Here is a 70,242-nt window from a genome sequence, read left to right on the forward strand (position 1 = left end):
TGCTAAGAGTGCTCGCACTTGGTAGTAATTATTTTGGGCAATAAATCCATCAGATCTGACTGCGAATGCACAAAGGGAGGACCTGTGCTTGAAAAGAAGTGTTACTCTTCAGAGCGTAACCTACCTAAGAACTAGCTTCAAGCTATGGATTTGCTTGTATTTTACTTTCCTGCTGGAGCTGTAAGTTCTGTACATAAACCCACTGGCCAGGGGCCTGCACCGCTTCTGGAACAGGAATGTGTGCTGACTAAAGATGGTGCATGATGGTTGTTCATACCTATAGGTCTTCCCCCATCATCTGTCTGCATGTCACCAAATACAGCCATGGTAGCACAGCCCTGGGGTAGACCATGTACCACTCAGGCCATTCCTTCTGGCTAAACGCTACTGGCAGCTTCTAGCTCCTGGATAGAACAAACCCACAGATGATACTGTGGCTGAATGGCTTTGAATCCATGACAAAATGTGTAGAATTTATTATTTTGACACTTGTGCCCTTGTTGCAGAAGGAGAAGAAGAGATGAGCTGGATGAGGGGAGATGTATATCATGGCTGAGATTTCCAAACGAGATTATGAGCATTCAATAAGACACATAGGCCCAGACCTTTAAAGGTAGTTAGGTGCCTAAATACCCTTGAGTATCCCAACCGAGATCCATAGCATTTTAACTAAGTGTATGGCTCTAACAAAACGGTACCATCCATGCTGAAGTGAATTGTTCTCTGTCGGACTGAAAATGTACTGGACTCCTGTTGCTTCTGCCCATGAGCCTGCTCTCTAGCGGGAACTTGCAGTCTGCTGCTCTCCTTCAGAGTAGCTCTGAATGTCACGTGTAAGACGGTTCTGCCAATGAGTCAGAAACCCAGTTAGCTACACTAGGTCTGTGCTTACAAAGGTTCAGGTGAAACGCACACACCTATGGCATGCACGCGTGCTGGGAATGATTGGCTGAATTCAGTAACCGCTGGGCAATTAAAGGAAACACTCCCCTTCCTTCCAACTCCGACTCCTCCGTGCATAAAAAGAAGTACAAGCGAGCTGGATTGGAGCCATGAAAGGCTCCCATGCAAATTATTGCTGCAAAAGGCAAGAGTAATATGAGTGAGCCATGGGCTGGAGGTGAGTGTGTGTATACTAAACTGGGCAGACCATACCCTATGACCCCAAGCCCTGTCCCAGAAGGCCCTTCCTGTAGGGTTGCCAACTTTCTATTGGCACAAAACCAAACAGCCTAGCCCTGCGCTGGTGCCCAGCCCCCCACACACACTACATTCCCCCTCCCTTGGTGGGTCGCTCTCCCCCCACCCTCGCTCACTTTCACTGGGCTGGGGTTTGGGGTGCGGGAGAGGGTGAGGGCTCCAGGGTGGGGTCAGAAATGAGGGGCTCGGGGTGTGGGAGTGGGCCCTGGGCTGGGACAGGGAGTTGGGGTGTGGGAGGGGGTGAGGGCTCCGGCGATGAGGGGTTTGGGGTACAAGAGGGGGCTTGAGGCTGGGGAGTGGGGCCGACGGATTTGGGGTGCGGGAGGGGGCTGCGCGTTGAGGCAGGGGGTTGGCATGCAGGAAGGGGTGAGGAATTGGGGTGGGGCCGGGGATGAGGGGTTTGGGGTGCAGGAGCGGGCTCTGGGTTTGGGTGGGGCTCAGGGTTGGGGCACGGGCTTACCTTGGACGGCTCCTGGTCAGAAGTGTCGTGGGGCTAAGGCAGGCTAGTTTCAACCTGTCATGGGGCACTGTGCTGTGCCCCAGAAGCAGCCAGCAGGTCCAGCGAGGCTGGGGGGCAGGAGGTACAGCGTGATGCCCCAGGACAGGTAGGGACTAGCCTGCTTGAGCTCCGCAGCACCGCCGACCGGACTTTCAACAGCCCAGTCAGCGGTGCTGACCGGAGCCACCAGGGTCCCTAACTTCCTGCCCCACTGAACACAAGCCAAATGAGAACTTACCTGTGTATTTTCTGTAGCGTATGTTGTATCGGTAACAAAGTCCTAGCAGTGTGAGAACTCAATACCACAATCAGCTACTGAGGGTCAAATGCTGCTCCTAGTTACACTGCTACAAATGTGGGCTAATTCCACTGGCTTCAGCAGAATAATTCCAGCTTTACACTAATGTAAATGCCAGCAGAGATTGCTTCTGTACCTTCTCTGAGCAACAGGGAGAGACCACGTGTGATGGAGTGAATTTAATTTGGACAAATTAGAGGGGCTCTATGGTCTATATTTGTGTCTTGAAGGAACGGGGCTGAGTTTGCCTGAAGAACTGTTACTTTGCATTTCTTTCATTGTGATTGGGGCTGATACATTCACACTACTTAAGTAATTTTGTTAAGCAAAAGAAACTAGATTAAACAAGACAAGACACTTCCCCTTTGCCAGTGGCCTGGGGCCCATCTGCTCTGTGCTGCAGCTGATGGGGGTGCAGATGCTCCCTATCTAGCTGGGCTATCATTGGGGATTAGCAGGCTCAGCGGGAGCAGATGTAACAAGGAGACCTGGGGGAAGCGGGGCAAACCTGCAAAGCCAGAGAGACCTAGGTAGGAGAGAGGATGGAAAAGGCATCCAGTCTACAAGAGATGATGAGCAATTTTTCTGGTTCAGGAAGACTAACCTGACCAGATTCAGAGGCTTTGATTGGGAGCCCTGAACTAGGATCTTCAAGAACAGTTTGTAGTAATTGCTCCTTCCCTGAAATCTTATTAAAGGAAGAAATCTTATTACTTTGGGTTTTTTTGGCTTCTACTGGCTTGGATCCTTTATAGAGAATATTTTAATGCCCCAATTGGGGCAAAGTAAGGCAGGGCTCACCTGCAGAGCCAGAGCTGGCGTGCAGGGATGGCTCATACCCTTTTAAAAAGTGCTAGAAGAGAGATATTTAGGCCACCCCACAACTTGCATGTTTAAAGCCAGGCACCCTAAAGTGTATTTGGACTGCAAAAGAGAAATGGAGAGGATTTTGCAAGTGCTCAATTCACACAATGCCCTTTCATTGCAGCAGGAGTTGTAGGTGCTCAGGACCTCTGAGAATCAGGTTGCTTGGCCTTAACATTAAATTAAAAAAAAGTCAAGTAAAGATCAGTTACAGATAGAAAAATAATCAAGTCAGGAAAAAACTTCCCCTAGGATTGCATAGACAATCCAGGAAGTTTTTGGAAAGCGTAGGGGACAATTTCCTGGTGCAAGTGCTAGAGGAGCCAACTACGGGGGGAGCTTTTCTTGACCTGCTGCTCACAAACCGGGAAGAATTAGTAGGGGAAGCAAAAGTGGATGGGAATCTGGGAGGCAGTGACCATGAGTTGGTTGAGTTCAGGATCCTGACACAGGGAAGAAAGGTAAGCAGCAGGATACGGACCCTGGACTTCAGGAAAGCAGACTTCGACTCCCTCAGGGAACGGATGGGTAGGATCCCCTAGGGGACTAACGTGAAGGGGAAAGGAGTCCAGGAGAGCTGGCTGTATTTCAAGGAATCCCTGTTAAGGTTACAGGGACAAACCATCCCGATGTGTCAAAAGAATAGTAAATATGGCAGGCAACCAGCTTGGCTTAATGGTGAAATCCTAGCGGATCTTAAATATAAAAAAGCAGCTTACAAGAAGTGGAAGGTTGGACATATGACCAGGGAAGAGTATAAAAATATCGCTCAGGCATGTAGGAATGAAATCAGGATTGCCAAATCGCACCTGGAGCTGCAGCTAGCGAGAGATGTCAAGAGTAACAAGAAGGGTTTCTTCAGGTATGTTGGCAACAAGAAGAAAGCCAAGGAAAGTGTGGGCCCCTTACTGAATGAGGGAGGCAACCTAGTGACAGAGGATGTGGAAAAAGCTAATGTACTCAATGCTTTTTTTGCCTCTGTCTTCACGAACAAGGTCAGCTCCCAGACTGCTGCGCTGGGCATCACAACATGGGGAATAGTTGGCCAGCCCTCTGTGGAGAAAAAGGTGGTTAGGGACTATTTAGAAAAGCTGGACGTGCACAAGTCCATGGGGCCGGACAAGTTGCATCCGAGAGTGCTAAAGGAATTGGTGGCTGTGATTGCAGAGCCATTGGCCATTATCTTTGAAAACTCGTGGCGAACGGGGGAAGTCCCGGATGACTGGAAAAAGGCTAATGTAGTGCCAATCTTTAAAAAAGGGAAGAAGGAGGATCCTGGGAACTACAGGCCAGTCAGCCTCACCTCAGTCCCTGGAAAAATCATGGAGCAGGTCCTCAAAGAATCTGTCCTGAAGCACTTACATGAGAGGAAAGTGATCAGGAACAGTCAGCATGGATTCACCAAGGGAAGGTCATGCCTGACTAATCTAATCGCCTTCTATGATGAGATTACTGGTTCTGTGGATGAAGGGAAAGCAGTGGATGTATTGGTTCTTGACTTTAGCAAAGCTTTTGACACGGTCTCCCACAGTATTCTTGTCAGCAAGTTAAAGAAGTATGGGCTGGATGAATGCACTATAAGGTGGGTAGAAAGTTGGCTAGATTGTCGGGCTCAACGGGTAGTGATCAATGGCTCCATGTCTAGTTGGCAGCCGGTGTCAAGTGGATAGCCCCAGGGGTTGGTCCTGGGGCCGGTTTTGTTCAATATCTTCATAAATGATCTGGAGGATGGTGTGGATTGCACTCTCAGCAAATTTGCGGATGATACTAAACTGGGAGGAGTGGTAGATACGCTGGAGGGCAGGGATAGGATACAGAGGGACCTAGACAAATTGGAGGATTGGGCCAAAAGAAATCTGATGAGGTTCAATAAGGATAAGTTAGGACGGAAGAACCCAATGCACAGCTACAGACTAGGGACCGAATGGCTAGGCAGCAGTTCTGCGGAAAAGGACCTAGGGGTGACAGTGGACGAGAAGCTGGATATGAGTCAGCAGTGTGCCCTTGTTGCCAAGAAGGCCAATGGCATTTTGGGATGTATAAGTAGGGGCATAGCGAGCAGATCGAGGGACGTGATCGTCCCCCTCTATTCGACATTGGTGAGGCCTCATCTGGAGTACTGTGTCCAGTTTTGGGCCCCACACTACAAGAAGGATGTGGAAAAATTGGAGAGAGTCCAGCGAAGGGCAACAAAAATGATTAGGGGTCTGGAACACATGAGTTATGAGGAGAGGCTGAGGGAACTGGGATTGTTTAGTCTGCAGAAGAGAAGAATGAGGGGGGATTTGATAGCTGCTTTCAACTACCTCAGAGGTGGTTCCAGAGAGGATGGTTCTAGACTATTCTCAGTGGTAGAAGAGGACAGGACAAGGAGTAATGGTCTCAAGTTGCAGTGGGGGAGGTTTAGGTTGGATATTAGGAAAAACTTTTTCACTAGGAGGGTGGTGAAACACTGGAATGCGTTACCTAGGGAGGTGGTAGAATCTCCTTCCTTAGAAGTTTTCAAGGTCAGGCTTGACAAAGCCCTGGCTAGAATGATTTAATTGGGGATTGGTCCTGCTTTGAGCAGGGGGTTGGACTAGATGACCTCCTGAGGTCCCTTCCAACCCTGATATTCTATGATTCCTAGCCCCCCACATGGGAACTGTAGACTAGAGGGTTAAATTGATTTTAAATGGGTTAGAAATAGAGTTCTCTGTTTACTTTTTACACTATAATTAGGCTTGGCAGAATTCAATTTTTATTTTCTTATAATTTTGACATGTATTTATTTGGTGTTTGTTTTAAGCATTTTATTTTCAATTGTGGGAGATTTTGGGGAGGGTTAGACAATTAATTATTTAATGACAATGGATGTTGAGAGTCAAAAAGTTAAAGCTTTATAAAGGCTAAAACACAAACTGTCATAATATATACAGTAAATATCCTTAAAGCAAACTGGTAAGTTCTTAAGCAACACTTTTCATACTTTGCCTATCTGTACATTTTGATGATTAGTGATCAGAATATTTGTCAGTTTGTGTGTACAGTGAAATTGATATTTGTTGACATTTACTGATAAAAATCTAACCCTGTTCAAACCCTAATTATAACTATTAGGCCAGATTAATTCCTAAACAAGGAAATGTCTGTTGTCAAAATGTTATGTCTGCTATTATTCCAGATGCTGCAACATTTGTTACTCCATACCAGTCCCGTACTGAATTCATAGTGGCATAGGTACACGTCACAGTCATCTGCTGGAGGCACCAGACACAAAACACAAGACGGATGTCTGCACAAGTACTTGAGATAAGGGAAAATAGGCTTACTGGTTAGCAGTGGAAAAGCTTTTATCTTCTGTCGGCCTTGAGCCACGAGAGGGCAGAGGTACACATGCACATTAGCCAGATTCTTGCAGCACAGTTAGATAATTTCAGTTTTAAGAGACAGAATTAATTACAGACATAGAGCATTCAATATTGCAGGCAAATTTGGCGCAGGTTTATTGTGTATACTACGTAGTAATGATTCAAAAAGGAAACAAATTCCAGCTTATGCGAAATGGGCTGGTGGGTCTCAGTGCGGTTCCTAGGGGACAGGTACATTGCAAAACAACCATCATAACTTGCACTCTTACGGCCAGTCTCAGCAGCCAGGGAAAGGACTGAATAGGTTATGGAGACTGGTGCATGTAGCTTTGTAACTGATGCATCCGATGAAGTGAGCTGTAGCTCACAAAAGCTGATGCTCTAATAAATTTGTTAGTCTCTAAGGTGCCACAAGTCCTCCTGTTCTTCTTTTTATGGATAGCCTCATAGCAAGAGTCCAAGGGTCAATTTACCTTGCAGTTATAGTTCAGGGGAGTGTCAGCCACTGGTGAGAGGATGTTAGGAAACTAGCCCCCAGCTTCAGAGGCCGCCTAACATCTCCAGCCTGTGAGCCACTCAAGCACTCTCCTCTGGGCTTTGCCAGCCCTTAATTTGCCTTCCAGATTAACAGTAGGTGAACCCTAGTCCCTGAGTCCCTTTGAAGAGTTCCCCTGTAGTGTCCAGCCCTTTGTGATCTAAACACTGAAAGAAATACCAGCTCTCTGCTGTCTCCAAAGGAACAGTGTACACACCAACTTGTAAGCTTCAGCTCTGGACCAGCACTTTTCTTGATATCACAGCACTGAGATATAGTTATAGTGAAAACAAAAATATGTTTATTATCAAAGATTCAAGTGATAGTAAGAACATTGGAAATAAAAGATTACACAAAACCAAAATCATAACACACTTTCTAGAGACTAAATGTAACTACTAGGATAGTTTACTGTCTACAGAAGTTTTATTTCACCCAAAGTATTTGCAGCATTTTCAGCGAATGTTGGCTGAGATCCTATTTTCATGAATGTAAATGAACTGTCCTCTACTTCCCAGATGCAAGATGAGGGGGTGTCTTCTCTTCCTCCTTTGTACACCCACAAAGTTCATTGACTTGGCCTCAGAGACAGGGTAACCACCCATGGCTTGTTTTTCCTGTGTGGTGCATTCCTGTTGACTTCACATCTCTTCATTAACATCTGACTTTGTATGTAAATAGGCATCCATTGTCTTAGTATACAATACTCAATTTATATCCCAACAGAGAGATACATTACTTACCTTCTGTCTGGAAGAAAATCTGTTCTCCACCTCTGCTAGTGACTAATGCCTTGATACGGACTTTAAAAACATATTTTCAGTATATATACCTAACTCCTTACATAGTATCTGCACATATCTTTCACAATGATATTAATGACCAGTGTGATCCTGGCTTTCCTTGAAGACCTCACATGCCATTCTCTGGCATACCAGAATGAACATACTAGAATCAAGATATTTTTGTAATGCCCTTGCCAGTTGGCATTAGGGAGTTCTTGGGTCATACTACCTGTTGGATTTTCCATACAAAATGGATCATTAAAGGCTCTCTTAGGCTTGTTACCCAAGCATGCTAACTGCCTGATGAACAGCAGTGTGAAGGTAATGCCAAATAATTTGGAAGGGATGGACTGTCAAAGGAAATTAGTGAAAGGGCAAATGGGGATAGTCTAGTCAAAAGTCACGATGGCCAAAGAGAAGATGCACTTAAAGAGGCTGAGGGGCTTTCTGGTTGAATCATTGTCTCCTCATTTATTGGACTGAGGCTGTGAGGGGCTAGAATCTGAGAATCTCAGGGTGCCAAGTATCAGCCATGTTAGTCTGTATCCACAAAAAGAGCAAAGAGTCTGGTGGCACCTTAAAGACTAACAGATTTATTTGCACATAAGCTTTCGTGGATAAAAAAACCCCTCATTTCTTCAGATGCATGGAGTGAAAATTACAGATACAGGCATAAATATATAAAAGTATATTTATGTATCTGTAATTTTCACTCCATGCATCTGAAGGAGTGAGAATCTCAGGGATTGCAATTGGCTCTGACTGAGGGAGGGATTAACCATTTGTGTTACTCACTGTTGGAATTCATAATGTTGTCCCCTGGCCTGCTCATCCTAAAAGCAGGAAGTAAAAAACTTGTCCCCGTGGGGCTGCCAGGACGGCTGTGTCTGGCTGCAATGTTCAAAGGAGCAACAGGGCTCCCTGTATGGGATCTTTTTTATTGTCGCCACCCAGTCCCTAGGCAAATTACCGCACTGAACTCAGCTGGGGGGCTGTTGAACTTCTGCACAATGACACGGAGAACAATTCTCCACTGCTGGAGGATTGGAAAGGTGGATAGTTAAGGAACTTTAACCATAGCGATGGGATATGTAACGGATTGGTGCAGAGAGATGGGAGGTGGGAAATAAATACATATCTCATGAACGTAACTTGGAGAATGAGGCTTCCACTGCAAGTGTGAAGGCTGCAATCCAGGCCAACACACCAGGGACTGAAACAGGGACTTCCAGCGCTAACAGCACGAGCTGCTATAGCTTGAACTAATGAGCCAAGGCTCCCCAGACTCCTGTCCTCTGTGGGTTGGGCACTGAGACGGACCTGTTTCACACACGCACCAGTAGGTTACACAAGTACACATTGTGAAGTGGTTTTCAGTGAATATTCACTCACAGTCCCGTTCTGAATATTCCTGAGAGTAAACTCATTCAGTATGATATTCAGGGAAAGCTAAAGCAAGAGAAATGAATTCCCTTCTAAATGCAATAAATGTCTGTGAACATTTTTTTTTCTCATTTTCTTAATTTCCTTATTTTTGAAGAATTTCCGCTTTTTAGCAGAAAGTGGTGCTGAGCTCACTTTGCTTACCCAGGCACTGCAGGGAATGTGTCAATGATTCTCAAATGTGTCAGAGTTTAACAAAACAAAGAACAAAGCCCATAATACAGAGTGGACAAAAGATAGAATCGCGGTTACTTTTCCATATCACCGCTTCCTCCAGTATGTTGACGTCTACTCACAACCTTACATAATCTTCCATAAACAATGCCTGTCAGCATAATATTTGTAGTTCTTTTTCATTATTAAAGTAGGGCTGTCAAGCGATTAAAAAATTAATCGCGATTAATCGCAAGATTAAAAAAATTAAGTGCGATTAATGGTGTGATTAATTGCACTGTTAATAATAGAATACCATTTATTTAAATATTTTTGGGTGTTTTCTACATTTTCAAATATATTGATTTAAATTACAAAACAAAACACAAAGAGTACAGTGCTCGCTTTATTTTTGATTACAAATATTGGTGCTATTAAAAAACAAAAAAAAGTATTTTTCAGTTCACCTCATACAAGTATGGTAGTGCAATCTCTTAATCATGAAAGTTGAACTTACAAATGTAGAATTATGTACAAAAAATAACTGCATTCAAAAATGAAACAATGTAAAACTTTAGAGCAGAGGTTCTCAAACTGTGGTCTGTGGACCACCAGTGGTCCGCAAGCTCCATTCAGGTGGTCTGCGGATAGTTCCCTCTAAGGTGTGCGCTTGAGTGGCTGCACACGAGAGAATGAAGGGCCACCCACCTAATTAGTGGAGCTGCGCAGGTGTGGCTCCTCTAATTAGGTGCTTGGACCCTGGAGAAGACGCACATGTAAAGTGAGGTGGTGGCCTTGGGAATAGGGGGTAGGTGGGAAGGGGCAGTGGGGTGAGAAGAGGGGGTGGGGAGAATTTAGGATGTGCAGGGTTGCAGCTGCCAGAGAAAGAGGCGACTTTCCCCAGCTCCAGGGCTGTGGCTGCCAGGGAGAGATGGCCCTCCTTCCCAGCCTCTGCTCTGTGGCTGCTGTGGCGGGGGAGAGACCTCCTCCTTCCCAGCCCCAGCTCGGGGGCTGCCGCGGCAGGGGAGAGAGGGCACATCCATCATATTAGAAAGGTGAGACTACTGATATTAAAATATGAGTTGTGTGCTTTTATTTGTAGAACAAAAAATGTTTATTATTATTAAGGGTTTTTTTTATATAGCGCTTTCATCCCAAGTACTTTACAATACTTAGTTAACAGTAGAAACAACATTTGGAAAGATCATTAAGTGGTCCGCCGAGACCCTCACCAATTTTCAAGTGTTCCACGAAAAAATAAGTTTGAGAATCACTGCTTTAGAGCCTACAAGTCCACTCAGTTCTATTTCTTGTTCAGCCAATCATTCAGGCAAACAAGTTTGTTTACATTCACAGGAGATAATGCTGCCCGCCCACTCGTAGTTTACTATGTCACCTGAAAGTGAGAACAGGAGTTTGCATGGCATTGATGTAGCTGGTGTCACAAGATATTTACGTGCTAGATGCGCTAAAGATTCATATGTCCCTTCATGCTTCAACCGTCATTCCAGATGACATGCATCCATGCTGATGAGGGGTTCTGCTCGATAACGATCCAAAGCAGAGTGGACCGATGCATGTTCATTTTCATTATCTGAGTCAGATGCCACCAGCAGAAGGTTGATTTTCTTTTTTGATGGTTCAGGTTCTGTAGTTTCTGCATCAGAATGTTGCTGTTTTAAGACTTCTGAAAGCATGTTCCACACCTGGTCACTCTCATATTTTGGAAGGCACTTCAGATTCTTAAATCTTGGGTCGAGTGCTGTAGATTTCTTTCGAAACTTCACATTGGTACCTTCTTTGTGTTTTGTCAAATCTGCAGTGAAAATGTTCTTAAAATGAACAACAAGTGCTGGGTCATCATCCGAGACTGCTGTAACATGAAATATATGGCAGAATGCGGGTAAAACATAGCAGGGTACATACTATTCTTCCCCCAAGGAGCTCAGTCAAAATTTAATTAATACATTATTTTTTTAATGAGCGTCATCAGCATGGAAGCATGTCCTCTGGAATGGTGGCTGAAGCATGAAGGGGCATATGAATGTTTAGCATATCTGGTATGTAAATACCTTGCAATGCCAGTTACAAAAGTGCCATGTGAACGCCTGTTCTCACTTTCTGGTGACATTGTAAATAAGAAGCGGGCAGCATTATCTCCCGTACAAGTAAACAAACTTGTTTGTCTGAGCGATTGGCTGAACAAGAAGTAGGACTGAGTGGACTTGTAGGCTCTGACGTTTTACATTGTTTTGTTTTTGAGTGCAGTTATGTAACAAAAAAAATCTACATTTATAGGTTGCACTTTCATGATCAAGAGATTGCACTACAGTACTTGTTTGAGGTGAATTGAAAAATACTATTTCTTTTGTTTATCCTTTTTACAGTGCAAATATTTGTAATAAAAATGATAATATAAAGTGAGCGGTGTACACTTCGTATTCTGTGTTGTAATTGAAATCAATATATTTGAAAATGTAGAAAAACATCCAAAATATTTAATAAATTTCAATTGGTATTCTATTGTTTAACAGTGTGATTAAAACTGTGATGAATCGCGATTAATTTTTAAAATCATGATGAATGTTTTTGAGTTAATTGCGTGAGTTAACTGCGACTAATTGACAGCCCTATAGTATAGTCAATAAAGTGCAGCTACTTTCCTGAGAATTTCTTCTGCTCTTTGGATCTTGAGCACAGACGGCAACCTTTGTGAGGCAGACAGTTGTGGCTAGGGGCTGGATCACAGAGCTACAAACCAGTGTCTACCCATGACTCTTTTTGATTCAATGCATATACATTTGGACAAATCATCTAAACTACATCACTATATCAATTTCTCTGTCTGTAAAACAGGGATAATGATACTCACCTGCCTTTGTCAAGCCCTTTGAGATCTTCTGATGAAAAGAACCCAGTATTTATTTTCATTTGTTTTATGTTACTAATATAATAATCCCCGCAAATGACCGTGAGGGCCATGGTGCATAAACCAGTAAGAAAACTAGAGCAAGGCAAAAGATGTAATCATACCACACAAAATGTACTTTACATGCCTCGTTAAACATACTTTATTAATTTATTGTGACATATGCAGTTTTCTTTTAACCAGTGAGGATTATGCTTCATAGTATAGCATAGCACTACTGTAGAGATAAAGGGGTCTTAGTAATTTAAGACTTAACTCTAAAGCTCTGGGTGCCATCCTGGCCCCACTGAAATCAATGGCAAAACCTCCATTGACTTCATTGGTGCCTGGATTTCACTCCTGGTGTTCAGTCTTTGTTGGGAAGTGGGGTGAGCTTAATATCCTTCGTGTAAATGGTAAATGGTGTAATTATCCTTGGTGTAAATGCAAATTAGCATGGGACAAATATCTTGCTTTCTCCAGGCTCATGATCTTAAAAAAAAAAAAAACTGGTTAAAAATTTTTGATCTTCTGCAATTAACTGCAGATGCATCATCATGCTATGAGCTCTGATGCAATGATGAATTTCATCACCAAGTGCCAAATCTTAAAACCTTCACTCAGCTCTTACTATGGCAAAACTGTCACTGAAATCAGAGGGATTTTCCTTTAATTTAGCAGGAATGAAAAAAGGGATGTCAGGATGTGGCTCAATAATTGTGACAAATGCGCAGCAGCAGCTCACAGCTTGGCCGCTGCCCTGCCGGCAGCACTGGCTCTGCCTTGGTTCTAACAGAAGTAGAATGGAACGGGCTGGGCATTCACACTTGAACAGAGAGCTCCTGACAACATGGTTTTACAAAAGGTAGATCGTGCCAAACCAACCTGATCTCCTTCTTTGAGAAAGTAAAAGATTTTTTAGACAAAGGAAACACAGTGGATCTAATTTACCTAGATTTCAGTAAGGCGTTTGATACCGTGCCACATAGGGAATTATTAGTTAAATTGGAAAAGATGGGGATCAATATGAAAATTGAAAGGTGGATAAGAAATTGGTTAACAGGGAGACTACAGCGGGTCCTACTGAAAGGTGAACTGTCAGGCTGGAGGGAGGTTACCAGTGGAGTTCCTCAGGGATCAGTTTTGGGACCAATCTTATTTAATCTTTTTATTACTGACCTCGGCACAAAAAGTGGGAGTGTGCTAATAAAGTTTGCAGATGATACAAAGCTGGGAGGTATTGCCAATTTAGAGAAGGACCGGGAAATCATAAAGGAAGATTTGTATGACCTTGTAAAATGGAGTAATAGTAATAGGATGAAATTTAATAGTGAGAAGTGTAAAGTTATTCATTTAGGGATTAATAACAAGAATTTTAGTTATAAGCTGGGGACGCATCAATTAGAAGTAACGGAGGAGGAGAAGGACCTTGGAGTATTGGTTGATCACAGGATGACTATGAGCTGCCAATGTGATATGGCCGTGAAAAAAGCTAATGCGGTCTTGGGGTGCATCAGGCGAGGTATTTCCAGTAGAGATAAGGAGGTGTTAGTACCGTTATACAAGGCACTGGTGAGACCTCACCTGGAATACTATGTGCAGTTCTGGTCTCCCATGTTTAAGAAGGACGAATTCAAACTGGAACAGGTACAGAGAAGGGCTACTAGGATGATCTGAGGAATGGAAAACCTGTCTTATGAAAGGAGACTCAAGGAGCTTGGCTTGTTTAGCCTAACTAAAAGGAGGTTGAGGGGAGATATGATTGCTCTCTATAAATATATCAGAGGGATAAATACCAGAGAGGGAGAGGAATTATTTAATTCCTCAGTACCAATGTGGACACAAGAACAAATGGATATAAACTGGTCATTGGGAAATTTAGACTTGAAATTAGATGAAGGTTTCTAACCATCAGAGGAGTGAACTTTTGGAATAGCCTTCCAAGGGAAGCAGTGGGGGCAAAAGACCTATCTGACTTTAAGATTAAACTCGATAAGTTTATGGAGGAGATGGTATGATAGGATAACATGATTTTGGTAATTAATTGATCTTTAAATATTCATGGTAAATAGGCCCAATGGCCTGTGATGGGATGTTAGATGGGGTGGGATCTGAGTTACTATAGAGAATTCTTTCCTGGGTGTCTGGCTGGTGAATCTTGCCCATATGCTCAGGGTTTAGCTAATCGCCATATATGGGGTCGGGAAGGAATTTTCCTCCGGGGCAGATTGGCAGAGGTCCTGGAGGTTTTTCGCCTTCCTCTGTAGCATGGGGCATGGGTCACTTGCTGGAGGATTCTCTGCTCCTTGAAGTTTTTAAACCACGATTTGAGGACTTCAATAGCTCAGACATAGGTGAGAGGTTTATTGCAAGAGTGGGTGGGTGAGATTCTGTGGCCTGTGTTGTGCAGGAGGTCGGACTAGATGATCATAATGGGCTCTTCTGACCTTAGGATCTATGAAACTCAACGTGACCAGGAAAAGGAAAAGGTTGGTATTAAACATCAGTGTGTTTGCTTGGGTGCTTCCAGCTATGGGCCTCATCCGCACACACTGATGTCAATGGAAAGACTCCCATTGACTTCACTGGGCTTCAGATCAGGCTCTAAGGCCCAGATCCGGCAGGCACCTAACTTCCGTGGAAATCAATGGGCTTAAGGCATCTAACTACCTGGGAGGGTCCATTCCCACACATTGCTGGAGAGCGACCTCCCGCTGCACTCTCCTTGTGCTAAACCGGCCTGAACTTCATCTCTGAGACTTTGTAGGAATAGTGAGCCCCTTTGCCTGTTGCCCAGATGACACTGTCAGCGTAGCTCTTGTGGGGCCCCAGCAGGTACAGCCCATTCAGATTGGAACCGTGACACTTGTTGTACCACCAACCGCCCTTGTACAGCAGAGCACAGTTCGCCGAATGCATATCATTGTCACTGTCTTTGGTTGTAAACGTCATATTTCTATGGCCAGACAAGGAATCACCTGTTAAAACATCAGAAGCAAGAACATGGTTGTGTGTGTACAAAGCACTTTCAGGCTCTGAGAGATGTCCTGGTCCCCTGCATTTGACTATTAATCAAGTCGCAGGGATTCTCTATTCCACACTTTGGCTATATAGCTATGGTTCCTTTTGTTTAATATGTAGCATGCCTCTAATAGCTCCTTTCCCTTCCCAAACAATATTTAAAAATAGGAGGCTAGCTGTGGGGGAAAAGACCCAGCAGGGCCTCACTTTAGTAAGTTCCCCCAACCAAACATCCTCTTTCTGGACGCTGGAGGGCTTGACAAAGCCCTGGCTGGGATGATTTAACTGGGAATTGGTCCTGCTTTGAGCAGGGGGTTGGACTAGATGACCTTCTGGGGTCCCTTCCAACCCTGATATTCTATGATTCTGTGATTCTATGGAGGACCAAGAATTCTGAGTTCAACTCCAGTTAACATTCACAAGTGTGGTGAAAACATCATGCTGATGGCCTGCACTGGAATGTCGCATGGACTTTCTTCCCACCTCCCCTTTCAGGTAATCTCTGAGTTGGTAGAACTGCCAGAGATACTCTGTGCTTTTGATGGTTGTTCATGATACCTCCCTTGTACAGAAAGTGCAGAATGGGCCCCAAACTTACCTGCAGTGCCTGTAAGAAACTTTCCTAGGTTCAGTCTGTATTTGTCAGATTGTCCTGAAATGCTGAAGGTCTCATAGTGGGCAAAGGATTTATTGTTTTCCGTGTCACTCAGATCGACACGAAGTTCACAAGTTTCTAGAGACAAAACGGAAACAAAAATGTCAATCACGTTCCATGAACGTTCTGCCTGATCTTTGTAAGGAGGGGTTGAGACATGTCTGTCCAACCCCAGGAATACAAGCAGATGAATCACTTTATGTGTCCTGTATCAGAGGGGTAGCCATGTTAGTCTGGATCTTTAAAAGGGGCAAAGAGTCCTGTGGCACCTTATAGACTAACAGACATATTGGAGCATAAGCTTTCGTGGGTGAACACCCACTTCGTGAAATGCATGTAGTGGAAATTTCCAGAGGCAGGTATAAATATGCAAGCAAGAATCAGGCTAGGGATAATGAGGTTAGTTCAATCAGGGAGGCTAAGGCCCTCTTCTAGCAGTTGAGGTGTGAACAGCAATGGAGGAGAAACTGCTTTTGTCATTGGCGACCCATTCACAGTCGGTGTTTAATCCTGAGCTGATGGGGTCAAATTTGCAAATGACCGAAGCTCAGCAGTTTCTCGTTGAAGTCTGGTCCTGAAGTTTTTTTGCTGTAGGATGGCCACTTTTACATCTACTATTGTGTGTCCAGGAAGGTTGAAGTGTTCCCCTACAGGTTTTTGTATACTGCCATTCCTAATATCTGATTTGCATCCATTTATCCTTTTACGTAGGGACTGTCCAGTTTGGCCGATGTACATAGCAGAGAGACATTGCTGGCTCATGATGGCATATATTACATTGGCGGACGTGCAGGTGAATGAACCTGTGATGGTGATGGTGTGGCTGATCTGGTTAGGTCCTGTGATGGTGTCGCTGGTGTAGATATGTGGGCAGAGTTGGCATCAAGGTTTGTTGCATGGATTGGTTCCTGAGTTAGAGTTACTATGGTGCGGTGTGTCGTTGCTGGTGAGAATATGCTTCAGGCTGGCGGGTTGTCTGTGAGCGAGGACTGGCCTGCCTACCAAGGCCTGTGAAAGTGAGGGATCATTGTCCAGGATGGTTTGTAGAGTTCTGTTGGTTTCTTTCTTGGGCTTGTCTTGCAGCAGGAGGCTTCTGGGTACACATCTAGCTCTGTTGATCTGTTTCCTTATTTCCTCATGCAGTCATGTTAACACCACCCTATACCGAAAACCCACCGACCGCTACGCCTACCTTCATGCCTCCAGCTTCCATCCTGGACACACGACATGATCCATTGTTTACAGCCAAGCGCTGAGGTACAACCGCATTTGCTCCAACTCCTCAGACAGAGACCAACACCTACAAGATCTTCACCAAGCATTCTCAAACCTACGATACCCGCACAAGGAAATAAGGAAACAGATCAACAGAGCCAGACGTGTACCCAGAAACCTCCTGCTGCGAGACAAGCCCAAGAAAGAAACAAACAGAACTCCACTGGCCATCACAAACAGTCTTCAGCTAAAACCTCTCCAATGCATCGTCAGTGATCTACAACCCATCCTGGACAACGATCCCTCACTTTCACAGGCCTTGGGAGGCAGGCCAGTCCTCGCTCACAGACAACCTGCCAGCCTGAAGCATATTCTCACCAGCAACGACACACCGCACCATAGTAACTCTAACTCAGGAACCAATCCATGCAACAAACCTTGATGCCAACTCTGCCCACATATCTACACCAGCGACACCATCACAGGACCTAACCAGATCAGCCACACCATCACCATCACTGGTTCATTCACCTGCGCTTCCACCAATGTAATATACGCCATCATGTGCCAGCAATGACCCTCTACTATGTACATCGGCCAAACTGGACAGTCCCTACGTAAAAGGATAAATGGACACAAATCAGATATTAGGAATGGCAATATACAAAAACCTGTAGGGGAACACTTCAATCTCGCTGGACACACAATAGCAGATGTAAAGGTGGCCATCCTGCAGCAAAAAAACTTCAGGACCAGACTTCAACGAGAAACTGCTGAGCTTCAGTTCACTTGCAAATTTGACCCCATCAGCTCAGGATTAAACACCGACTGTGAATGGGTCGCCAACGACAAAAGCAGTTTCTCCTCCCTTGCTGTTCACACCTCAACTGCTAGAAGAGGGCCTCAGCCTCCCTGATTGAACTAACCTTGTTATCCCTAGCCTGATTCTTGCTTGCATATTTATACCTGCCTCTGGAAATTTCCACCACATGCATTTCACGAAGTGGGTGTTCACCCATGAAAGCTTATGCTCCAATACGTCTCTTAGTCTATAAGGTTGCACAGGGCTCTTTGCTGCTTTTATGTATCCTGTCTCCAAGGAGATGGTCTGGCGGAGAACAAAAACCAGAAAAGAATCCATCAGTGATTTTGTTACCAAGGGATGTTAACAGGTGGATATTGTCATTCCCCAGCCAGAATTCCGTCAGCTGGTTCCCAAAACCCTTCTTGTATGAATCCCAGTCACGGAAAAAATCCACTGAACCATCTGCGCGTCTCTGGAAAACCTGCAAGGAAATGAGAGGGTGAGAGGTGGAAGACTGCATCATGGTTTCTATCCATCATAAAGCAGCTGCCTGACATACCATTACTTCATACCTGCACATGAACCCACTATACTTCGCATTCACGTAATGCTTTCCAATATATCTCCCTGCAACAGATCAGTCCTGCTCTACAAAAATGGGTACCACTACCTTCATCTGTAGAGAAGGAGGAGGCTCAGAGATGGGATGTGACCTGGCCAAGTTCAAAGAGTGACTCTGGCTCCCATCAGCTCATTTATCTGGGCAAATCCATGTCTATCTACTTCTTTTAACTACACGTTAGACTGATGGAGCTAACTCTTCAGGCCAGGAAGTGTTGAAAACCCCCTCTTAGCTGGTAACCTCTCTGCTCCATGCCCCATGTCTCTTTCACTCTGTGGCTTGAAGAACATAAAAACCCTTCAGTAGTTGGGATACGACATAGTTACGGCCTTGCAATCTTTTGCCATCACATAAAGGTCTTTCACGCCTTGGCCAGACTGTCAGGTGCTGAGAATGCTGTGTAGGCAACGTGCTTAACCTCTGGGGTGTGTCTGCATGGCTCCAGTGACGACTCAAGCTAGCCATCCGAGCTCAGACCTTGGGGTCCAAGCTGCCACCTGAGCCGCTACGTCCACACTGCTGGTTTTAGTGTGCTGGGAGCTGTTCCCAGCTACAGTGTAAACATACCCTGGGAGTGCCCACGCCTCCTGGGCTGATGTAAGGAACGACCAGCTCCAAAGGAAGCCCGGTCAGCAGATAAAGAAAGCCAGATGTAGCCCTCCCAGCCACTAGAGGGAGACATGGTCACATGCACTAGGCAGGTTATTACACCTGAAGTCACCTGTAGAGTCTTCCAGGCTAGACAAGACCTAAAAAGCAAATGTGAATAAACCAAAACCTAACAAATACAGAAACTTCCAGGTTTCCACAAACTCAGTTTCTCCTTTTTGAACTGATGGGCTGGCCTGGATATGAAATCTGTGATGACATATTTGGGGCATAACTGGATGAATTATTTCAGCTCTGTCTCAACATTTCCTCAATTTAGGACAGATTTACAGCTGCCAGCAAGTGGCAATCCTCACACCTCTGATTAAAATCAAACGTGTTCTCTATAACACCCTCGTCCCCGCCACACTCCCTCTCACTTACAGTCCAGCCTCCACCGTCTGTATCCATGTCACAGAAGACAGTGATGGAATCATCAGCAACTCCTGGGTAGATGGCGTACCAGCCGCTCAGCGTTCTCCCTTTGGCTAACAGCTCCTTGCAGTTTCTGGGTCCTAGACAAAATGGAAAATTAACCATGCATTGATTGAAAGCGCGGGACTGGATCTGATTGTGCAAGGGGTGGGTGAAGAGTCAATGTGATCTTGACTGCTATACTGGGGCCTTCAGAACTAAAAACAGGCACTGCTATGCTTTGAGCTAAATGGTCAAGGCCCCTGACACCAGACCCCTACTCCTATCCTGTGTGGATCGGTCACAGAGGGGGACCTGTAAGACACACTCACCAGGGGGTTAACTCAGCAGAGTTTAGATAGCTGATTTGTTTAATCTTTTTTCACTAGGGAGAGGCTGTGCCTGGCCCTGGCAGGTGCGTAAGGGCAGGGGAAGGCACCTGGACCTTCATGCCCTACTCCTAAGCCCTGTCTCTGCCCCCCTGTTCCCTGAGCAAAAGGGCTGCTCAAAGCTAATGCCAACAATGTCCACAAAAGGCGTGGAGAAGAGTGGGGTTAGGGCCCTGGCTCTGCACCTTGTACCCTGCCACCCATCAGTGGGAATGGGCTGGCATGCCCATACAGGCTGGAGGAGGGTCCAGGAGGCACCTTTCACGAGGGCATCAGGGACTGCTCCGGCCACCTTAAATAATATTATGAGTTAGTGGGTCTTTCTGAAATAAGACTCAATATTACTCATTCTGTGCCTTGGGTAGGGGAGGCGGTGTGGGAGCAGTAGTTCCTACACTGAAGCGGGAGAAGGAAGTGTTGTGGTAATAGGTTGTTTTGTTTTGAAATGGCGGCTATTTGAGACGTTAACCATCCTCCTGAGGGATTGGAGACAGACTGCAGCTCAGGGCGGACACAGCTGCTACTGTCAGTTAAATCATTCTTTTGCTATATGGGAGAGTGCAGAGGTTCTTACCTGTTGTTTCTGGTTCTCCGGACTCTCCTTTCTCTCCTAGAATGGAGCACAGGTTTAAATACTTGCAAGAGTTGGAGATCACACTGTAACCTCAGAACTCATGGGGCGTCAGCCTGACTTGCTGCAGGAAAATACACTAATGCCATGCATCTGAAGAAGTGGGTTTTTTTTACCCACGAAAGCCTATGCCCAAATAGATCTGTTAGTCTTTAAGGTGCCACTGGACTCCTCATTGTTAATGCCCTTCCAACATCTCCAGAGCTGCATGAATTTGGCATAGATGGTACAATACAGAAAAAGAGGGCAGAAGAGGAGCATTACATTTAGAAGCGTGTGAAGTACGTAGACACTTTTTTAAAAAAAAAAAGTTAATATTTGGGGGTTTATTCTCCATTTGTAAAAATTTGATTCACTTGGGTAAACAAGATGAAAGTAGCTTGATGCAGAATTGCTCCTGGCTGACTGTTCAGAGACTTCAGGCAGCCAGATGCAATGGGTAACATTTTCAAAAGCACATAGAAACCTTACAAGCCTACGGCCCGTTAAAAAGCAGAGCTGGCCGGAGCATGACAATTCCATTTAGCGGCAACTCTGGAGGTTTTGAACTTTGTTTTCATTCCACACTGGCATGAAAACAAAACCTTTTTTGTGGAAAATGAAATTGTGTTGAGATGTCCATGTTCCGATCGAAACCTGGGCTCTTCTATTCGAGAAGGTTTTTGGGTACAGGGCTCTCTGGTTACTTCTGACAAGAGAGACTCTCTCCCATACTTTATAGCCTGGTGGTTAAGACACTGGAATGTGGGAGAAGGGAGTTCAAGTCCCTGTTCTTTTTGAGACAGGATGATCTGGGATGAAAAACTCTGCTCTGAATCAGCCAGAGGAGAGACTTGATCCTGGCTCCCCTACATCAGGGTTTAAATTCACCCGGAGCTATTCAGAGCTCTGCTCTGGTAAATATTTCTGGGCCCCTGTGCACCTCACGGGGCTGAAGCCCCGAGGCCCTGTGCCCCCCCACCCCTGTGGGGCTAAGCCCCGAGACCCCCCCGTCCTCTCAGCTGAAGCCCAGAGCCCTGCCACCAGGTCAGAAGTCCTGAGCTCCTCACACCACCAGCCCAGCAGCTGAAGCCATCCTCTCCCCAGGGCCTGGAGGTTTTTATAGCCTGTTGGGAGAGGGCACATGGGGGGCTCTGGGAAATAATCTACGAGAATTTGAGTTCTGTTCCACATCACAGGCCAGTGTGCTGATCACCAGCCTCTGAGAGTCTTGCTCTCTAGAGAGCCGTGGCCCGTTACTAAAACTTCATTTTGGTGAAAATATTCCAACCGATTCTACTCCTTAGGTGCTTTTGAAAATTGTACCTGATGTTCCTTCAAAACCCAGAGCAAGTTCTAGATGCAGTAGCTGGTTGCAAAGAAAGATGAGGGTGAAATGGTATTTGTCACAAGCCTCAGTCACTGTCTCCCTCATGTACAGTATTGGATTAGCTGAGCATGAATTCCTGTAAGTGCTAAGAAATATTTGTAAGTACCTGCAGGCCTCTTTGAACTAGCAGGCACTACAGATCTATTGCACCTTACATGCCTGTCACTGTGGGTATGTCTACACTGATGTGATTTGCAGCTCCTGAAGACGTATTCGTGCTAGATTTCACCGAGCAGCTTGCTGACAATAGCCGTGAGGACGTAGTGGCACAAGATTCAGCATATGCTGCACAAGTTTGCCTGACCGCTCTGGCTACCCACATTTGTAGCTTAGACTGTGCTACCATGTGTTCACTTCTGTTGCTAGCAAGCTAGCTAGATTAATGCTAATGTGAGTACAGCGACATGAACTGCAAATCACGCCCCCGGCTGCACTGTAGCCATCCCTGCATGTCATTAAAGTACAGAAGGGCCACAGCTTTGCAATGAGAAGAATTATTTGAATTGATCAATCACCTTTCAGTCCAAGGAGGTTAAACAGTGGAAAGATTTATCTGAAGTGCAACAATTTCAATGGGGGCTCAGAACTGAGGTTCTATTGGGGTAAAAGTTTTCCCAAATGTAACCTGAAGACAAGCATGTTCAGAAGCTGTTACTGTGATGGAATCCAAGTGACTAGTTCTTTCTTTCTTTACCTTTCTCCCCTGCTGGTCCCATCTTTCCAGGGATCCCTGGAGCTCCCCGTTCCCCTACGAACACAAGAGGGTAAATATTTGACAGCGCAAGCCCTGACCAATTCAAACATACCAGCTAGAAGTGAACTGAATCCCCACATCTGCCATTTCTGATTTGAGTCATGAGGCTGCAACTTAGAGTCCAGAGAGAGGATCCTTCCGCTGGATTTTCACATCACATCAGTGTCCGGTTGGGGTATCCATCCCAGAGAATGTATCAGACCCTGCTTCCACTAAGCCATTGTCATGGGTGCAACTCAGATAGCAGCTAGCTCTTAGTTTTAACAAATCTCTCTGTATCAGCGTTTCTCAAACTGTGGTCCGTGAGAGTACTCCAGGGGGTCCATCGGCCCTGCTGATCAACTCCTCCCACTCCCTCCATCAACTTCTCCCCCTCCCTTCCAGAGCCTTCTGCACTCCGTACAGGAGGCGCTGGGGGGAAGGGGGAGGAGTGGGGTTGGGGTGCGCTCAGGGGAGGGAGCGTAAAGAGGCGGAGAAGAGGAGGGGCAGGGCTGAAGCGGGGGAGGGAAGAGATGGGGTGGGGCCTTGGGGGAAGGGGTGGAGTAGGGATGGGGCGTGGGGCTGAGCGGGGAGCTTGAGGGGGTCCGTGAAAAATTTTATATCAAAATGGGGTCCTCGGGTTTCTAAAGTTTGAGACCACTGCTCTATATGGTCAAATCGTTTATTGGTATATATGAGTCCTGGCAGATAGATCTGTAACCAGCGGTGAGGGAGGATGTCAGTCTGTTACAGCAGCAGAAAGCAGCACTTGGCCCTTTGGCTCCTGCTTTACCAGCTCACACTCTGGAGATCCCTGGTGTGCTAGCCAAGGTGGTGGCCATCAAAGATATGCAGCTGGCCTCCCTTCCACAGCCCACAGGCTACCATTGTTCTGGTCAGAGGAAAAAGAAATTGACAATGTTTCAGAGCCAGCTTGTTAGTTCTGGCCCCTCCATGTGGAGTTATAGACTGGCATAGTGACCAGCCTGTTTGAGGCACCTTTTCCTCATGTTGGGGACTCATAAGGATCTCCACGGGCTGAACTATTTTAACATCACTCATTCACTTTTCTGCCATCCAAGGCAGAGTCTCCCTCAGCCCCTGGACACATACCTCTCATTCCTGCACGTCCAGGGTCACCTTTGGGCCCCATGGCACCAGGAATCCCAGGGCAGCCCTGGAGAACAGCGAGCTTCTCTGAACCGCTGAGACCCACTATTTTCACATCTGGAGAAAGAAATGACATGTGAGAAGGTCCATAGGGCTGAAACTTTCCGCAGAACCCTGAGAGAAATAAATCCTGCAAATGAGAATCTCCACAAGCTAGCTTTCTTTTCTTTTCTTTCCTTTTCTTTTCTTAAATACAAAAACCACAGCCTCAATTTAAATAGCCTCTTAATTCCTCAAAACTTTCATGAATTTGCATGTATTAAATTAACCACCAGAACAGACCGTACAGCAGACACTGGAGAACCTCAAAAAGGATTTTCAAGTGACACAAAAACTGGTGGATTAGAGAGGGTCTGGGTGAAAACTAATCACACTGCCATGTGATCTGGATAGATGAGAGCAGTGGGGACTGCAAGCAACAAGAGACCATTCAAAGCTTGTAAATGTGAAGTCAGTGGGAGTTTTGTCATTGGCTTCATCGGGAACAGGATTGTACCCCGACATCTGGGAAGAGGAAATCAAGAAAGCTACACAAGATGTGACCAAGCAGCCTCACCTACTGCGTTAAACACAAACCACAGTCATTGCTTTCACCTTGTTTTATTAATATGATCCCAGGGACTTTTTCCTACAACCATGTACTGCTGCAAGAAAGATAGGTGACCAGGGTTCACGACGCTGGGAGGAAAGTGTCTTTGAGCAGCTCTTAAGAAGTGTGAAATAAAGGAACATTTGAGAAATGCCAGAGTATTGTGCATGTGTGAATTTCTATAAACTTTAGAGATTTTCTGACTTTCACATTAATTCCAAAGATCTGACTAACATCTCCCTAGGAGCAAACCAAAAGTAGCTATGGGTAGAGGTATCTATTCCCATTCTAGTTTACTTCTTATATCAGACTTATTCTGTTCTAGTCCTTACATCAGATCTGTTCCATTCTACTTTATATCATGTGCATCATATTCTGTTCCTTTTATGAGGTCTATTCTATTCCTGATATCATCTCCATCACTGTAGTACCTGAGCTCACTGGACAGAATCAGTAGAGAATGGAACATGGCAAGATTTTCATTTAATCAGATTATTCTTTAACTGGAGAATGTTGCTGTTCAAGGACTGCCAAAGAGTAAAATCAGGGCTGATGTAATAAAAAGCATCTCATCTTGTGAATGCCATTCTTCTCCAATCTAGTAGCTGGGGGTTTCACAGCCCCTTTGCTCCGTCTCATACTATGCCATGGAACAGCCCAACAGCAATGGAAAGGCATTAGTTATACAGTGCATATGTGAGCCATCTTGTTTCTTGATTAAAAGTGATTTAATTAAGGAAGAAAATAAGAAGGGCTAATATTAAACTTCATATTCTAACTGATGAGGAATTTTGTGCATTCTAAATTCTGCATCTTAAAGTGGGGACTAGTCAGATCCATGTTATGAAAAGGTAACAGGTTTGTCTGTGACTCACCTGGGCAGGTGTCCTGAGCCTCACAAACCGCTGCTGCTAGGCAGAGTACGGCGAGGAGGGTTTGCTGGGCAGCTCTCCTCATGGCTGGTGCTGGTCTCGGCAACGGCAGCTTCGCTCGTCTCCTCATCTTCATGCTCTGTTAGCATCTCAGCCCTGGGAGCCTTTCATATCATATGAAAATACAATAAGTAAACTCCACCTCGGAACTGTAATCTCCCTTACATCCCAGTTTCCACGTTACAGCTGTAAAATGGTTTCCCCTTGGCTTGTTGTGTGGACAGTTTCCCAACTTCAAGAATCTGATACGAAAGTTTCCTGTCACATTGTTCCTCCTGTGTGACTCAGTAAATATTTTGGTGCCAACGGGTCTGCTTCCCATTAATTTTACTTGCTTTCCTTTAAGTGTTGGTGTCAGCAATTCTTCATTTAACTCCTTTATACCAAAGGGTTGAGATTATTTTCCAGCTAGAGCTTCATTCCACTGATGTCAGGGTGAAAGATCAATCTGGCCAAGAAGGATATGCAATTATTGTAAGCATTGCAAAACCTCGGAAAGTATGGTTTACACCTGCCCCAAGACAGCAGAGTGATTAGATCATTAAATCCTGAGAGAGGATTTCACAGGGTTGAACACATGTTCACATCCTGGTTTTCATTTGCTACCTAGTGCTTTACACAGTGAAGAACTGCAGGTTTGATATTGTTGTACTCTTCAGATTGGTCTCCATTCTAACTACTTGTTTGTTGTTAAATTGTTCCATGATACTGCCTCTAGACCAGAGGAGGTTTTGATTTTATGAAGTTATCAGTGATACATAGTGCATGACATCAGAAGCCTATTCTATTCTGTTCTATTCTTATACCCAGTAGTGCATTATGTGGCATGACTGACATCTCTCATGTGTGGTTTGTTCTCTTTTATCCCTTCCCCAGGGGAGACTGTGTGCAGTGGAGTGGTTTGGCAGTGTGTGGGGTGTTGTGGGTTGTTTATTAATGTTCATGGTATTCCAGATTTATATTAGAACAGGCAGGTTGAAGAAATGTACCTTTTATTTGGAGTGGAGGCTGATGATGATCACGACGATTTTTAGTGGGGGAGGGGTGGGGATTTACCCAGTCTCGGACTGCCCCCAGGGAAGGTTTTGTCTTCCACATAGAGGAACTTTACTGCTGTCAGTCTGAGAGGCTTGTAATGTACACCTCAGTGTGTGTGTGTGTGTTTAAACTCAAGTAGCTTCCTCTTAATTGTTGTATGAGGGGACAGAGTTGAACTGAATCTCAAATAATGCTCACCAGTTGTTGCTGGTGCCCCAGCATTTCCTTTATCTCCTAAAGAAAGAAGTTTCAGATCTTGTGTTACCTGGAGGTCACATCCTGATCTGAGTGTGCAACCCAGCATTGGTATTAAACCCAGGCTAGGGCACATGAATGCTGATGTTTCCTTTCACTACTCTATTAAAAACATATAAATAACGTTTCCAGGGTGGCACATTTGCCCAGAAGGCACAGGCTGTAAGGTACGCTTGCCTTTTAACCCAAGAGCTATATTAAAATGCCAGTTATGTGAAGCATATTGGGAATACATGTCAGAAAAGCAAGATTTCAGAAGTTCCTTCCTTGGACCACGTGAAATGACAAGTATTGTTATTACAGCCCAAACCCTGAAGAATCTCTTGGTGCATCACAGTGAAACTGATACTATGGCATCCCACTCAAGGATACAGCCTTGGGATGCTGTGTGACCCATTGGATGGATCCAAATGAGATGATAAGAAGAGATGGGGAATAAGGAGTATTCAGGGAATAACTAAAGCAGCAGATGACTCACACAGGACACAGAGCAAAACTGTCAGCAGCTCCCCCCAGCACTGCATCATCAACAGGAAGAGGTCGCAGGGGAGCAGACAGAGCACAAGCAGCAGGGTATGGAGGTATTTGGAAAGCAGCTACCAATCCCATGACACTGAGTTCAGAGGCTCCTGCGCATTTCAAGTGCGGTCTCAATTAACGGAACATTCAGTGCCATCTTTTGAAAATTCTAATGAGCCATTCTCAGTCTCACAGATGCTCCCTGGGGTTTGTGACAGCTTGTCTTCTCTCTGTCCCTCTAGCCTAGAGCAGATGGCCAGTGCAGGTCATCTTCTCCTAGGACGTGCATTTGCATATGGGGGCCAGGAAGTGGAACATCTCTTCCACGCCTTGCTGATCTGCCTGGTTCCTCCTTTGCTGCTCTGTTTGTGCCTCCTTTGTGGCTCCTGTCCTCTGGGAACAACCCTCAGGTAATACAACCGCTAGGTAACCATTGCCTTGCCACACCTATCCTGTGCTGCCATGCTCCCTGTCTGGCCTCAGCTCAGCAAAGCACTTGAGAACGTGATTAGCTTTAACCAGGTGCTTACTGATGTCAGTGGAACATAAACATGCTTAAAGTTAAGCAAGTGCTTCTGCAGGTTTGCTGAATCAAGGACTCTCAGTGCGAGTAACATCAGAAAAGCAGGTGCACCCTCCCATGACAGCGCTAACCTGTATGTCCAGGGAGGCCAGCAGCACCTCTTTCTCCTGGTGAAAACCGGGAACTATTTAGCCGAGGTGCCGTGGCAGAGCTCTGAACCCACTCACCTGTGTGGGCACAGGAGGGGCCTGGATAACGTCTGGTAGCTGGCTACAGATGCAGGGCTGTTGCTGGGAAAGGCTGTAGTCGCTCCCTGAGTGGAGGGAGTTGGAAAGCTGGCAAACCTGACTGGGGGAAAGCCAGATATGTAGGAAGAAGCCCAGGGAAACAGCAGCAAAAGGTAGGATTGTATTGGACTGTGGCTGCTTGTTATTGGGTCTCTGGGCTGGAGCCCAGTGTAGAGGGCAGGCCTGGGTTCTCCTACCAGCTGCCGGGAAGCAGTACAGGGTGTTGGAGGTGCCAGCCAGCCAGTGGGTTTGGAAAGATGGTGAATTCCCCAGAAGGGGAGGACATTAGTGACCTGGCTGGAGGGCCAAGCCACGAAGAGGAGACTGCAGTCCCTGGACTGAGAGGGGCAGCAGGGCAAGACTGCATAGGAGAAGACATCACCGGAGTGGGAGCACTAATACACAGAAGACAGCCAGCAGGAGGTGCCATGAGCAGTGAATAGACCCTGTGACATCAGCGTAAAAAAAAATCACAAGAATGTTGTGATTATTCCAATCCCAAATCTGACAAGCCCCAAAAATTCAGTGTTACAGTGTCATAGATTCCAAGGCCAGAAGGGACCATTGTTATTGACTGTTCTGACTTCTTGTATAACACAGGCCAGAGAACTGCCCCACACTAATTCCTAGAGCAGAGCTTTTAGAAAAAATCCAGTGCTGATTTAAAAATGGTCAGTGATGGAGGATCCACCACAACCCTTGGGAAATTGCCCCAATGGTTAATAATGCTCACTGTCAAATATGTAGGCTTAACTTCCTGTCTGAATTTGTCCAGCTTCAACCTCCAGTCATTGTATCGTGTTACACCTTTCTCTGCTAGATTGAAGAGCCCCTTATTAAATATTTGTTCCTCATGTAGGTACTTATACTGTGATCAAGTCAACCCACAACCTTCTCTTTAAGCTAAATAGATCGAACTCCTTGAGTCTATCACTATAAGGCAGGGTTTCTACTCCTTTAATCATTCTTGTAGCTCTTCTCTGAACCCTCTCCAATTTATTAACATCCTTCACGAATTGGGGGCACCAGAACTGGACACAGGATTCCAGCAGCAGTCGCACCAGCACCAAATACAGAGGTATAATAACCTCTCTACTGCTACTCAAGATTCCCAGGTTTAGACATCCCAGGATTGCATGAGCTTTTTTTGGCCACAGCTTCACACTGGGAACTCATGTTTAGTTGATTATCAACCATGAGCCCCAAATCTTTTTCAGAGTCACTGCTTCCCAGGATAGAGTCCCCCATCCTGTAAGTATGGCCTACATTGTTTGTTAAATTAACCGAGTGCAAAGCTGTGATTATCCCAAGGGCATCACTTAGAGGTGGTTAAGAATTTTCAGTCAAAGCCATTTTTCAGAAGAAAACTGGGTTTTCAACAAAATAATTTTTTTGCAAAAATGTGTCTGCTTTCAGTGGAAAATCTTGAATTTTCATTAAAAAAAGGAACATCCCCAGCGGTGCCCCTGTCATGATGCACTGCTGCCCTCACCAAGACAGGAGATTGTGAGGCCTCATGAGAAATGTAGTCTGACCAGCGAGTCCAGCCAATAGAGGACAGTGGGAGTAAGAAACATCTGAACCACAACTCCCAGGAGGCACCGCAGTGGCATTTCAGAATTGAACTACTGTATATCATTTTTTTGGCAGAAATATTTCAGTTTTTAATTTTTTTGGTAAGAAAATATTTCAGTTTTTGATTTTTTTGTCTTCTCTCAATACTCAAATACTCAATGAGTGAATACTCAAAATTTTCTGTGGAAGAAAAGCCATGTTCCAACCAGCTTTAGTATCCATTGCAAACAGCACTGTGTAGACATTTGTATATGCTAATGGCATAATTGTCCTTGCCTTTGAAACCCAGTCTCACTGTATCTTTTCCATCACTAACTAGTATAAGTGTACATTTTAGGTCCAGTGTGTCCAGGCTCTGGGTATGGTTAAAGCAGCAAATAAGAGGAGACAGTTGTAAAGAGAATCGGAGACACCTTATACTTGTTATTTAATATGGAAACAAACTTAAAAGAACCACCCCCTCGGTTCTTCATCATCCAACTAGTCTTGACCTGATAAATTCTCAGTTCTGTGTTTGCTCGGTAGGGTCTAGCCAGAAGGTCCCTACATATTTTAAAGCCCGCTTCCCCTTTCTAATGTGTCTTTTCATCCCATTCTGTTTCCTTGCTTGTTTTACCTTCTCGCTAATTAGTTCCAAACAGGGTCAGTGTGGAGATTAACTCAGCTTTATTGTACCAGCCCTGGAGCAGGCTCAGGAAAGCTCTGGCAACTCCTTTGGAAAGTGCGGCAGAACCTGGGGGAGAGAGCATGCTGTTTTCTTTAGCGACCAAAGTGAAGGCCCAGATGCCAGCAGCATCACAGAGCCATGGGCTTCTTTTTCTTCAGTGTGCTGCATACAGTTGGTTCAGTTCCTGATTGGTAAAAGGTGCACAATTCACAGATGTCCTTATTCCTGTTCTGGGAATGTCCAAATTTACTCAATTTTCAGAGCCGAATCTACAGTCACAGGATATGAACCACCCAACCTTTCACTCCCACCTTGATACATATCACCACTATACGGTACAATTGATTGATGTTGCGTTTTCAATGGTCAAACATATTATTAACTTTTGGAAATCAGAGCAAACGCTTCTACATGAAACCGGATGGAGAACACGCATTCTGTACAGGCACAAGGGAAACTCATACCAAATAAGGGCCCAGTCATGCCAATGCTTATCAAGCATAGTACCTACTAATGTCTGCAGTCACACTGAAGTCAGTGGGACTACGTAGGTTAGTACGCAGGCTGCATGGTACTAACTGTGTGCAACAGTGACCCCAAGAGAGAAATGGGAGGGTTTTTATTTAATTTGGCCATTTTAACTTGACATCGCTATATAGCCAAACTCCGGTTGAAAATGCCTATATGGCCATGTCCTCCATCCAAGACCCCACCACAGCTGAACCTAAATCTTACAGCAAAGTCTCTGGATTCTACAGTGCTCTGTTGCAGCAGACTAGAAATTTGGTGGCAGTTTCATTAAATTAAGAATGGAGGCTTTTCATGATTTTGGTATGAAAATGAACACAACGATCAATACAGCTGCCCTGTTGTTAGTTTTGACTTTTTCTTTTCCCCTTGCAAAAGCAGTTTGTTGGTTTTCAACAAACTCTGCCATTTAGATTACCTGGTTTCACATGCATTTAGCCTCTGATGTGTTTACTTGTCCCAAGAAGCTTGGCTGGGTTTTAACACTCCAAACTTTCCTTAATTGGAGGGCATCTCAGAACACCCTTCTTTGACCAGCTCACTCCCTGCCCCAGGCCAAGACATGCACGGCTCAGGATTCCCCAGGCAACCCAAATGAAAAAAAAGTTTTGCCAGCTAATAAAAAGGAAAAAGAGAATGTAAGTATGCAAATTCACTGATCCCCAAACAGGCCCAGAGTTACCTGGGAACCCTGCTCCGTTCCCTCACCCATCTCAAACCACTCATGACTCAGCAACAACACCCACTTCTGCCTCCTTTCCTGGTCCCCATCACCTTGCATCCCGAACCCCAAACTTTCCCTTCCCACAGCATCTCCTCATTGTCTCCTCACCCCACCGCATTCCCAAGAGCAGCACACGAGTGGGAAAGAGCTCCACATTCCCCAAAAGGAGGAGATGCCCTGGATTCCATGCCAGGCCGCGTCTTGGATGGGATGTGGCCTGTAGCTGTTGGTCCATGGTCTTCACAGGTGCTGGGCTCTTAGCCAGTGTGGATCCTCTGGTGTGTAATAAGGTTCGAGCTCCGGCTGAAGCTCCGCCCACAGTGGGCACAGGCGTAGGGCCTCTCGCCTGCGTGGGTCCGCTGATGCTGGAGGAGATTGGACCTTGCGCTGAAGCTCTTCCCGCACTGGGCGCACTCGTGCTGCCGCTCCCCCGTGTGGATCTTCTGGTGCTCGCTCAGCTCTGAGCCGCGGCTGAAGCTTTTCCCGCACTGGGCGCACTGGCGGGGCGCGTCGGCTGCGTGGAGCCTCTGGTGCCTGATGAGGGCGGAGCTCATGGAGAAGCTCCGCCCACACTGGGCGCACTGGTAGGGCCGCTCGCCCGTGTGGATGGTCCAGTGCTGCAGGAGGTGGGAGCTCAGGCTGAAGCTCTTCCCGCACGCGCAGCGGTAGGGCCGCTCGCCCGTGTGCGTCCGCTGGTGCTGCACCAGGTGGGAGCTGACGCTGAAGCTCCGCCCACACTCGGCGCACACGTAGGGCCGCTCCCCCGTGTGGATCCGCTGGTGTCGGACCAGGTGGGAGCTGACCCGGAAGCTCTTTCCGCACTCGGCGCAGTCATAGGGCCGCTCGCCAGTATGGATCCGTTGGTGCCGCAGGAAGGTGGAGCTCTGGGTGAATCGTTTCCCGCACTCGGGGCAGGCATAGGGCCGCTCCCCTGTGTGGGTTCTCTGATGGACAGTCAGAGACGAGCTCTTGTTGAAGCTCTTCCCACAGTCCGCGCACGTGTTTGGTCTGTCCTGGTGGGCGAGGCCATCGCCCACCTGAGCAGATTTACCCCAGCTCTGCACCAGTGGGTTCCTCCGCCGCCTTTCTGGCCTGCACCGAGTCTCACGGGCTCCTCCCCACTCAGGGCTCTGGGATCTCGTGGGTAAAGTCACAGGAGGCTTCACCATCTCAGGGGCTTCATGCAGGGGCTTCTGCTCCTCATTCTCTCTCGGCATCCCATCACCTGCTGGAATGAAAAATAATTTGCTCCCTGCACTGGGGACAAAGAGAACCTCAGGAGCAGGAAGGGCAGTGGGGCTTGTCATGAATATTAAAAGTCACCAGAACTAAACTCCACAAAACCCTTTCTCTGGGAGGGGGACTTATGGTGCCTCAAAATCCCACCTGAGCCATAGATAAAGGATGGGCCAGGGGAAGGACCCCTGTTTCATATCAGTTTGGATGGGTGGGAAGCCCTGAATGTCTAGGATATGGTTACTGCAGTGAAGGAGGCGGGATGACAGAATGGCGAGGTCTTACAACAGCTTGGATGGAATTCCACGATTCTTCTCCGTTCATTGAGTTTTGGGATTGGTGCAAGCTTACTCCTCACCTGTGTGGGCACAGCTCACAATCACCTCATGGCCTTGCATATCTGGGACCCACAGCTCTTCTCCTTGTTCTGTCTGGGATCACAGTCGGTTTTGGAACGGGCAGTCCTGTTCAGGGGAAAGGAAGTGTGTGAGATCAGGGTTTGTCACACGTTTGCAGAGCGTTTGTTACAAAAATGGTGCATGGTTTTTAAATGATGCTTCCTTTCTGACGGCAGGTATAGCTCATCTCAACAGAGGGGAAAATGCTCTTGGAGGCTGGTGGCGTAGCTAGGAATGGAAAGGTGAGTGGGCAGGCAATGACCGACTCACGCTAGCTCATTTAAGATGACATTGTGACATGGGCTAGCTGCCCGAGTCTAAGCCGACCCCTTGGGGCTGAGTTAGGGAAGAAGCAAGAGAAACTAAACTGGCTGAAGGCAGTATCTAGTATTTAGTTGGGGATTGGTCCTGCTTTGAACAGCAGGTTGGACAAGATGACCTCCTGAGGTCCCTTCCAACCCTGATAGTCTATGATTCTGTGATTTACCCCCGATGCACACACCGCTCCGGGAGTGAAATGTGGGGGGAGATGCAGCTTGTCTCCCTTGAGGCTGAGGAGCTGCCCTGACACCTGCACAGGGAGCAGGAGTCAGCGCTGGGAGGGCTCTGCTTCCAGGGGTGGCTCTCTATCAGTGGGGGGGAGGGGGGGAGTGACCAGGCTCCCAGCTCTGTGGGGAAGGGTGCTCTAGGGGCATGGGTAGGGCAAGTCCCCACGGACAGGCCGAGTGTGGAGAGGACACGGGAATGCTGTACAGCTGAGTGACTGCTCAAGCACGACACTCCTGTCCTCACGGAAAGCTCTGAGGGCAGGGAAATTACCCTCCTATTTTATTGATCAAGTTCTGGCAGTGTCCTCAGCCTGATGCAAAACGTAGAAGTGAAGTTAAAGAGCTCACAAAGAGACAGACACAAAGAACGCAAAACCGGGACTTGTCAGACCAAAGGTGCAGCTGGTCAGACAGCCTTCCCGGATGGTGGCCAAACCAGTTGATTCAGGGAAAAAAACAGAAAAATCAGCTTGAAGTCATGGGGGCAGGATTTTGTCCTGTCTGTAGAAATATTAAATCCTGGCCATCGATGAACAAAACACCATACAACAACAGAATAAAACGAGCCACTGCGGTGACATTGCTCCCCAGGGCAGCATATTCCCTCAGAAGTGTGTTTACTATGAAGAGGAAGGGAACTGGCTTTGATTTTTGTTCCCCCCTCTGGTTAAAAGGAAAGCCAACTGGCCCAAGGATGATGCAGTTGCGAGATCTGGGAGCTCATATCTCGGAGCTCTTATTTCGCCTTCTGCCCCTTTCAGTCTCTCTCCTGTCCCAGTGGCACTCGCCCTCCAGCTGGCAGGTTGATCCCTGTTACATTTCCAATGTGATCTCTCTGCCCAGGCTAGGACAATAACAGTGAGTCTGTGCAGTGAGTGGATCTGGGGTTCAGGCACACAGGGGGCAGCAGTGGGGTAGGGGGGAAGGAGAAGGCAGTTACAGATACTTTCCTGCCTTCTCTTTCAATTACCTGCAGTTCCTGGCTCAGAAGGTGACTGTAGAATCTGTTTGCTTCCCTGAGACAGTAGCTACAGCCAGGGACGGGGCCCATTTTTGGTTTGCAGGGGCACTTTAAATCATGCCTCTCAGCAGCCCAGGGCCCCCTGGACATGGGAGATCAGCAGCTCCTTGCTCTGGGCTCCTGGACAGAAGGGAGCTGGAAAAGGGCCTTTCTCACCCGGGAAGCTCATCCTTAAAATCCCGAGGACAGGCAATGCAGAGGCAGAAAGAGAAGCAGCCTCCTGTCTTTTCCCAACAGCCATCACCCTCTAGTGGCAACAGCTAGGGGAACGCTTGTGAATTTTGCACAGGTGGCGAGCAGAGGCTGTGAGCAGTTCAGCGGAACCCGCTCCCACGGAGCGTATGCCGGGGTAATCAATTATTTGTTGGCAAGGTCCAAATTTCTTGGCCAAGGTATAGTCAAGAGCCAGACTCCAGAGAAAATAATACAAAAATAATAACTAATGATAAGAAGTAAATAAAAAGATTTTGAAAGCGTCTGGCAGGTAGAGTTGCCAACTTTCTAATTGCACAAAACCAAACACCCTGGCCCCGCCTCCTTCCCTGCCCCTTCCCCAAGGCCCTGCCCCCACTCACACCATCCCCCCTCTCTCCGTCGCTCACTTTTCCCCACCCTCACTCACTTTCACTGGGCTGGGAGAAAGGGTTGGGGTGCGGGCTCCGGGATGGGGCTGGGGATGAGGGGTTTGGGGTGCGGGAGGGGGCTCCCGGCAGGAGATTGGGATGCAGGAGCGGGTGCAGGGTGCGGGCTCTGGGAGGGAGTTAGGGTACAGGAGGTGGCTCAGGGCTGGGGCAGGGGATGAGGGGTTTGGGGTGTGGGAGGGGGTGCAGGCTCCGGCTGGGGATATGGGCTGTGGGGTGGGGATGAGGAGTTTGGGGTGCAGGAGTGGTCTCAGAGCTGGGGCAGAGGGTTGGAGTGCAGAAGGGGTGTGGGATCCAGGAGGGAGTCTGGGTGCAGGAGGGGGCTCAGGATTGGGGTTGGGGGGTTTGGGATGCGGGCTGGCTCCTAGGTGATGCTGACCTCAGGCAGCTCCCGGGAAGCAGTGGCATGTCTGTCTCCTAGGTGGGTGGAGCTTACCTCAGGTGGCTCCCGGTTGGTAGTGCAGCGGGGCTAAGGCAGGCTCCCTGCCCGCCCTGGCTCTGCGTGGCTCCCAGAAGTGGCTGGCATGTCTGACTCCTAGGCAGAGGAACCAGGGAGCTCTGTGTGATGCCCGTGCCCGCAGGTGCTATCCCCACAGCTCCTATTGGCTGCGGTTCCTGGCCAATGGGAGCTGAGGAGCCAGCGCTCGGGGTGGGGGCAGTGTGTGGGCCCCCTGGCAGCCCCTGTGCCTAGGAGCCACAGGATATGCTGCTGCTTCTGGGTGCCATGCGGAGCCAGGGCAGGCAGGGAGCCTGCCTTAGCCCTGCTTTGCCACTAAGGAATGGCCCTGCCAGGGTCCCTTTTTGACCAGGCATTCTGGTTGAAAACTGCCCTACTGGCAGTCTGAATTTGGCCCATGGTCTGCCTATTGATTCCCCCAGCATATGCTATGCTCATAGGTACTGAAGCATGCGTGTCTGTCTGGAGGACAGAGCGGAGAACCCAGGGGAAATTCCTCCTAACTCCCAATAGTTAGAGGTTGGCTTATGCCAGGGTTAGCCAAACTTACTGACCCTCTGAACTGCATACAATAATCTTCAGAAATTCGAGAGCCAGGTGTGCCTGCCAGGCTCGCGGCTTCTCCATGCTGCAGGGTGGTGGGGCTAAGGACTTCTGCCCTGTGGGGTGGGGAGGTCTTGGGGTTTCAGCCCTGCAGGAGGTGCCTGCAGGGACTCGGGGCTCCTGCTGAAGGAGAAGCCCTGAGCTCCTTCCCCACCCCAGTCTGGTAAGCGGAGAACTGGGGAGAGGGGTGTGGAGGGCTCCGCGAGCCAAACTTTAACTGTAAAAGAGCTGAGATTTTGCCACCCCTGACTTATGTCCTGAAGCATGAGGGTTTGTATCATTGCCAAGACTCCTGGTTTTAGGGGTTATTATTTTGTTACTACATCACAAGATATTCTTGTTACACATATAACAATCCTTCTCTAAATTCCGCAGAGCTATCTATTTTTACACCCCCACTAACATGGTATCTGAGTGCCTCACAACCTTTAAAGTATTTATACTCTTTGAGGTAGGGGAGTGCTACTATTCCCATTTCACATGTGGGGAGCTGAGGCGCAGGGAGATTATGACCTGCCCCAGGTCACACAAGAAGTTTGTGGCAGAGCAGGGAACTGGGAATTGAATCCAGATCTTCCAAGTCCCAGGCTAGAGCCTTAGCCACTGGCCATCCTTCCTTCTCTAGTTTTTTTAAAACTTCTATAACATGTTGTGGCAATGAGTTCCACAGGCTAATTACTCATTCTCTATAAAAGTAGTTCCTTTTGTCAGTTTTGAACTGACCACCTGTCAATTTCCTTGATTGTCCCCATGTTCTTGTATTATTGTGTACCTTCTCTAGAACATTCATTACTTTTTATATAGTGTTTTCTCTTGGTTTCTCATGTCCTTGTTTAGAAGATGGGGCTCAGCTTCCATTGTTAGGCACTAGCCATTGTTTGTTTCTCTTCCTTTTGCTGCTGGGTCAGGGTGTTGCTGCTCTTGAAATTCAGGATGTGGAGATGTTTGGAGACTTTACAATCTAGTTTAAATAAAAAAACTCATTAAAAAACTTTTGAAATCTAGCTTGTTACTCTGTTTCCTTGCCCTCCCAACCTCCGTTCTCTAGCTCCAGGAGAGAGGATGGCTTATTTGTCCCTTATTCAGTCCCCCTGAGGGGCAGGCTACAAGAAAACAATTCCTAATGATGAGGAGACTTTGGCCATGTGGAATAGTCTCCCCCTCAAGAGAAGGAGCAGTAGCCTCCATCACTAGGGACATTGCAAATCTAGGTAAAATTGGATAAAGCCTTGGAAAATAGGCTATTGACAATTCTACACAGCCCCCCCAGGAGATGGGAGAGAGGGCCTGAGAGATTCAGAGGGGAACTGCCGTGGGATATACCTGGGATCGGGGGAGGCTGAGAGACAGAGAGAAGCTTGGCAGAATTCTTTTTTTTTTTCTACAGTTTTAATGGATAATATTGATTTTTATTTTTAAGCATTGTCTTCGATTTTTATCCATCTACATTTTCACAGTTGTAGGGAAAATATACGTGGCGGGGACCAGACACTAATTGTTTAGTGACAGCAGACACTAAAATTCATAAAGTTAAAGGTTTGTAACCACTGAAACACAAACAGTCAACATCAAGTGTCAAGATACACGACGTAAATATCCTTAAATCAAAGTTCTCAAGTAGCATTTTTTGTACTTTGCCTTTCTCTACGTTTTGATTATTGATGGAAATATTTTCACGTCGGTCTGTGTCCGGTGAAATCGATGTTTATTGACGCTTGTGGTGTCGTAGCTGTGTTGGCCCCAGGATATGAGAGGGACAAGATTTTCTTCAGGACTGTGGTGCTCCAAAGCTTGTGTCTTTCACCAACGAAAGATGTTACCTCACCCTCCTTGTCTCTCATTTACTGACATTTACAGATAAAAATCGAATCCTTCTAAGCCTAGCTATAAAGAACCGAGACTTTGTGGGAGACAGAGAGAGGGCCAGTTCAGAACAAAGCAACCCCATTTAAAACCATCAAGAAGGGCTCAACAGGAGAGATATTGACAGGAATCCCCACTGATTGTTACCTCCTGACCCCCTCAGACATAGCAGCCTCTAACAGAAGCGAGGAGGGGATTTGGCCGGGAGATCCAGCACTGTTTCACGGGGATCCTGAACTAAAAAGGACACTGGGCTCATGGGATCCTGATCTGATGAGGCTGCACAGCCCTGGAGAACAGAGCTATTCCTGCCCCATGCTGTTATTTCCCCTCTGATTTTCTATTCGTTAAACAATGAGGAAAGGATCCTGGACTGCTCTGTGGGGGAGGCTGTGTGTCCAGGTTGCTGTGGTGATGACCACTAGAGGGTGATGGTTTTTGTGGCAGGAGAAGCTGTGCCTGTCTCTCCTCTTGCTAGGCCTGTGCTTTGGATAGCAGGGGCTGAGCTTCCTGAGATGTAGCTGCTGCTGCCTGTAATTTGCAATTGCAACAGCCCCTGCTGTGCCCAGAGGCCCGCCTGAGCTGCTCTGGGAGAGATCTCACAGCAAGGTCCTGTTCCTAGCCAAGGTGGGGACTGTCTCTGGCTGTCACTAGTCTCCTAGGGAGACACAGGACTCTGCAGGTAATTGGGAGAGACAACTCAAGCACTGACTGGCGATGGGCAGGAAGGGGACTATGTAAAAATGGCCGTGGCCTCTGCTAACACACACAGGCTCTCAGTTCTGTTAGCACTTGCTGGCGCTGATGCAGGTCCGAGAGTCCAGCGCTTCCAGGGGTGGAACAATAACCCCGGCTCCCAGCCAGAGGCGGTGGACAGGGGAGGAGAAATGAGGCTGAATTGCTCCCTCACCTTTCCCTTCCTCAGGCTCCTGCTTCTGTCTAGTAAACATGCTGATGGAACAGGTTGCCTGCCTGGCAGGGGAACATCACCAAAAAAGCTTCTTTTTATTCTGCCTTTTCATGGGCTGGTAAAGGGAGGGTTTAAAATATTTTGCTGTTCTTAGCCTGGGCGAAAGGTACCAGATCTGCACTATCATCAAGTGATCAAGCATTTTACCAGCCCCTCACATCCTGCAACTTTTTCATGCAGACAAGACTGTAGAGAGGACTGGGCTTTAAAATGTTCAGGAGCCCATCCTGATCTCTCCCCATTTGCCCTCAGTGCCCTGACAAGCTAAGGAATAACACCCACCTTTTGATCGTTTCAGGGGGACAGAAAAGAGAAATGGCTGCGTTGGAGCCAGCTCAGGTAAGGCATTTTCATGCGGCTGGGGGGCTTGTTATGCAGGGAGAGGACTAAATACACAGGAAGGTGGAGGAGGGGAGAGAGTGCAAGCTGCCTGCCAGGATGTGTTCAGAACAGGGGCTGACTTGTAGGATCAAGGAGATGATTAGGGGAAGGGAGAAATCCCTGAGCTACAGCATTTGGATCAAGTCTTAGCACTTTCCTCTCTGTGCTGGGCAAGGGCTGCTGGGAATTGTTTCTGGCAGGATGAGTGAATAATAGAGCATCATTAAGAAGTTACTGATTGAATCTCCCAGTCTTGCCAAGACCCAAACGTGAAGCCACAGATCCCAAGATGGGGGCAAATTAATGGAAAAGTGCCCGGAGCTCAGGACACAGCCACAAAGAGTGTTTTCTGCCTCTGGGCTTCCCAGCGTTGGCATGTTGGAGTTCAGTGACGTCTGAGGCTGGGTATGTGAGTGCGAGGTGGGCTTACACCTGGGGGAAAGCAGGCCTGCATTGAGGGTCCCGTGAGAACGTGGTGCCAGGTGAGTCTAACCTGAGCTTTAGGTGAGCTATTGCCATGCCGTGCCACAGAGCATAAGGTATGGGACACTGGGGCACATGGCTTGAGCGGCGGGATTGTTCATGAACCAGCAGGTACTGAGTGAGCAATGCTTGTGATTTCAGGTCCTGGTGACATTTGAGGACGTGGCTGTGTATTTCTCTCGGGAGCAATGGGGCCTTTTGGATGATATGCAGAGGGCCCTCTACAGGGATGTCATGCAGGAGAATTACCAGACTCTGGTCTCACTGTGTAAGGATTCAGCTCTTCTCGGTTATTTGAAGCTCTGTGGTCGCTGATGTGCCAGGGGAGGCTTTGGCTCAGGCCCCAGGCCCTTTAGGGTACGTCTACACTGCAAAGAAAAACCTATGGCGCCAAGTCTGAGAGCTTGGGTCAACTGACTCAGGCCCGTGGGGCTAAAAGGAGCAGTGTTTGTGGCCTTGGTGTTTCCAAGCTCATGCTTGAGTGTCCACACTGCATTGTAACCTAGACTTACAATTGCAAAACCCAGGTCTCACAGCCATACCAACGCATCCATACTGCACCATGCAGACCTTCTGACTCGGGTCTGTGGCTTGGCCTGCGTTCAGAATAACAGGGCTTGGACCTGAGCCACAGCAGGACTTGAGCTCTGACCCACCCCACTAGCAGGGTCTAGGACTCAGGTGCTGAGTGCTTGCTGATGTGAGTCAGACTGATTTGTGTGTGGATGGAAGCAGGGCTTGGGCTGAAACCAGAGTCAGAGCTTGGGCTTAGTGTGCAGTGTAGACGTACCTGTAGATGTCTGGGGATCCAGCCAGGCCTGGAGTGGCAGAGAGAGACCCCAGACAATACCTTTCAAGTAGCCCATAAATGAGCGATCAGTTTGCAGGGTGGGGAGGGATTGAGCCCTTGTGGGTATTCCTCCCCGCCCCCTTATACGCAAATGTTATCCATAGAGATTTAATTGTTACATTCTCACTGGCCTTTCTGTTACAAAACATGTTTAAAACATGACCCACTCTCTCCCCTTTGGGGTTTTCTTCCTTCTTTCCTTTTTGCCAGCCTACTCTCAAGGGGACGTTAACAAAATGAAAAAGGTGTGATATTCAAAATGAGGTATAATTAGGCTAGGAAATCATTAAGGCCAAGGACTTAGGATAGGACATTTATATGCATAATAAGAATAAAAACATAAAACTATTACTGATAAAATTTTCAGGGGACACAAAGATTGGGGAAGTTGTAAATAATGAAGAGGACACGTCATTGATACAGAGCAATCTGAATCCCTTGGTAAGCTGGGTGCAAGAAAACAAGACTTGTTTTAATGAGGCCAAATGTAAAATTATACATCTAAGGACAAAGAATTTAGGTCACACTTACAAGATGGGGAGACTCCGTACTGGGTAGGAGTGACTCTAAGAAAGACTTGGGGATCATGGTGGATAACCAGCAGAACATGAGTTCTTGGTGCACTCCTGTGGGGAAAAGGGTTAATGCGGTCCTAGGCTGTATAAATTGGAATATCAAGTAAGCACAGGGAGGTTATATTATTTCCCTGTTTGGCACTGGTGTGATCATTACTGGAATACTGTGTCTAGTTGTGGCATCCATAATTCAAGAAGGACGTTGATAAATTGGAGAAGAGCCAGGAGAATGATTAAATGATTGTAACACTTGCCTAATGGTTATGGAAGTCGTATGGCCTGTGTTATACAGGAGGTCAGATTAGATGATCACAGTGGTCTTGTCTGGCCTTATACGACTCTCATGCTTCAGAGTTTAAACTAGGGATGAGGGCAAGACCTAACATGGGGAGCAGATTATCCCACATTTGTCTAATGCGAAATTTCTTGTTCCTTCCTCTGAAACAGCCGGTTCAGGTGCCTGAGACTGGACACTGGATTAGATGGACCTTGAGTCTGATCCAGTCTGGCAGTTTCTATGTTCTTCTCTTCTTTGTATTTCACTACATCTCGTCTCCCTATTTCTTCCTCTTTCTCTCTGGATCCCCCTTTCCCACCCTTTGCGGTGCTCTTTGCCTCCTCTTCCACTGTTCTCCCCTTGCGTCTCCTCCCTCCTCCCAGAATCCCTTCTTTTCAATCTTCTCCAGATCTCCCCTCCGCCTCCCCTCGGTCCAGTGTCTCCCTCAGGGCTCTGAAATCACAGCTCTCCAGTCACAGCCACACACCCTCAATCTAACCCACACACAACCCAGTCACTCACTGTCCCTCGACAAGCATATACAGTACCAGTCGCACACAGAGTCAGAGAGACGCCCACCAGTCACTGGCTTCTCTGTCCAAGTCACCTTCACCAGACACCCCTACCCCTGGTAACACCGTTGCAAAAGCCTCTTGAGGTGGCACAGGGTTTGCTCCCAGTCACAATGCTCCCCGCCCTGCAGAGACGCTGGAGTAAGCAGTGCAGAGAAGTCAGAGTCCCTTCTTGAAGACAGGGGTGGCTGTGCAGGATGCACGAAGGGCAGCAGATGTGTTGGCTGCCACCTTGGCCAACACGCCAAGCTGCGGGAGAGGTGTGTGTGCAGGTCCCTGAATCAGCTGTAAGGGGCACAACACCTCTCCCAGCAACTGTCTGCCTTTCCCAAGGGCCTCGGGGAACATCCCCCATCCATTGAGGTAAAACGTCTCCTCCCAGCAAAAAGAGGAGCTGGGTTTAAATCAGGGGCCATTCTTCCTAACAAATAGTCGAGGAATAGTTGACAGACGCTGATTTCCTTTCTCCCTCAGCAGGATCTTCCATTCCCAAACCTGACGTGATTTCCCAGATGGAACGAGGGGAAGAGCCATGGGTCCCAGACCTCCAGAGCTCCCAGGAAAGGGAGATCCCAAGAGGTGCTCGAACAGGTGAGGAATAGGCTAAACCGCCTCAGGAGCTGTCAGTGGAATGAAGATCTGGGAATCCAACAGCACCTTCATGTCCTCTCATCTCCCTCTTATCTTTCACTATCATAGCTGGTGTGGGTGATGCCCACATGGCGGATGTCAGTCAGGGCTGTCTACCCATCCTAACTCACATCTGGCAGGGGTCTGTCCCCTCACCCATCCTTTCTGTATATATTCAGGAGGGGTGTGGCATCAGAATTGTTCTTCCCTCTGTCTTCTGGGGACAGTTCAGGGATTCGATTCCAGATTTTCAGTCCCATTGCAACAAACCTTGACTAATTAAAAAAAAAAAAAACAGTTTTCTGATATAGCCTTCTAGCAGTATGTCCTAAAATGTACCTTAAAATTGAAATATGGGGTTTCCTGCTCCCCTGGTTATATTGTGAAGGGTTTTTGGATGGGCCTCCAAGCAAAACAGCCAAAGAGTCCCAGGCCCCCTCGCTCCTCTCTGGGCACACCCTTGCCTTCTGCTGGCAGCCTGTTCAGTGTCATGTCTGCTGCTGCTGTTTCTGGGAAACAATCTCTGGCAGAGATGTCAAACTCTCCCCTTCTCATCTCTTTCTGTTCTGATGTATGATTTGGACTGCAATAGCACCAAAGAATCCCTGGCCTGGGCCAAGACCCCTGTGTGCAAGGTGCTGTACGAACATAACGAAAAGAGCTGACCATCTAAGTATCAGACAAGAGACAACACATGGATACAGACAGATGAGGGGAGCACAAGGAAACAATCAGACGATCGGGTTACTTGTAGCAACAGTAGGAACAAAAGGGACACATGGCTTTGCAAGTTCAGTTCCCTTTTCGCAGGTTTCCTTCCTGCCCACCCCTTGCAGGGAATCACAGGTGCCGGCTTCCTCCTTTCCCTAGGGCTGCTTGACCCCCGTTCAGCCCCAGGTCCTGCCCCCACACCACCCGTTTCCCCAAGGCCCCACCCCTGCCCCACCTCTTCCTGCCCCCACTCTGCCCCTGCCCTGCCTCTTCCCACCCAGTTCCGCCTCCGAGTGTGCCCCGCTCCTCCCCACCAGTGCCACCTGCATGCTGCGGAACAGCTGATTGCAGCAGGCGAGAGGCGCTGGGAAAGAGGGGGAGGAGTGGATCAGCGTGTGGGGCTGCTGGTGGGTGGGAGGCCCTGGGGGGGGAGGGGAACTGGCTGCCGGTGAGAGCTAAGCACCCACTAATTTGGAGCACCCATGGAGTCAGCACCTATGCAGGAAATGACTCCTGTCTGGATTCTCTTTTTATTCCAGCAGGGGATGACGTCATCGCCCGGAGGAATCCTGCAGGCGATAGGCCGACCATATGCAATGAGTGCGGGAAGAGCTTCAGGGGGAGCTCAAACCTCGTTCAGCATCAGAGGATCCACACGGGGGAGAGACCTTACGAATGCACAGCCTGTGGGAAGAGCTTCCGCCAGCGTTCGCACCTCCGCCAGCACTGGAAGAGCCACACGGGGGAGAGACCCTTTGAATGCCCTGACTGTGGGAAGAGCTTCAGCGTGAGCTCCGCCCTCATTAGGCACCAGAAAACTCACACGGGCGAGAGACCCTATGCATGCGCTGAGTGCGGGAAGACCTTCAGCGTGAGCTCCGCCCTTACAAGGCACCAGCGGATCCACACGGGGGAGCGGCCCCACGTCTGTGCCGAGTGCGGGAAGAACTTCAGTGTGAGCTCCCACCTCGTGCAGCACCAGCGGATCCACACGGGGGAACGGCCCTACGTGTGTGCTGGGTGTGGGCGGAGCTTCAGCCAGAGCTCCCACCTCCTCCAGCATCAGAGGGTCCACTCGGGTGAGCGGCCCTACGAATGCACCGAGTGCGGGAAGAACTTCAGCCAGAGCTCGGACCTCATCAAACACCAGAGAACCCACTCGGGAGAGCGACCCTACGAATGCTCTTGCTGCTTTAAAAGCTTCACCTGGAACTCAGCGCTCATTAAACACCAGAGAGTGCACACGGGACAGAGACCCTGTGAGCGTGGCCAGTGCGTGGAAAGCTTCGGCCAGAGCTCAGCCCTCATCATCCCTCAGAGAAACCACATGTGGCAGAAACCCCACTGATGAAGCATCAGGACACCAGCCAGTGTAATGCACTTGCTCTTATGAGCAAGTCACTTCAACTCTCTGTGCTGCGTCTTCCACCTCTGTCTTAAGGAAAATGAGAACAATGGGATTCTCTGATCCTTGTTCTGCTCACCCATCACCAGCTGGGACTTTCCCGGAATTATAGGGTTTGGGAGGTTTCTTTTCCTTTTACTATAGAGTAGATTGAGTGCTGTTTCTGGAAAGCCAGGTTTAGGAGGTTTTCCAGTGAGTTTGGTTCCAGTTTCAGTAAAGTCTTTATTTGTTGCTGTGGGTCCTTGGAATTTGGGTTTGAAATGTTAAAAATTCTCAATAAAGTTTGCATTATGGTACCACTGTCTTGGAAATTTTCTTAGTGCTCAGAGTGCCAGAGGCTAATTTCCCCAGATTGAATTATTCCCACTCAGTTTTCGGTATGCAGCCCATTTACGAATAGTGTCTGTGAACGTCCAGGAGACAGGTATGTGAGACCCCAACGTGGTGACGCAGAGCCAGAGGACTGGTTCACTGACAAGTTGGAAATATAGACTCTTTCAGCAGCAGATTCACTTCAGCTGCCTGGTAACAACTTGAACCTTTGTCTCTCCTCTCTGGATCATATTTAACTTCTTTAGATCCCATTTCAACAAAGCACTTAAAATGCTTATGTCCCATTGACATCAGTGAGACTTTAGCAAGTGTTTAAAGTTAGTAAGTGGTTTGTTGAGTAGAGCGTGCGTTTTAGGGCTTTGCTGAATCAGAGTTTAATTCCCTAAATTCCAGGACTGTCAGTTCAGCAGTGGGATTGTTCATTTCAGGGTGGGTTTTCAAAAGCACCAGAAGGAGTCATTGGATTTCTGTGGGAGCTGGGCACATAAATCACATCTTAATAAGGGTAGTCGGAGCAAGGTGGTAGCGAGGTTGGGGCTTCCTTCACAGAAGAGAGATGGATCGGAGCTAGATTTTTAAACCACTGCACAAAGAATTACATCCTCTTACTCGTTAATACCGGTTGTTATGCTTGTAAATTTGGAGATCATTGTGTTGAGTCACAGAATTCCTATTAATTGATTAAACAAGCCAAACCAATTAAAAAAACAAAACTAAAAACAAATCAATGCCCCCAGAAAATAACCCTTCACTACCCCAGTGGGATGCAATCTGGGGGATTGTGCTTGTGTGACTCCCCAGTAGGCAAGGTAACACAATTAGCCCATGTTTTGATGTCAATAAATAGACTAAGCCTTGGACACTCCGCACTTCCTGGGACAGTGCTTCTGAGAATTGTTATGTTGTATCAATACAATGTTGTTGTTATAGTGGGTGTACCTGAGGCTCTAGCCCAGAGCAGGTATTAATTTTGTATCCTATCTCATAGAATCATAGAATCATAGAATATCAGGGTTGGAAGGGACCTCAGGAGGTCATCTAGTCCAACCCCCTGCTCAAAGCAGGACCAATCCCCAACTAAATCATCTCAGCCAGGGCTTTGTCAAGCCTGACCTTAAAAACTTCTAAGGAAGGAGATTCCACCACCTCCCTAGGTAACGCATTCCAGTGTTTCACCACCCTCCTAGTGAAAGTTTTTCCTAATATCCAACCTAAACCTCCCCCACTGCAACTTGAGACCATTACTCCTCGTTCTGTCATCTGCTACCATTGACAACAGTCTAGATCCATCCTTTTTGGAACCCCCTTTCAGGTAGTTGAAAGCAGTTATCAAATCCCCCCTCATTCTTTTCTTCCGCAGACTAAACAATCCCAGTTCCCTCAGCCTCTCCTCATAAGTCATGTGTTCCAGACCCCTAATCATTTTTGTTCCCCTCTGCTGGACTCTTTCCAATTTTTCCACATCCTTCTTGTAGTGTGGGGCCCAAAACTGGACACAGTACTCCAGATGAGGCCTCACCATTGTCGAATAGAGGGGAACGATCACGTCCCTCGATCTGCTGGCAATGCCCCTACATATACATCCCAAAATGCCATTGGCCTTCTTGGCAACAAGGGCACACTGTTGACTCATATCCAGCTTCTCGTTCACTGTAACCCCTAGGTCCTTTTCTGCAGAACTGCTGCCGAGCCATTCGGTCGCTAGTCTGTAGCGGTGCATGGGATTCTTCTGTCCTAAGTGCAGGACTCTGCACTTGTCCTTGTTGAACCTCATCAGATTTCTTTTGGCCCAATCCTCTAACCCTCTCCAGAGCTCATAAAGTAACAATACATCAGTAAACTAGATTCACAGCTAGTGGAGATCAGTGTAACTATGTTGATATACACCAGCTGAGAATCTGGCCCCAAACTTTTAGTAGCAACCTGGTGGAATTTCAAACTAGGTTCAGAAATCCTGAAAATGCTTTTGAAATGTCCCTTGTGGAAACAATCTAGTGAGATTTGGAGGCAAGCTATCAAAGCAAAAGGTATAAGCTTTTAATCCCTCAGGGGTTCAGGTGGGATTTTCCAGCACAGTGCATAGAGCTCAGTCTCTAGATGTTGTAATTCAAACTGATTTCATGGTTTACCTGCACATTTTCCCTAACAGATTAAACACAGCTGTTGCAGATGAGGAGAAATATATTTTGCTTCTGTCACAGGATGTTGTACATCTTTCTTTGCTTTGGATTTTTTTCTTCTTTTATGAAAGGGGCAGAATATGTATCACCACTAAGAAAGCCTCCAAGAATCAGCATGCATTTGAATGACTTGTAATTGACAAAGTATTTGTTGTTTTCCAAATATCTGTGATTGATTGTGTTCATTATTTCCTGGTGGAAATTAAAAATTCAGCATGTCCCAGTAACTATTTGCACAATCTTTGTTTTCCTTTCTGGTGGATCTTGAACACCTGAGTATGGGGAATCTTTCAGCTACTCTGTACGGATTCCTTTAGCAGTCCAATTTCCACCCCTAAAAATTCACCTGCCCATTAGCACCTTTCCCCAGCTAGAAAGAGAGACTTTACAGCCTGATTTTTAAGTACCTCTAGACACCACTGACTTCAAAGGAAGATGAGGTGCTTAAGTTCTCTGAAAAATCTTTTTACCTCAAGTTGTGTCATTCTTCACAAAGGTATAGGTGGAACAAATGGACATTAAAGGAGTTTGCAGATATTCTCACCTCTCATTCCAGTTGGTGAGGCCAGAGCATAGGCGTGCGCATGGGGTGTCCTGGGTGTGCCCAGGCACACCCTGATCAGGGCCGCCCCAAGTGCAAAAAAAAAACAACAAAAAACCCAAAAAGGGCAGCGGGACTGCCGGAGATGGGGGGCGGGGGACCCCGCGGGCGGGGGACCCTGGTCCGGCCTCTCTTCTCCGCCCCCGTTCTCCCCTGCGGGGGCAGAAGCTTGGTGGGGCTGCGCGCCCCGGATTCGGTCCTGCTGCTCCACGGCAACCAAGCCCTGGCCTTGTCCCCCAGTGCGCTGAGGACTCGGCCCGCCTCTGGTTCCTGCCCCCTGCCCCCAGGGCGCGGTCCACCGGGCAGAGAGAGGGGGACATGGAGAAGAGGTGGAGGCAGGGCCTGGGAAAGGGGGTGGAATCGGGGTGTACCCCCTCCAGCCCCCTGCCCTGAGCGGTTCACAGCAGGGGACTGGGAGCACCCCCACGACCCCAGTCCACCTCCCCAGCCATGACTCCTGCACCCCCTTCCCACACCCTGCCCTGACCCCTGTACCCCCTTCACACCTCTCCCAGCCCTCTGCCCTGACCCCTGCACCCCCTCACCCCCCAGCCCCCTGCTCTGACCCCTGCACCCCCTCACACCCCCCAACCCTCTGCCCTGACCTCTGCACCCCCCCACACACCCAGCCCTCTGCCTTGACCCCTGCACCCCCCTCACACACACCCAGCCCTCTGCCTTGACCCCTGCACCCCCCCCACACACACCCAGCCCTCTGCCCTGACCCCTGCACCCCCCCACACACTCCCAGCCCTCTGCCCTGACCCCTGCACCCCCCTCACACACCCAGCCCTCTGCCCTGACCCCTGCACCCCCCTCACACACCCCAGCCCCCTGCCCTGACCCCTGCAGCCCCCCCCCCCCCCACACCCCAGCCCTCTGCTCTGAATCCTGCAGCCCCCAACCCCAGCCCTGGCTCCTGCACGCTCCCCGCACACCCTGTCCTGACTCCTGCACCCACCCATGACCCCAGCCCTGACTCCTGCACCTCCACACATACCCAGGCCCCCCCTCACCCCATGCCCTGACTCCGGCACCCCCCCACATCCCCACCCCTACCCTGAGCACCAAACAGGAAGCACCTGCACCCTCCCGCCCACATATCCACCTGCACCCCTCGCACCAAATGGGAGCTGCCCCAAGTAAGTGCTCCACACCCCAACCTCCTGCCCCAACCCTGAGCCCCCTCCCTCATTCTAGCTCTTGGCTAGACCCTGCACCCCAACCCCCAGCCTGCTCCTGCACCCTAACTCCCTTCCAGACCCTGCAACCCCAGCCCTGTACTCAGTGTACCCCCACCCTCAGCTCGGTGTGGAGAGAGACAAAGAGAATGGGCTAGAACCAGGGAGAAGGTAGGTACCCGCTCTATGTGGACAGGAGTTGGGGGGATCTTGTTTACCCTCCCCAGCCCGGCTGCCTTGTAGTTTACCCCCAGCCCCTCCCTTGCTCTAGGGACCAACTCTAGCTCCCGTCCCTCTGTGCTTTTGTCCCTGGTCCCTGACTTGCTCCAGTCAGCAGGGACTAATCCTCCCCGAATGCCCCACTGTGCTCCTCTGGCTCCTCCAGCTGGTGACCAATCCCCCCATGCCCCGCTGTGCTCTTGCCCCGGCCCCTGCCTCGCTCCAGCTGGGGACCAATCCTTCCCCCTGTCCCCACCATGCCTAGCTGTTAAGGTGGATAAAAATCAATGACTTTAAAAAAAAATCAAAAATATCGGATTTTTTTTTATTTAAATTGAATTTTTGAGGAAAAAACATATCGAGAGATAGTCTTAATTAAGATACATTATATCTCATCATGGAATAGGGATTATAAATTCTAATTGTATAGTGTGAGACAATATATTCATGTGATGTTTAAGAAAAGTTTTGTAAATGAGTTCTAATAGTTCATGGATTAGGGACCCAATTTTATGGGGTTCCAGGGGCTTCTGTCTAGATTATTTAGGTTAATCTTTCTATCTACCCAATGGGACTCAGTGCTCATTCTAGAAGATACCATCAGAAATGCTTAGTTTTGCAGTTGTATTTTGTTGGATTATGCAATAAGCGCCAAATTGCGTAATCTAGATGTTGTAGACATGTATAGAAAGCCCGCGTTCGCTCGCAGCATGCGTCCCCACGACTGCGGCACCGCATTCCCATTGGTCCTCCCCTCCCCCTCCGACTACTATTCTAGAACATTCTTTGACCTGTATAAGCAGCCGCGTCAGGCGTGCCCAGCGCAGTGTCTACAGTGTTTGCAATCTTTGTCGCGTGTACTCTGCTGAAATAGCACAACAAACCCGTGGCTTTACGTTTTAATTCAATCGTATGATACCCCCTTTTAATTTTAAAATATGGATGGGTTCGTTGTTAAGATAAGAAAAGGAGCAGACAAACTGAGTGATAATGAACGTGCTGATCGTAGTGCAAATACCTCGGACTCCTGGGTTAAAAACTTCCATGAAGAGAATGCTGCCACCAGTTCCAGTGCGTGCACTAAACTGAGTAATAACCAATGGAAACAGACTTTGTCTCTTAGTTCAGGTCAGTATAGTTCCTATTCAAAGCCATCAAACATTCCATCTGATGACCCGGTTTGTGATTTCCAAAAAATAGAATGCCAGTCTCGATTATCTAGAGGTCCTTATGAGCCTAGATTGAGCATGTTTCTGAGAAGTAAAATAGGGAATAAACAAAGACGTTTTCAGTCCGATTGGTATGAAAAGTCTAGGTGGTTAGAATACAGCCCATCAAAGGACTCAGCATTTTGCTTTTACTGCCATTTCGTCTCCTCTAATGATGCAGCAAACAAAGGTCACACTGATCCAGCATTTATTGATAAGGGATTCAGAAACTGGCATAGGGCTAACGAATGTTTTAAAAACCACCAGCTGTCAAAATCTCATGTGTTGAGCTGTTTTTCATGGTCTAGTTTTAATGAAGGGAAACCTGTTGATGTATTATTGGATGAGGACAAGCAGACTTATCTGTCTAAACAAGAAGAAGAACGGTGCCGTAACCGAAGTGTAGTGGAGCGACTGATTGACATTGTTCTGCGTTTGGCGAAAGGTGGGAGACCATTCCGGGGTCACAATGAAAAAGCTGACAGTTTTGAGAGAGGTTTATTTCTAAATCTTGTCAATACACTCCAAAAATATCATCCCGAAATGGCAAAGCATGTGCACCAATCTCCTCGAAACGCTACCTACCGGAGTAACCGCATCCCAAATGATCGAATTGTGGCCTTGCACAACGTTGTGCAACAAAAGATTGTGTCTTCACTAAATGGAAAAATGGTCTCAATAATTGCCAGCGACACTACTGACTGTGGACACCATGAGCAGATGTCCATTGTGGTGCGGTATTTTGACAATGAAAAACATAGTCCAGCTGAACATTTTGTGTCTGTTCGGAGACTATTAACGGTTAATGCTCAGTCTATTTTTGACCAGTTAAATGACGTCCTTGGCATTCTTAAAATTGACGGGTCATCAGTGACGTCTGTCTGTTTTGATGGTGCATCTACTATGTCTGGATGTACTGCGGGAGTTCAAATGAAATGTAAAGAAAGAAACAGTGAAATACTCTATGTACACTGCTATGTGCAGTTTGAACCTCATCCTAGAAGATGCATGCACTGCAAATAAAGAAAACAGAACAGTCTGATTTTTTGGTGTTATTCAGACTCTTTATGCCTTCATGGAGGGGAGTCCTGTGCGACATGCAGTAATGGAGAAGATTTCACAAGAAGTAGGATCCCAGTTGAAGACTTTGAAGTCCCTGTCAAACATAAGATGGGCATGCAGAGCAGAAGCAACGGCTGCTGTAAAAAAAAAAAACTACTCCATCATTTTACAAGTTTTACAAGAGATTATCGAAACAACTGGCCTTGCTGATGCTAAAATAAAAGCCAGAGGCCTTATCCATGAACTAAAGTCATTCAAGTTCATCTTTGCCCTTCACATGATGCACCCTATTCTCCAGATGGCAGTAAAAGTGAGTAAGGCTCTTCAAGCTCCAAATCTCAATTTACTTACTGCAACGACACAGGTGAAAAGCTTGTGTAACACTTTGGCTCTGATGAGAAGTGGCCCAGAATATTTTCAATCTATTTTCAATGACAGGGTGAAAATGTGTGTAGAGAGTGATATTTCGATCCCTCCAGTTAAGATGAGAAAAACGTCCACTCGTACTGATGACGCGTTTGAGTCCCAGCATCACTTTGATACCAAAGAGGAGCAGGAGAGAATAACTTCATTTTCCCCACTCTTAGACTCAACGATTACCGGCATTGACCAGCAATTTGAAAAGGAGACTTGTAAAATTGTGACTGCAATGGGAAAACTGCTGAGCTTAGACTTTGGCAGGGATGATATGAGAATCATTGCCAACAAATGTAAAGTGTCCTTGGATGAGTTGGAAGCTAAAGTGGAATTGCGTCGGGGTGATGACGGATCTGTTCCTCAAGGTAGCACTACGAACACCACCAGAGAATGGCTTGATTGACTAAAGGAGTTGGATCCGTCTTCCACGTTCCAGGCCTTTTACAAATCTCCTCAATGCTTTGCAGTCTTACCTGTTACAAGCTGTTCATGTGAACAAGCCTTTTCTAAACTAGCACATGTAAAAAACAAACTAAGAAGTACAGTGTCCCAACAGCGTCTCGCCTCACTCATGATTTTGTACATTGAACAAGAATTGGCTTCATCAGTTAATTACAATGATGTGATTGAGGAATTTAAGTCCATAACACCTGGTGAGTGACGTCTCATTCTCTAGGACAGGAAGATGAAGAAACCTTAATCTGTTTTGGTCAGTCTGGGTTAGCTTATTATCTGGTTAAAGATCATGAAAATTGACTGTATCTTTGTATACGCCTGGTTATCACTACAGCAAAAATTTGGTATTTTGTGTGTCATTTTTTAAGTAAAGTTTAGTTGTTAATTTAAAAAATATTAAGTTTAGTTAAGATTTAGTTTCTTTAGTTTCATGAATAAAAATAATGTCCTTTATGATTGAGTATTCAATAAATGTTCGCCTTTAAAAATAAAATAAAATTCCCCGGGTGCACACCCTAATGAAATGTGCTGCGCACGCCTATGGTCCAGAGTCTCCTGTATCTCTTAAAGGGAGAACACGAGTATATATTACTTGAACATCCTACTCTGATCTGAGTGTTTGCCTCAGCAAATCCTGCCCCTTTCTTCAAGGGCAGAGAGGGTACTTACTGCAGTGAAACTGATGTCAGGACTTATTTTTTGCAGTGTAGACGCACCCTAACTTCCTTGCTGGTTTAGGCTTTCAAAGCAGAGTAGAGTCCTGATCCAGCCCCCATAGAAGCCAGTAGAAAGACTTCTCTATTGACTTCAAGGGGAGTTGAATCAGGCCATAGGAAATCTAGCCTCACAACTTCTATCCAAACCAATAGCTGTTGCATGGCTAAATGCCCTAGTTGCTTTTGAAAAATTCAACCTTCTACACCTCTTACCAGAGCTTTCCCCACCCCTCCAAATGAATTATTTTCCTTCCTTCCTTCCTGCAGGAACAAACTGTCACAGGATGGCTGGCCCTTGTAACTGAAGCAGGTCCAGTGCTCCTGGGCCAAAACAGGTGTTCCCACTTGCCCCAATTAAGGGGGCAGGGCTGCACCTGGGGCTATAAAGGGTTAAAGAGACAGCAAATGAGTGAGAGCTGGCTGAGATAGAGTGAGTGAGCCAGGAAGCTGCAAGAGGCAGGACTGACATAGTCCCCTAGGAGATAAAGTAGCGAGAGAGCCTAAAATGTAAAGGGTGATTTGAAGACCTGTGTTTTGTTTGTTAAGATTGTGGATATGCTTTAAAGAGACCATCGGTGTGGCAATGAGGCCTTAGCAAGCTGGGGAGATGCCCTGCCTTGTTGCAAAGACATTAGCTGTATATGAATGATAAGGATCATCTTGTGGTTTTCTTTTGGAAGGGTGAGCAAGGGCCTGGTTATAGTTGGGAACATTCAGCATGGTATGAAACAGCTCCCACCAAGCCAACATTGGCTTACTGACTTGGCCTCATTTCACTGGCTGTGGGCATTTTCCTACAGGGGGACTGCTGCTTGATATTTGCTTGCTAGAGTGTTTGTGGGGCCTTCCAACCAGGGGCAGAGATTTTAAAGCTGAATAAAAATTGTAGAAATTCAAGAAGATGAGGACCCTTCTCTATTGCTATGATCAGAGGGGTGTGATTGACTTGTGGGATTCAATCAACCTGTCAAAAGAAAGACCTAAGCAAATGCTGCTGTTGGAGAAAAGGAATATTTTACAGAACTAGGAAGGGATGACACAGGGCTTGATTCAGCAAATCCAGAATATCTGGCTTTTTCTAAAAATCACTGATTCTGTTAGGTCTGTCTCTGTAATGTCTTGCTCTGAGCCTTCTCATCTAGTGATCCAGGCCAAGAGGTCTCTGTTCTTAACTCCCTGTTTGTAGGATCATTGCTTGGCATGTAGAATACAAAGTTTGGCTTGCCATCAAAGCTATATATTTTGGTATTCTCTATCACATCTCTTCTACGTGCTAAGGCTCACTGAGCTGTGGGCACAGCAAGTGATCATATTTAGTATCAACAGGATGTGGGGCAGGCAGGAAGATATCCAGGGACAAGCAGTGGCCCCATCTTGTAGGTATAGAGACTTTCCACTCTCAGACCCCAGCACCATCCACAAAAAAAAGATGATATGAACTGGCCCAGTAGCATGATTGGAGATGAATATACCCTTCAGCACAGTCAGTCTTCTTGCTCATCTAAGCAGGCGTACATTTCATCTCTGACAGCTGGTAAGAATATATGTGCCCTTTGCCTGTCTTCCAGCATCTGCATTGGTCTCATTGGCTTTCAGGCAGTACTTCCTGTTCAGGCTGGTGAAATGACAAGAATTGTACCACCAGGCTTCCTTATAGACTCAATTGCGTGAATGTTTATCATTGTTGCAGTCTATGATTGAAAGCAGTGTGTTCTTTAAAAAGAACAGGAGTACTTGTGGCACCTTAGAGACTAACAAATTTATTAGAGCATAAGCTTTTGTGGGCTACAGTCCACTTCATTGGATGCATAGAATGGAACCTATAGTAAGAAGATATATATATATATATACACACACACATACAGAGAAGGTGGAAGTTGCCATACAAACTGTAAGAGGCTAATTAATTAAGATGAGCTATTATCAGCAGGAGAAAAAAACTTTTGTCAATCTGTTTTTTCACGTCAGCAGGTGGGTATTGTAGTTTTAAGAATGCTTGATAGAGATCTTGTAGGTGTTTGCCTCTGCCTGAGGGGTTGGAGCAAATGCGGTTGTATCGTAGAGCATGTGGTGTGTCCTGGATGGAAGCTGGAGGCATGTAGGTAAGAATAGCGGTCAGTAGGTTTCCGGTATAGGGTGGTGTTTATGTGACCATCACTTATTAGCACAGTAGTGTCCAGGAAATGGACCACTTGTGTGGATTGGTCTAGGCTGAGGTTGATGGTGGGATGGAAATTGTTGAAATCATGGTGGAATTCCTCAAGGGCTTCTTTTCCCTGGGTCCAGATGATGAAGCTGTCATCAATGTAGTGCAAATAGAGTACAGGCGTTAGGGGACGAGAGCTAAGGAAGCGTTGTTCTAAGTCAGCCATAAAAATGTTGCCATACTGTGGGGCCACAGATCTTGGGAGACAGGCCAGTCCTTGCTTACAGACAGCCCCCAACCTGAAGCAAATACTCTCCAGCAACCACACACCACACGACAAAAATACTAACCCAGGAACCTATCCTTGCAACAAAGCCCGATGCCAACTCTGTCCACATATTTGTTCAAGTGACACCATCATAGGACCTAATCACATTAGCCACGCCATCAGGGGTTCGTTCACTTGCACATCTACCAATGTGATATATGCCATCATGTGCCAGCAATGCCCCTCTGCCATGTACATTGGCCAAACCGGACAGTCTACGCTCCCACGTCTGCTATCCCTAGTTCCCTGGCTTCATTGTGGTCTCCTTTACCCAGTGTAACTCCACTGTAAAACCGTGTAAATCACTATGTGAGCTAAGGATGAGCCCCTTTAGCTGGGAGTCCTACAGACTAACTGCTATGAGAGTCTCTAGCAGACCGATGAAATTTCAGTACGTTCCAGTGCTACGAATAAAGGCACATGAGGAGAAGAGCAGGGATGTATTTATAAGACTGAAATACAGTAGACTTGGGGAAGAGCCCCTTTTAAAAGCGCAGGTTGGAAAATGGTAAATAACTACGTAGGGAATGTTCTTCTCAAAAGGCACAGCTGTTAGCACGTTTGTGCAACTAACTTCCTGTTTTGTCTAGTCTTCTGCCTGATAACTTGTAGGCAGGAATCGTCGAATTCCATAGGTTGCTCTGAAAAGCCTAGCCATAGTGTCCTGGCATCAGATATGCAAGTAGCCAGCCTCTAAGCCGCACCCCTCAGGCTTCTATTGTTCTGTGGCATGATAAAGGAAAGGAAACAGACAGTGTTTCAGAGCAGGGTCACTGTGCTGTTTGTGTCCTTCGCTGCAGGGCGAGAGAGGGTTGTGCTGTGATCAGGATGTTTTTTAGCATTCCCTGCATATCTTATTTCCAGGGTCCTTGTGAGGTTCTCTGGATAACTGATGTTAAATGGAGTTCCATGACAGGAGAACTTGACATCAGCATTCCAGGATTTGGCCTGGCTTCTGGTTGGAATTCAAAGTGTGTGTGTGTGTGTGTGTGTGTGAACCCATTAAGTCCAGAGAGTTCTGGAACCTGGTTCCCTGAGAGACTGTCCCTCCACTGTGTCCTACTGCCATAGCAGAGATGAGCCTCCTCCCCAGGAGAAGGAAGGAGCTTTGGGCAGGCTATTAGAATCCCTCAATTAGGGGATTCATCCCCTGCCTTGGATTTGTTAAGCTCTCAGGCATGCTGCAAAACCCGTTTCCCCCAGGCTACTTGGGAGGGAGTGGGCTGTGGAATGGGGGCATTGTTGTTTACTGATGTAAGCAGAGTTCAGGATGAGCTCTATCCTCACATCTGGTGCTGAGTTGTGGCAGGTTGTGGAAAAGAACTTCAGGGGCTGATCTCATTTGCATAGGCACACCCACCCTGCCTAGATGGTCACTTTGGCTGCTGTGGGATCCCCAGTTTCTCTGTTATTGGGGCAGGAACAATAAATTGTTATCTTGATTATGTGAATCAAGGACAGTGGAACTGTACTTGGCCTTTTGTTATGATGGAGGGACTTGCCATCAGCTAACTAGCACTCACTAGGCAAGGCACATGGATTCCAAAACTCAGTAAATGGGTAGTGATAGACATTTTTACTTTGTGGTATGGGTCTCTTCTAAGGGTCCTAGATGCTAACTGCATCACTGTCTTCTCTCTACTGTGTAATAGCAGAGCTAATTTTAATTCTGTTATGAGTCTGGTTGCAGATTGCAGAGCTGACTTCACTTTGTGCCAATAGTGCATCAGCACTAGGGCTCCTCTACAATGAGCTGAAATCACTCAGTACTGTGTTAAGTAATAGGGACCCTGAAGATGTATTGGTGAGTGGCTTGCAGGATGGTTGCTGGAGAGGAGCACCTGGCGGAGTGGCTCGCAGGATGGCTACCGGGGGGAGCAGCTGGCAGTGCAGTTTGCAGGATGGCTACTGGAGAGGAGTAGCTGGTGGAGAGGAGCGGCTGGCAATGAAACCCATGGAGAGGCAGGGCAGTTGGCCATCGGAGCATGTAAGGTGCCCCTTTACACACACACCCATTTCCACACAGGCTGAGATTGGGGGGAGGGGTTAAAACTCTGCAGATGAACTTTTGAACTCTGGACTCACCAAGGACAGAGACTTTGGGATTGGTGGACTTTGGGGTTGTTGAACTTTTGGGACTTTGGGTGACTTTTGGGTTGCTGGACTCAAGAACCAAAGGGAAAGGACACGGCCCAATTTGCTTGGGGTGGGTTTTTGCTCATGGTTTGTGTTATGAATCCTGTTGGTGGTGTTTCCCCAACATAATCCCACATTGTTTCTCTCTGTTATTAAAAGGCTTTTGCTACACTCAGACTCGGTGCTTGTGAGAGGGGAAGTATCGCCTCTTAGAGGCGTCCGGGGGCATGGTGGTGGTATATATTTGTCCCAGGTCACTGGGTGGGGGCTCAAGCCGGTTTTGCATTGTGTTATTGGAACGGAACCCCTAGATACTGAACCTGGCCCTTGTTGCTGCCAACTCTGATGGGCAGAAGGGTTACACTTCAATTCTCCTCCTCTCAGAGTGTTTGTCAGGATGAGCCTGATTTGGAGTAGGGACTTGAGCTCACATCCCAGCTGGACGTCTTCATCAGCAGGCTATTGGCTATTCTGGGGTTGGCCTCTCTCAACCTCTCCTGTTGGAGCTGTCCCACTTTGTATAAATAATTACATATTAATTGGAGCAGGGACTTAAACCTGACTGTCTCCTATCCTGGCTGAGGACCCTAACCATTGTTCTGTAGAGTCATTCTTGCTCTTTGGCCGAATACATATTTATTTGATACATAGTGGACCAGCTCCAACAAGTGAGATTGAGACCCACTGTAGTAAAGCCGGGTGATTAGGATGCTCACTTGGGATATAGGAGTCTCTGCTCCAAATCAGGTCTCTGCTCCAAATCAGGCAGGGAAGGGATTTGAACTTAGATCTCCTCCACCCTAACCACTAGGCAAAGGAATGGATGGGAGCACTGATACCCCAGTGTTCTGTGTAGGTGAGGTGTACTCTGACCATGCCTATATGATTGGGCCCCACGGGTGAGCTAGGTGGGGGAACTTCTAGTGTGAGAACCTGGAGTGTTCCCTTGTTAGCTGTGGGGAGGCATCAATATTTAGGTGGCTTTGCATGTGATTACTGGTGGCAACTTAGGCATCTTGAGGGTTAGGCAGCCGCTGAGCGGTGGTTTTAAGAATGTCAGTGGCACCTACATGGTGGATTCAGGTGCCTTAAAAGGCAGTTAGGCACCTAAGTACCTTTGTGGATCTAGCTCCAACTGCTGGAATTGTCTAATTCTCACTCCATGCCTGGGGAGGTACCTCCTCTCATTTCTGCAGCTCCGGGTTCTCCTTTGGGACCTGCAGCACTGGGTATCCCAGGGCATCTGTGGAGACTGGAGAGTTTATCAGAACACTGAGACCCACAGTCATCACCCCCGGGGAGAAAAAATGGTACAGGAAGGGTTGCAGGAGTGGAAATAATCTCAGAAGCAAGCTTCCCTTTGTCCTGTTCACTGGCTATAAATCTAGTAACTGTCAAACTCAGATCTAGGAGTGAAGTTTGTAATATACAAATATCATGATTATAAGAATGAAGGCAATAGAAAAAAGAACAATGACAAAGGATTTAGGATCAGAAATGTTTTGCTAATTCCCCCAGGATGGGTGTGGGGGAACTCAATAAATTAGAACGTACAAATTTTTCCCCCAGACTTTTTGGCTGGTTATAAATGCTACAGAAGTTGACTGAAGGGAGAGGAATTAGATGAATCTTCACAACTAAAGGAACTTCATTTATAGAGAAATACAGAAGACATTATTGTCATGTACCATTGTGTTCGGCAGTGTACATGCACACACATTAAACGGGCGGTCACTGCCCCAAGTGGTTATAATCTAAATAGGAAAGAGAAGAAAAGCATTAATATCCTGACATTACTGATGGGGAACTGTAGTGGGGCAGCTGCCCCACTCTGGCGTGGAAGGGGCTAAAGCAAGCCAGAGAGGCTGCACAGAGCCCCAGCCAATCATGGAAGGGTATATTGGGAGCCAGTCAGGGCCAGGCTGGGCCCTATAAGAAGGCTGCAGGGCAGCAAGGAAGGCAGTCTCTCTCTCTGGAGAGCAAAGGGAGAAGAACTGGCTCTTAGAGAGTGAAGAACCTAAGACTGGGCAGGGTCAAGTGAGGCTGGGGAAGCTCTGGGCTGATGACTGCCAGACTGGGGCCCTGACACATAGGGGCAGAGAGGGTGCTGGGGCGACGGGGAAGTGGCCCAGGGAAGCAGGCAGTAGAGGAGAGTTGGAGGAGGGCAGTCGGTGGCTGCCACTAGAGGGTCCCTGGGTTGGGGCCCCACCTCTTGCCAGTGATGAGGGTGGCTAAGCCAGACTGCAGTTTGCCTTTGGCGGAAGGGGCTAGATGAGGACTGCAGCGAGCCGCTGAGGCGGGTGATAGAACCTGAAGCTGCCGGTCCCTGGAAGGGGGGTGGAGGGAGAGCCAGTGGTGCAGGCACAGCCAGAGGGCAGTGTCCAGAAGCAGATGCCGTGGTCCGGGAGTGACGTGGGTCCAACTGTGAGGATGGTGGAGACCAAGAGACACCACTAATGAAGGCGCACTGCTGAAAGAGCTGATCCCCAAACCAACCAGCAGGAGGCGCTGCTGTGGTGAGTCTGGCACTGTTACAGGAACTAAAACACAGAGATTAAAGTCACACAGGAAGTTGGTGGAAGGGGTGAGATTTAAACCCACATCTTCGGAAGGCCAGTTTAGTGCCTTAACTGGAAGAGCATCCTTCCTCCAGGTGAATTACTTGGTTATCAGATTTCCTAGTACACTAACTTGGGATTTTACAATAAAATGCTTAGCTAAATGAATGAATAAAAAAAAATCTAAATGTGCCTGAACCATGGGAAATTGACAATTTTCATTTCATACAAAATGTTTCCTGGATTGTATTCCTCCACCTCAATAAATCAAACTGGTAAATTTTCATTCTGAAGCACCTCTACTCATAAGTGGGCTTATTTTGCTGTAAAATGGCCCAATTTCACATGAAAAATTCATATACCCAAGTGAAGTTTTTATGAAAATTGGCCTGTTTTTTGCATTCATAATGAAATACCAGTCACTGCATTTCAGTGCGAATGTTGCATTCATCTCTCATTGTAATAGAGAGACAGCCTGAAGCACTGGGCCTGGTGCAAGACCCGAGGCTTGAACCAGAGGCCATGAATCAAAGTCAGGCCACGTATTAAAGCAAAATACGTGAACTTGGCAAAGTTGTTGCTAGTGTACTAGGCACTAGATATTTAAATATATTCTAGCTAGTACAGATACATTTCAATTTAGTACAAAACAAGATGGTTTGACAAAATAATGAGGAGGGATGTTTCGTTCAAGATATTAGGAACAAGGGGAGGTAACAAACAAATAGCATGACTCATGTAAGGTGACACGTAAGTTGTTTATTTTAGTTTGTCTTCGCTGTAAACAAGTAGAACTAGACTTGCTATATCCGGGCTGAGACTGGTACTGGAGGATCTGCTCTTGAAAATTTTAGGAGGGTGTCAACTATCATTTCAGGAGGAGAGAGAGCCAGATATCTCAATCTGCACTGGAAGAAGAGTTTTCAAAGGACTCTGCTCCAAAGACATTAGCTGTTGAGAGTCATACCCAAAATGAAGGTGGTTTCCATGTTAGTTTAAATGTCACCAATCCCTTTGGGTGCTGATAAATAGCATGCCGCCGAACTGACCACCAAAGCCTCCAGTCAGGAGGTTGTAGCTACACAGATAAACTTCTTACATTCATCCCTGTGGTTTGACAGCAGAGACATGATGATGATTATGTATAAAGCACCCAGAAATGCGTTAGGCCTTTTATGGAACAAATAAAAACCACACAGTATAGTTCCTTCCTGACAGATTAACAAGCTCGTTTGGGGTATTACAGCCTAATTAGATGCAGTTAGGTGAAGACTACTTCCTCATGTGCTATCATCGATGTTAGGGAGGGAGATGTGTCAGCAGGGCTGAGAACATGGATAAATCAGAACAAAGGGGTGGGTTCACTGGAAGGCTGCATACTTCAACCATTTGTCTCCCTACCTATCCTGTGCTCATCCCTGAGATGTCCAAGAGCAGTGGGCTGCACCTTCTGGCTTTAATTGCTGGACGTTGTGCATCCATGAAAATACTGAATGGCTGAGATTATGACAGTCTAATTGTTGCAAGAGATCATTTTGGGAATGAGGTCTACCTAGCCGGTCTGTCAGTGTATCTGACACTAAACTGGGAGGAGAGGTAGATACGCTGGAGGGTAGGGATAGGATACAGAGGGACCTAGACAAATTAGAGGACTGGGCCAAAAGAAATCTGATGAGGTTCAACAAGGGCAAGTGCAGAGTCCTGCACTTAGGACAGAAGAATCCCATGCACCGCTACAGACTAGCGACCGAATGGCTCGGCAGCAGTTCTGCAGAAAAGGACCTAGGGGTGACAGTGGACGAGAAGCTGGATATGAGTCAACAGTGTGCCACTGTTGCCAAGAAGGCTAACGGCATTTTGGGATGTATAAGTAGGGGCATTGCCAGCAGATGGAGGGACGTGATCATTCCCCTCTATTTGACATTGGTGAGGCCTCATCTGGAGTACTGTGTTCAGTTTTGGGCCCCACACTACAAGAAGGATGTGGAAAAATTGGAAAATGTCCAGCGGAGGGCAACAAAAATGATTAGGGGACTGGAACACATGACTTATGAGGAGAGGCTGAGGGAACTGGGATTGTTTAGTCTACGGAAGAGAAGAGTGAGGGGGGATTTGATAGCTGCTTTCAACTACCTAAAAGGGGGTTCCAAAGAGGATGGATCTAGACTGCTCTCAGTGGTAGCAGATGACAGAACAAGAAGTAATGGTCTCAAGTTGCAGTGGGGGAGGTTTAGGTTAGATATTAGGAAAAACTTTTTCACTAGGAGGGTGGTGAAACACTGGAATGCGTTACCTAGGGAGGTGGTGGAATCTCCTTCCTTAGAAGTTTTTAAGGTCAGGCTTGATAAAGCCCTGGCTGGGATGATTTAGTTGGGGATTGGTCCTGCTTTGAGCAGAGGGTTGGACTAGATGACCTCCTGAGGTCCCTTCCAACCCTGATATTCTATGATTCTATGAAACATCAGCCGTATAAAAGTGAATCATGTTTTTTAAAGCATCGTTTCATATGGGAAAACGATCATTTTCCCAGCATGGCTTCAGCTGCTGAGCCCAGCCACCCATCCAACAAGCATTGCTAAGAGAAAGGTAGGGTCTTCTATGGTGGCAATGGAAGGCAGGCAGATACAGGAATCAAGACTTGTGCTGGGGGCCTGTAGCAAAGCTGAGACTCACTGCCACAGGCGCCTCCTGCTGGTCATCTGGGAATTAGCTCTTTCAGCACTTGGAGCGCCTCCTGCTGGCCTGTGTCTCGCCTGTCTCAGGCCCCGTGTCCCTGCCAGCAGTACCCCCACTCTCTGGGTCTCCCCTCCTAGGGGAACCCCCAACCCTCTAAGCTCACCTTGCCTCAATGGCTACTGCCTGTCGTCATCTAGCCCCTGCTCACAGGGGCAGACTGCAGTCTGTAATGGCCACTCATCATTGGCAAGGGGATAGGAGGTGTATACCATCTCTCCTATCCTGCTGCCTTTGCCTATCCCTGGGCTACATCTCTGTAGCCCCAGTAACTTTTTGGGCCTTCAACAAGCCCTGCTTAGGGATCTGATTCTGCTCAGGGATCTGTACTGGGCTGTTCATTCTTCTATGGGTGCAATTAAAGGTGTTGGCCCACATCTTCAAAGGTACATAGGCTCCTAACTTCCACTGATTTGAAGTAGGTAAAATCCCATGGACAGCAAGTTTAAGGGGAAAAACAATTGAAGACAGTTGGCAGTTTTTCAAAGAGACGTGATTAAGGGCACAAGAGCAAACTATCCCACTGTGTAGGAAAGACAGGAAGTATGGCAAGAGACCACCCTGGCTTAACCAGGAGATCTTCAATGATCTAAAACTCAAAAGAGAGTCCCACAAAAAGTGGAAACTCGGTCAAATTACAAAGGATGAACATACACAAATATGTAGGGACAAAGTTAGAAAGGCCAAGGCACAAAACGAGACCGAACTAGCTGGGGACATAACGAGTAACAAGGAAACATGCTACAAATATATTAGAAGCAAGAGGAAGACCAAGGACAGGGCAGGCCTATTACTCAATGAGGGGGGAAAGACAATAACAGAAAATGTGGAAATTGCGGAGGTGCTTAATGACTTCTTTGTTTCAGTTTTCACCAAGAAGGTTGGTGGCAATAGGACGTCTAACATAGTGAATGCCAGTAAAAATGAGGTAGGATCAGAGTCTAAAATAGGGAAAGAACAAGTCAAAAGTTACTTAGAAAAGTTAGATGTCTTCAAATCACCAGGGCTTGAAGAAATGCATCCTAGAATACTCAAGGAGCTGACTGAGGAGGTATCTGAGCCATTAGCAATTATATTTCAAAAGTCACAGAAGACAGGAGACATTCCAGAAGACTGGAAAAGGGAAAATATAGTGACCATCTATAAAAAGAGAAATAAGGACAACCTGGGGAATTACAGACCAGTCAGCTTAACTTCTGTACCTGGAAAGATAATGGAGCAAATAATTAAGACCTCAATTTGCAAACGCCTAGAAGATAATGAGGTGATAAGTAACAGTCAGCATGTATTTGTCAAGAACAAATTGTGTCAAACCAACCTGATATTTTTCTTTGAGAGGGTAACAAGCCTTGTGGATAGGGAAAAATGGTAGATGTCATATAGCTTGACTTTAGTAAGGCTTTTGATACTGTCTTGCATGACCTTCTCATTAACATACTAGGGAAATACAACCTAGATGGAGCTACTATAAGGTGGTGCATAATTGGTTGGAAAATCATTCCCAGAGAGTAGTTATCAGTGGTTCACAGTCATGCTGGAAGGGCATAACAAGTGGGGTCCCGCAGGGATCTGTTCTGGGTCTACTTCTGTTCAATATCTTCATCAGTGATTTAGATAATGGCACAGAGAGTACACTTATAAAGTTTGCAGATGATACCAAGCTGGGAGGGGTTGCAAGTGCTTTGGAAGACAGGCTTAAAATTCAAAATGATCTGGACAAATTGGAGAAATGGTCTGAAGTAAATAGGATGAAATTCAATAAGGACAAATGCAAAGTACTCCACTTAGGAAGGAACAATCAATTGAACGCATACAAAATGGGAAATGACTGCCTAGGAAGGAGGACTGCAGAAAGGGATCTGAGGGTCATAGTGGATCACAAGCTAAATATAAGTCATCAGTGTAACACTCTTGCAAGAAAATCAAACATCATTCTCAGATGTATTAGCAGGAGTATTGTAAGCAAGACACGAGAAGTTATTCTTCCGCTCTACTCTGTGCTGATTAGGCCTTAACTGGAGTATTGTCTAGTTCTGGGCACCACATTTCAGGAAAGATGTGGACAAACTGGAGAAAGTACAAAGAAGAGCAACAAAAATGATTAAAGGTTTAGAAAACATGACTTATGAGGGAAGATTGACAAAATTGGTTTTGTTTAGTCTGGAGAAGAGATGACTGAGAGGGGACATGATAACAGTTTTCAAGTACATAAAAGGTTGTTACAAGGAGGAGGGAGAAAAATTGTTCTCCTTAACCGCCGATGACAGGACAAGAAGCAATGGGCTTAAATTGCAGCAAGAGCCGTTTAAGTTGGACATTAGGAAAAATTTCCTGTCAAGAGTGGTTAAGCACTGGAATAAATTGCCTAGGAAGGTTGTAGAATCTCCATCATTGGGGATTTTTAAGAGCAGGTTGGACAAACACCTGTCAGGGATGGTCTAGATAATACTTAGTCCTGCCCTGAGTGCAGGGGACTGGACTAGATGATCTCTTGAGGTCCCTTCCAGTTCTATGATTCTATGATCTGGGCCATTGGTTTTAAATTGTAAAGCCTAGATAGTTTTAATCTGAGTAGGAGTTGGGTAAACTCAGGAGGGTTTTAGTTTAGATCAGTGGTTCCCAAACTTGTTCCACCACTTGTGTAGGGAAAGCCCCTGGCAGGCCAGGCCGGTTTGTTTACCTGCCGCATCCGCAGGTTCAGCCGATCGCGGATCCCAATGGCTGCGGTTCGCTGCTCCAGGCCAATGGGAGCAGCTGGAAGCGGCGCGGGTCGAGGGACCGCATTCCCTAACTGCTCCCTAACATCTGTGCTGGGTGGGCGGCGAGGTTTACCCCTGATAGGCTTGTAAAATACATGCATCCCTATTGTGCCATATATCTTATACAGCTGGGGTTTTAGTTACATTCCAGGTTACTCTGACATGGGCTAAATATAACCTATGAGGAATTACTGCAGATGTTGCATCATCAGGACAGCCCCATGCTGGCATATTTTTAGTCGGTTCAAGAGTTTCACCATTCAGGAAAAATATCACTTAGGGGAATAGCAGAGAGAATTGTGTACAAAGAATGTCATGTTTCCATGTTACTCTAGTGCTTTAAAAATGAACCTTAAATAGTTCTCTTGGTATACAGGAGAGGGCAGAGGTTCTTACCTGTAGTCCCAAATGGTCTGGGGCTTCCTCTTTCTCCTAAAGAAAGAAAACAGCCTGAAATCCTTGTTGGATGCATCAGTCACACTTTGCTCATTGTGCTTATCTTGGTGCTAAGCACCAAGCACCTGTCCTGGTGGTGGGAAAACCCAGCCCCTCCAAGTCCATTTACTAGTACACCGGGGGAAAAAAATAATCCTGCTAATTCCAGTGCATTTGGCAAAAAGGATCTAACGGCTAATAATTTGCTCAGTAAGGGTGAATTCACCCCTGGGCAGAAGGCCAGCAAAAGGTCCAGGCAAAGCTTAAGCCTACTAAATAAAGCTGAGGCAGGATGTAAGTGATCTATAGACTATTCACTGTCTACCTACACAGGGATGAATTTCATCTGGAGGGCATGATCCAACTCCCAATAAAGTCTTCTGCAAGAATCCCATTTATTTCAGGGACAGCTAGACTGGGCCCTAAATCAATATGGTACTCCAGTACACTGTGTGTAAGAATATAGGCACTGCCTGACTGGGTCAGCTTGGTGATCCATGTGGTCCAGTGTCCTGTCTCTGACAATGGCCAGTACCAGATGCTCCAGTGAGAAGTACAAGAAACCCTGCAGTAGGCATAGGTGGTATGGTTTGCCGCCTTAAGATGTCTCTCCTGATCTCAAAGCATTAGAGATTAGTTTAAACCCAGAAGCAAAGGGATTATAAACCTTCCCTAACTTTGTTTAAAAACATTTACTATTATAACTCTGAATAGTGTTCCAAAAAAGAAGTTGGAAAGGGCTCAGGAAAGAGCTACAGGAATTATCTGAGGTCTGGACCGTACCTACATGAACAAGGGATTGTGGATAGTAGCCAGCTCTTTAATCTAGTAGAAAAAAGGCAAAATGAGATCCAACTATTGGAATCCAAAGCTAGACAAATTCAGATTAGAAAAAAGGCACTTTATACAGGAGGTCAGACTAGATGGTCATAATGGTCCTGTCTGGCTGTAAAATGTATGAACCTATGAAAAAAATCTTTGTTATTTAAATCACAAGCAGAATGGCTAGCGTTCTCTGCTCTTTAGTGCTTTACCTTTTGTCCCTGCTGGTCCAGCCTTCCCCAGAGCTCCACTGTCTCCTGCAAATGCAGAGAACATCCAAGAAATATTTTCTTACATTTATAAAACTTCAAACACACAAAATGAACCAGACTTCTAAATTACTCCTTCACCTGTCTCTATAAGGCGTCTGGAAGAAGACCCCTACAGCTAGACTGAATCACAATATCTAATCTCCTTTTATTTTGCCTTGATCTGACCCTGCTACCACTGTTCAAACTAATCTCCCATTGAGTTCAAGCAGAATATTTCATGAGTGAGGGCTCTGTTAGGATTGCAAGATTTGGTCCTATGGATTCTATTCACTGTAAATTTATCTGGTTGATACAGTCTGTAATTTGCTGTTATCCTATGGGTGGTTTGGATAGGGATTCTCAACCTTTTCCATACCTGATGCTCAGGACACCCCTCCCATTTAGCCGGGATGTTTTTCCATTTAGTAATGTGGGGTGGGTAGAGAGGTTGTAACCCCCAGGCTCAGAACCCCGGCTCTGATGTTCTGATTGTCTGTTTCCAAAGGTGCATTACTATCAGTCTGCAGCCCAGGAGACTGTGAACGTGTTTTCCAGTCTCAACAGAAGATGTTGAAACTGTGTGCCCCAACTCCTAGAACTTGTGAAGTGTCAAACTGGGCACACTATTGTCAGGAGGAGCCTGTTCGGGGATTGCTTGCAGTGAGTCTCGCTCAGGGCCAGAGATGTACCTTTCAGTCCTACAGCTCCGGGTTCGCCTTTGGGACCAGGTGGACCTGTGGTTCCAGGGCATCCTTGGAGAACAGAGAGTTTATTAAATGGATGATGTTTGTAAGGGGGACCTCAGGGCCTGAAATATTCTTCAAATTCCAGACTGCAACAAACACCTTAGATCAGAGCTCACAGGGCTTCACGGATCTTTCTCACTGTCTAAAAACAAAGTAGCCCCCTTGGTTTTAGGAATTAGCTGGATCTTTAATATCATTACAAACAGTGCTAATAGAAGAATGACTTTATATAGATTAAGACATGCCACCAGTAGAGCTAACCTTAGATGTTCCAATACTTACCTGAAAGGGGTTGGTGCATCTTTAGGTGGGCAAAATTCACAATTTTCGTTTCACGAAACTTCATACAATGGTTTTCACTCTTTCGTTTTCTGTCATTTTACACCTTCCATCCACATCAATTGTGCTTTATGGGAACTCAATGACTTGGCTACTCTTCCCTTGCACACATGCAAAAAAGCTATTTTTCAGATTTTTGATACAAAACCATTTTCACTCAGAAATGAGCCCATTTTGCGGAGTCCAACAGACTGGTTCCCTAATGGCTCACAGTTTTTACATACTTTTAACAGGGTAAAAACTCCATTTGAATATGCAGCATTTAAAAAAAATCAAAAGACTGATCTTAAAAACGATCACTCGCATGACAGGTTTTCTTACAGCTCTGATAATAATTGGAGATTCACAAATTACAAGGGGGCCCCAAAGGGCCAGCAGAGAAGCTATAAAGTGCATCTTTGAATCATAGAATCATAGAATATCAGGGTTGGAAGGGACCTCAGGAGGTCATCTAGTCCAACCCCCTGCTCAAAGCAAGACCAATCCCCAATTAAATCATCCCAGCCAGGGCTTTGTCAAGCCTGACCTTAAAAACTTCTAAGGAAGGAGATTCTACCACCTCCCTAGGTAACGCATTCCAGTGTTTCACCACCCTCCTAGTGAAAAAGTTTTTCCTAATATTCAACCTAAACCTCCCCCACTGCAACTTGAGACCATTACTCCTTGTCCTGTCCTCTTCTACCACTGAGAATAGTCTAGAACCATCCTGTCTGGAACCACTTCTCAGGTAGTTGAAAGCAGCTATCAAATCCCCCCTCATTCTTCTCTTCTGCAGACTAAACAATCCCAGTTCTCTCAGCCTCTCCTCATCAGTCATGTGTTCCAGACCCCTAATCATTTTTGTTGCCCTTCGCTGGACTCTCTCCAATTTATCCACATCTTTCTTGTAATGTGGGGCCCAAAAACTGGACACAGTACTCCAGATGAGGCCTCACCAATGTCGAACAGAGGGGAACGATCACGTCCCTCGATCTGCTCGCTATGTCCCTACTTATACATCCCAAAATGCCATTGGCCTTCTTGGCAACAAGGGCACACTGCTGACTCATATCCAGCTTCTCGTCCACTGTCACCCCTAGGTCCTTTTCCGCAGAACTGCTGCCTAGCCATTCGGTCCCTAGTTTGTAGCTGTGCATTGGGTTCTTCCGTCCTAAGTGCAGGACTCTGCACTTGTCCTTGTTGAACCTCATCAGATTTCTTTTGGCCCAATCCTCCAATTTGTCTAGGGCCCTCTGTATCCTATCCCTGCCCTTCAGCGTATCTACCACTCCTCCCAGTTTAGTATCATCCGCAAATTTGCTGAGAGTGCAATCCACACCATCCTCCAGATCATTTATGAAGATATTGAACAAAACCGGCCCCAGGACCGACCCCTGGGGCACTCCACTTGACACTGGATGCCAACTAGACATGGAGCCATTAATCACTACCCGTTGAGCCCGACAATCTAGCCAACTTTCTACCCACCTTATAGTGCATTCATCCAGCCCATACTTCTTTAACTTGCTGACAAGAATACTGTGGGAGACCGTGTCAAAAGCTTTGCTAAAGTCAAGAAACAATACATCCATTGCTTTCCCTTCATCCACAGAACCAGTAATCTCATCATAGAAGGCGATTAGATTAGTCAGGCATGACCTTCCCTTGGTGA

General features: G+C 46.9%; 3 protein-coding genes across 12 annotated transcripts; 1 reads left to right on the forward strand and 2 right to left on the reverse strand.

Annotated features, from left to right (window-relative positions):
- Positions 1-12,186: 12,186 nt before the first annotated feature.
- Positions 12,187-33,047, reverse strand: LOC140899165 (ficolin-2-like). The gene is made up of 9 exons (XM_073314124.1): positions 32,964-33,047; positions 25,172-25,332; positions 23,651-23,764; positions 22,499-22,552; positions 20,379-20,414; positions 19,386-19,516; positions 18,083-18,212; positions 15,655-15,789; positions 12,187-15,013 (listed from the first exon to the last, which is right to left on the reverse strand). The coding sequence occupies exons 2-9, from the start codon at positions 25,302-25,304 to the stop codon at positions 14,766-14,768; spliced, it is 981 nt and encodes a 326-aa protein (XP_073170225.1). The 5' UTR covers positions 25,305-25,332; positions 32,964-33,047; the 3' UTR covers positions 12,187-14,765.
- Positions 29,817-33,046, reverse strand: LOC140899164 (uncharacterized). Of its 5 annotated transcripts, none has more exons than XM_073314122.1 (2): positions 32,964-33,046; positions 29,817-32,572 (listed from the first exon to the last, which is right to left on the reverse strand). In XM_073314122.1, the coding sequence occupies exon 2, from the start codon at positions 32,559-32,561 to the stop codon at positions 31,602-31,604; it is 960 nt and encodes a 319-aa protein (XP_073170223.1). In that variant the 5' UTR covers positions 32,562-32,572; positions 32,964-33,046; the 3' UTR covers positions 29,817-31,601. The 5 variants fall into 5 exon arrangements, with proteins under 5 accessions (XP_073170223.1, XP_073170222.1, XP_073170219.1 ...); XM_073314121.1 differs by having other exon boundaries at positions 29,817-32,569; positions 32,964-33,045; XM_073314118.1 differs by having other exon boundaries at positions 32,939-33,028.
- A 5,564-nt stretch (positions 33,048-38,611) lies between the features above and the next one.
- LOC140899216 (uncharacterized) lies at positions 38,612-47,705 on the forward strand. Of its 6 annotated transcripts, XM_073314277.1 has the most exons (6): positions 38,613-38,793; positions 39,380-39,420; positions 39,714-39,867; positions 40,087-40,213; positions 42,694-42,810; positions 44,100-47,705. In XM_073314277.1, the coding sequence occupies exons 4-6, from the start codon at positions 40,153-40,155 to the stop codon at positions 44,906-44,908; spliced, it is 987 nt and encodes a 328-aa protein (XP_073170378.1). In that variant the 5' UTR covers positions 38,613-38,793; positions 39,380-39,420; positions 39,714-39,867; positions 40,087-40,152; the 3' UTR covers positions 44,909-47,705. The 6 variants fall into 6 exon arrangements, with proteins under 6 accessions (XP_073170376.1, XP_073170377.1, XP_073170378.1 ...); XM_073314275.1 differs by lacking the exon at positions 39,714-39,867 and having other exon boundaries at positions 38,612-38,793; XM_073314276.1 differs by lacking the exon at positions 39,714-39,867 and having other exon boundaries at positions 38,612-38,738.
- Positions 47,706-70,242: the final 22,537 nt, after the last annotated feature.

This window comes from Lepidochelys kempii, chromosome 16 (genome assembly GCF_965140265.1).
Source record: "Lepidochelys kempii isolate rLepKem1 chromosome 16, rLepKem1.hap2, whole genome shotgun sequence".
NCBI classification, from domain to species: Eukaryota; Metazoa; Chordata; order Testudines; family Cheloniidae; genus Lepidochelys; species Lepidochelys kempii.

What these genes read in the sequence shown, in the direction of transcription:
- LOC140899216 (XM_073314273.1), top strand. Translation starts at nt 38,855, where the DNA reads ATGGCCGTGGCCTCTGCTAACACACACAGGCTCTCAGTTCTGTTAGCA. An exon ending in CTGCGTTGGAGCCAGCTCAG is followed by an intron (nt 39,421 to 40,086) that starts GTAAGGCATTTT and finishes TTGTGATTTCAG; the next exon opens with GTCCTGGTGACATTTGAGGA. An exon ending in CCAGACTCTGGTCTCACTGT is followed by an intron (nt 40,214 to 42,693) that starts GTAAGGATTCAG and finishes TTTCTCCCTCAG; the next exon opens with CAGGATCTTCCATTCCCAAA.
- LOC140899164 (XM_073314118.1), bottom strand. Translation starts at nt 32,978, where the DNA reads ATGCAAGGCCATGAGGTGATTGTGAGCTGTGCCCACACAG. An exon ending in TGTGAGCTGTGCCCACACAG is followed by an intron (nt 32,573 to 32,938) that starts GTGAGGAGTAAG and finishes TTTTCATTCCAG; the next exon opens with CAGGTGATGGGATGCCGAGA.
- LOC140899165 (XM_073314124.1), bottom strand. Translation starts at nt 25,304, where the DNA reads ATGAAGATGAGGAGACGAGCGAAGCTGCCGTTGCCGAGACCAGCACCA. An exon ending in GGGACCAGCAGGGGAGAAAG is followed by an intron (nt 20,415 to 22,498) that starts GTAAAGAAAGAA and finishes GCTCCATTCTAG; the next exon opens with GAGAGAAAGGAGAGTCCGGA. An exon ending in GTTTCTTACAGGCACTGCAG is followed by an intron (nt 15,014 to 15,654) that starts GTAAGTTTGGGG and finishes ATGTTTTAACAG; the next exon opens with GTGATTCCTTGTCTGGCCAT.